The sequence below is a fragment of the Dinoponera quadriceps genome, unplaced genomic scaffold (assembly GCF_001313825.1).
Source record: "Dinoponera quadriceps isolate SergipeBrazil2010 unplaced genomic scaffold, ASM131382v1 scaffold343, whole genome shotgun sequence".
Taxonomy (NCBI): domain Eukaryota; kingdom Metazoa; phylum Arthropoda; class Insecta; order Hymenoptera; family Formicidae; genus Dinoponera; species Dinoponera quadriceps.
This window is the reverse complement of record NW_014554441.1, coordinates 1-72,089: the sequence shown is the minus strand read 5'-3', so window position 1 is coordinate 72,089 and position 72,089 is coordinate 1. Positions and strand designations below refer to the sequence as shown.

The 72,089-nt window shown below is 45.0% G+C and overlaps 2 protein-coding genes across 7 annotated transcripts; one reads left to right on the top strand and one right to left on the bottom strand.

Moving 5' to 3' along the window:
* Positions 1-31,508: 31,508 nt before the first annotated feature.
* On the top strand, positions 31,509-36,634 carry LOC106748663 (peroxisome biogenesis factor 2). Of its 3 annotated transcripts, none has more exons than XM_014627429.1 (2): positions 31,509-31,584; positions 32,218-36,634. In XM_014627429.1, the coding sequence occupies exon 2, from the start codon at positions 32,238-32,240 to the stop codon at positions 33,132-33,134; it is 897 nt and encodes a 298-aa protein (XP_014482915.1). In that variant the 5' UTR covers positions 31,509-31,584; positions 32,218-32,237; the 3' UTR covers positions 33,135-36,634. The 3 variants fall into 3 exon arrangements, with proteins under 3 accessions (XP_014482915.1, XP_014482906.1, XP_014482897.1); XM_014627420.1 differs by having other exon boundaries at positions 31,519-31,681; XM_014627411.1 differs by having other exon boundaries at positions 31,519-31,735.
* Positions 36,635-37,912: 1,278 nt separating this feature from the next.
* LOC106748648 (protein bicaudal C homolog 1-B) lies at positions 37,913-63,512 on the bottom strand. 4 transcript variants are annotated; one of them, XM_014627370.1, is made up of 16 exons: positions 63,262-63,512; positions 62,319-63,073; positions 60,360-60,635; positions 58,391-58,425; positions 49,473-49,542; positions 45,071-45,150; positions 42,192-42,407; positions 41,874-42,113; positions 41,548-41,766; positions 41,100-41,403; positions 40,574-40,954; positions 40,384-40,485; positions 40,045-40,295; positions 39,619-39,844; positions 39,377-39,496; positions 37,913-39,256 (listed from the first exon to the last, which is right to left on the bottom strand). In XM_014627370.1, the coding sequence occupies exons 3-16, from the start codon at positions 60,577-60,579 to the stop codon at positions 39,132-39,134; spliced, it is 2,589 nt and encodes an 862-aa protein (XP_014482856.1). In that variant the 5' UTR covers positions 60,580-60,635; positions 62,319-63,073; positions 63,262-63,512; the 3' UTR covers positions 37,913-39,131. The 4 variants fall into 4 exon arrangements, with proteins under 4 accessions (XP_014482856.1, XP_014482865.1, XP_014482874.1 ...); XM_014627379.1 differs by lacking the exon at positions 39,377-39,496 and having other exon boundaries at positions 63,262-63,509; XM_014627388.1 differs by lacking the exons at positions 58,391-58,425; positions 60,360-60,635; positions 62,319-63,073; positions 63,262-63,512 and adding an exon at positions 50,591-51,612.
* Positions 63,513-72,089: the final 8,577 nt, after the last annotated feature.

The following is a 72,089-nucleotide window of genomic DNA, read 5'->3' as shown; positions in this document are numbered from 1 at the left end:
AACCTCGATTATCCGAACGTGAGACAAGACGGGGAATATTTCGCTTCACGATTTCGCATACGTCGCAACCCGGTGACACATCCGCAACATACAACCGCGGAAGTTCCAAAGCGAAGAATGGAAGCGGGTCGTCCGGAGAGAGACGCGAACGTCCCATCGGACGGCCACCTTCCTGCTCCTAAAATAACCCCTTTGAGCCACGTTTCCACCCTTCTCAGCAGCCAGCTGAAGTAGCCGTGCCGCGTAGCCGAGAGTGATAGTGGCGGTGTGGCTCGACTCCGCGCACAGTTACATGTAATTGAGTTAAAGTATTATGAATGTTCTCGCAAATGAGGTCGCGTGAATGCGACGAGGAGCGATCGCCGGGTTGCGAAAGGGTACGAAAAAGTTTCCCCACTTCTGATTACGCTAAGCGTTTTACGCGAAGAGAAAGCGAGAAACACTCCGGACATGGAGAAAATCGCGGCAAAAGCAAAAAAAAAAACAACTTTCTTTCACTTACAATTTCGCGCGAGACTGAAGAGTTATTTTCGCGCGCCGACATTTTTATTTTCGGCATTTGTGTGTGACACAAAAGCCCCCCCCCCCCCCCTTCTTATTCCTCGAACATTTCCGCGTTTCGCGCGACGAACGCCGAATCTCTAATCATCCTACGCTCGCATCGTGATGTTCCCGCAGCGTGTTTCCTCGTGTATCCTCGCGGTCATCGTCCGTGCCTAACCATGAAACAAGCCACGCTCGCTGGGAATGTAATCCCAGCTGCGCGAGGAACCAATTACGCGTTGTACGAGCCGGAGCTCGTAGTCGCTGTCGTAGAATTTATGGGATTAACGCTGATCGGAAACCTCCGCCGCCGCGGTGCAACGCTAAACGTTACCGGCGCTTTGCACAGTTTGCAACAATAGCCCGCGGATTTTTAATACTTCGTACCCCGCAGGCGGTATACGACGTATCACAAATTGCTTAAATTAAAAAAGTGGTTCAATCAAGCGAATAATTCGTTCGTTATTTCACTTTTTGATTACTTTTTAATATCTTTTGATCTGTCTCTCATCTTGGCATTCTCCGTACACTGGCTACGTATTACTTTCGCTTTGATCGCCGTAATTAAATAACGAAGCGCATTTCGCCAATCGTGAAACATATTTATCTCCGTTTATCTCGCGTATTTCATCTCAGCGTGGGGATTTTTTTCAGAACGACGCCGACGTCGCACGCTATTAACGGATTACGTCTAATAATGGCACGGAGGTTCCGTGTCATTAGACGGGCGAATTAACGAGACACACGCGCACGGGTAGGCCCACGAGAAACGCCCACGAGTCGTTCTCACGACCGCTGGACCACACGAGATTTCCTACTTTAACGAAAGGAAACGCTTCTCCGCTCCACCCACCTTGTTATTCCGCACTCGACCCTGTCTCACGGCATCCCGGGCAGACCGGGACGCACATCGAGACGGGAAACGCACAGCGAGAGCAGATTAGAATCCACGCGGGATGATTCGTGAAATTGATATCCCATGTTTCCGAAAAGAGAATATCTCAATTTCCCGCAAATACCTGCTATTCTCTCTCTGATTACATAAAACGACTACACGAAACTCTGTTTCTTTCTCTTCTCTATCTACCTCTCTCGGCACAGATCCGAACGTCCCCCCGTCCTCCTCCTCCCCCGCCTCCCTCGTCCCTCGTAATTCTCTTCTGCGCGCGTACCGAATGTCACTTCCTAAAGTCACGATGGCCAAGAATATCTCCATCGATTGGCCTATCGCGTGCAACATCCGCTTTAATTCTTCAAACAGCAGCGCCGACGGCACTTCGCGCTTCGCTGAGCGTGCGTCAGGGATGTATGACGTCAAATCGTACATATATATATATATATATATATATATATATATATATATGTGTGTGTGTATGTATACATATATTCACAGCACAGTGTCCGGAGAGAGAATCGAAGCTAGCGGCAAGAAATGTGTGGGCGACAGAGCGACGTAGAAGTGACGAGCATGAGCATACCGGACGAGATTACGAGGACAATAGACTTCGGCCAACTAACCCAGGTCGGAATGGCTCGGGGAAAATCGCTTTCGCCTTAACGGCCAACGTCACATTTGTGTTCTCCGTGAAAATTTCGTACGCGATAAAAACGACCGTTTCGTCCCTCGGCTTCTCGCGGTGACCCTTCAATGCCCTTTGGCCTCTACTGACCGAAGCGGCAATACAGTGAGCGGTACGTGGAAAATATCTGTTCTTCCCGAAATCCATCCCGCGGATGTAAATTCCGATACGGCCGGCGCGGTCTCTAATGTAAGTGCGAGACCACCCTTTCGAGCCAGCGTCTTTAGCGAATTGTCCCTCATCTGACAAATTAGCGGATTAAACGCGCGTCAAGGTGGATATTACGCTTGACAGTTATGACGTTTCCGTTACACCTTCCCGATCTTGGGCAGGCTGGAGTGGGTGAAATATTCACGAGATGCCGTGGCAATCTGTGCCGCTACGCTAGAAATGGAAACACACGTTTCGGGATGATCTCTGTCGCAGACTAGAGCCGTCGATAATAATTTACAGACTTTAATCATGATTCGCTAATGCGTGTGAAGCGATAGACACGATAATATAGTGCTCGAAATTTGCTTCAAACGCGATAAAATCAAAATTATAACCGCTAAGGATCAATCATTTCGCGATTTAACATCGTTAATTATCGCACAATTATCGAGTTAACGGCGCGGATACATCACTATTAATTAATTAATCTTGATTATCCGCTATTCGAAAGCATCGAGGAGTCCGTTCATTCTCAACGCGCACTTTTTCCGAAGCAATCGCGCGATACTTATGAAATGGAAATGCAGCTCATCAGTAGCATCCTGTGCATTTGTCACGGCCGACAGGTAGCCCCGCAGGTAATCCGATCAGCGGCGAACCGACAAGCTGCGGCCGGACGCGAGGCGTCCCAAATTAGTGCGATCTCGGTTGCGAGTAGCGACGTCGATCGGTTCCACCCGTTTCCCAATTAGACTGCTCGACGCCGGCGAGACATTAAGAGATATAGATCAGGGGAATAAGCAAACTTTCCTTCATTCCACGCAAACGGTTCATGAAAATTCTACGCGTATGAGTGTGCGAAGATTAAATGAAAATTTTTCATGAAAATTAAATAAAACGGCTGAGTATACAAATAATATATAAACTATCTACGGATTAATTTATTGATCTTCAAGTCAAGTTTCATTAAATCTCTTGCAATTTTACCGTTATCTGCGCGAGATAAAAACCGTTACGTCCGCGAGAATAAAAATGCAACAACAATCAACTACTCGCGAAAATGATCTCCGGCTGCGAAAAAAGTCGAAACGCGCTGTTATCCCGATTTTCTCTATTATCTCGTATATGAAAGCGGGATTTCGTTATTACGCTCAACCAGAGACCGGCTGTTATCAGAATCTCACGAATCTCGCGCACGTTTTTCTTTATACGTTTGAGTCAGAAAAAGACGACTTTTTCTGATTCAAGCGTATAAAGCGCGTCGCGGCGATTACACGGACGACCTGCCGGTTATTGTGACAGTCGCGAGCGACAGTAATACTTTGGAATGGCACGACAAGGGTGGATCCGCTGTTTATTATCGTCTGGCATACCGTAGCTAACGATCCCTATCGTCGGCGCGCGTTAAACGTGAGACGTGGCGGATGCCGCGGCAGATTCCTTACGTGGGTCCTACTCTCCCGTCGTCGTCATCGTCGTCGTCTTAGTATTCTCCCTCTTCGTTTCTCGAGAGACTACCAATTTGACCGCTCTAAACTACGATAAGCGAGTTTCACCCGACAGACGCGCACAACCCCCAAATTCAACGGCTGGTGGATCTCGTCGTGCCGGCGGGAACGGCGATCCCGTCGGATATCGCGATTATGGATGATCCTAGAGGCGCTAACCCTTTCAGCCTCGACGGTATCAATCGAACGAACGGACGGATGGATGCTGAGGGATCTCTGGGGGAACGTTTCCTCGCGAGGAAATGGTGTGGAAAGGCTTTTCGCTTTCGCGCGAAATTAACTTATAAAGTTGTAATTTGCAAAGTACCTTGAGCAAACCGATCAATTTGATTTCGTAGTATTAGGGAAATATAGAAGATATAAGATGAAGTTTACAATTACTTAATAATACGACCGATACCTATCCTCTTCGAAGCGTCGCACCGGCTGCTTCGCAACTCGACCGTAGCCTAAAACCAGGTCGAAAACGAGCGACCGGTATGCCGAGAGTGTCGAATCGAATGTCGACAATAAGAAGCTTACCGAGTTGCCACGGCTACCCAGAGAATGCCCGGGCCTCCCGCTCGAGCTCTCGATTTATGTTCTCGCATTTGCCGTGCGTAAACCCTCGGGGCACGCGTCCTTTCCCGATTTTCCCGGGAATTTAAACGAACCTTTCGTCGCCCTCCAAGCAAGCTTCCCTCGGGAAGACTCGTTTTCCCAGCTGAAAGTATCTTGGCTCTTTCGCAAGAAAACCCGGAAGAACTCGTCTTCCTTTACGACAAAGACCGCATAGATCGTAGTACCATTTTACAAAATTAGAAATCACAAAGCGCAATTAATGTATAACGAAGAAACGTGCATAATGCCTCGAGTCGAAATCTTTTCCGATTTTTATTTATTTATGTCAATATTGATATTTAGTACAATTTGATGTGTTTTATATATTTGTGTGCGTGTGTTTTTATTAAGATTAAACTTGAAAAAATTTTTTTAATTTTCGCTCAAAGATCGCTCCAAACTTAAATCACAAAAGTAGTTACAGTTTTCTCCATGTCGAAGAAGTTCGAAGAAGTATTTATACGAGAATTATTTACTTGATTACTTCAATGAAATGCGTTAAATGCATCCTATTTATTAATATTCGAATATTAAATTACGTATTAATACTAGAGTTTACTAATAATCGAATGTTAAATATTTAATTAAGTATTAAAATTCGAGTATATTAAATATTTAATTAAGTATTAATAAACGATTATCATGAATGGAATCGGTTAAATGCATCTCATCGAGATAACTTAGTGTAAAGCAATTTTTGAAAATAAGAAATGTCAACTCGAGATTCCCAGCGGAAAACATCGCGCAGCGGACTTCGATCCTAACGTGCTTCATACATCGGCCTAATCCGCCAATTAGGAATGTCCATCGTTCACAATTAGAGAGACTACGCAGGTACGATTCGCTCCGGACAATTTGTATCGAGTTACGTGCTCGCGATGTTCGCGTAATTGTGCAAACGCTTTCATGATATCGGGGAATCGTTATCGCCTCACGTTGCGAATAACAGTCACCAGTTATCGTTATAACATACACGCAGTCACGTAAGCATCTTCGAGAACCCACGTGATCCCCTCTCGAAACCTTGCTGTCCCATTTCAAGCAAAAAGTAAATAAAAAAAACTACAACTTCTGAAATCATAACGACGTGAGGTTCCCTTTTTCTTCTCCCTTTTCCTTTTCATCGTGTTTACAGAGTCGGTGATTGAATTTTGCAAGCGTAGTTCGCGGCGCTACGAGAATCCCGAACGTCAGGACGCCACGCGATTGATTTTCGCAGAAGAGATTCGAGTCTAATTGGTCGCGCTTGTTCTCGCCGTATTTTCTCGACGAGTGTACGGACCCACTGCGATGAAGTTTATTGAATCTTGCTCGTCTTGCGGCGTACCGTCGCGGCGACAATTAACTGCGAACGAGTGCGCGCGCGCTGCTGCCGCCGCCGCCACGACGAGAGGGTGTCGGCCGACCGGCTCTTCCGGCGGGGTGAACTACGCCGAAGGGGTGTTTATTAATTAATGAAGCGCGCGATGTGCATGACTTGAATTGCGAGCGACGTCAGCGGCCCTTCCGCTGGAAAGACACGCCTGTGCGCGAAGGGACCCGAATATCGTCTCCGCCTATATAAAGGCCTCGGTGTACCGATAAAAAGAGAAAAATAAATAAAATAGCAATCCGATAATAATATCGAGTAATTCGATTATCCAAACGGAGGAACGAAAGGGTGAGATTCAAAATTAATTTCTGTAAGCGTCGAAATCTGGACATCTTTCTCATCTTATATAAAATAAATATATAATATTACATAATATTAAGTATAGATATATATAATATATAATATTAAATATCGATTGAATTTTAAGTAATAGTAAACTTTAGTTTCTCGTAGTGTAAAATATTTCGTTATAATCTCATGTATAATTAAAACTACCGAAATAGGATTCGATGAAAATTAAATGAGAAATCAGGTCCCGTCGCATTATCATTTGCAATCCGATTCGTTAGAGCCTTTAATCGCTACTGATATACTCGTAAAGTAAACTGTCGATACATTGAAACAAACGGTATTCTTAGTCCGGACTCTGTATATAGTATATCCCGGAACTACCTCGCTTCTACCGAACTACGGATCCAAACTGAGAAGAATGATCATTGTTTCGAACTCGCGACACCGATAGTTTTTAGTCGTGAGCAATTGTAAAATAAAGGCTTTTAGTGAATTGACTCTCGAGGATGTCGATGAAACCTGCATTTTCTGCTCTTCCGCGATTTCGACGTATCCGTAACCTTGGCATCGGTCTGCGTTTCTCGATATTGCAACGTTACATAATTTCCTGCAAGACCACTATCAAGCGACTCCGGACAGAGTCGTCCCAAAAACGTATATCTTCCACGTGAGAAATAACGGTTATTTTTCCCCGGAAGATATTCTCGCCGTGTCGGGAGCACAAAGTAGGCACGCGGGGCTTTTTAATTCACGGCTAGAGAATTTGACAAATACGACGAGGGCTGAAGATGTTAATGACGCTCGCTCTCGCGAGCATAAAAAATCCGAGCGGAACAAAAGCGGAAGAGAAAGAGAAGAGCGTTGCGCGCGGACGCGGGATCGCACGGGCGTGGAGAAGGAAGAGCAGCAGAGAAAAGAAAGAGGATTGCACGTACAGAGGGAAGGAAGGAAGGAAAGAGCGAGGGCGGCAGAGAGAGAGAGAGAGAGAGAAGGGGAGGGAGGGTGAACGAACAACGAGGGAGTGGGTGAACGAGCGGCTGAAGAGGACGAGGGCGAAGGGTAGGCAACAAGATCGATAAACCAAAATGGCGATGCGCAATGCCGCAGAGTACCGCAACCCGGCTCTACCACCGGATCATCCTCGGTCTCGGTCTTCCACCTACACACAAGCACGTTAACGGACACGTCTTGGCTGGGCAACATCCTACATCGTAATCGCAGCGCGCTGAAACTTCCTTCGGCTGCTGTGGCCACCTCGCTGAGCGCGCGCGATGCGATATCGCGTGAACGCGTACTCGAGTACTCGAGCGGAATAGCCGAGCTTCGATCATGCAACTTACGTCATCAGCGGACGTCCCCGTGCAGGCACGGGGGTGTATTAGCGGGGCTGCGCAGCGCGTGCGCGCTTATACTCGGCGGTCAAATTTCTTGCTGATATTTAAGACGCACGTCTTCTCACTTACACAGTTAACGGCGTAGTCCACCCGCTTTATTTCGAGCCGCTGGAAGAACGAAGGGACTCGAGTAATAGCGTGTCGGGGGTCTCGAACGCCGCTGTCGATCTAACGTCAATGTTGCTGAACTCGTTAGACAGTAGACGATGACAACTAAGCGTGTCACTCAACGTGTCAGTGATTTCGGCCGCTCCGCGGTCCGACGCGGAAAACCGTCCTTCCGTCCGTCCGTTTTCTGTTCCCACTTGATCTCAGTACGACGTCTGTAGACGCCTGCTTCGTTATGATCGCAAATCATGATGTCTACTACTTTGTGCTTTCCAGAAAGGAATATGGAAATGCAAAATGAATAAAAATGAAAAGTCTACATGCAGTTGTAACGTCAATTGGTATTTGCATTTCTCATCGCGTTGAGGATTCCCAATTGGAGAGCTGAGGGCTGAGGGAGAGTTATGCTCGGCTGAGATATGCGGTATGATTACAACGTCCTTCGGAATGTAAGCCCCGTGTTGCAACATAGCTTGCACGAACCGAGCTCGGCGAATCGAAATTATACGATCGAGACGAGAGTAGGTTCGCCGGGAAGCGAAGTGCAAGGTAAGAACCGCGCATGCCGGATGTACGTTGCACTCGCGGAAAATTGAAAGGCTGATGCGTCGCGAGGCGAACGAGCGCGCGTGAAATAATTCCGCGCCGCTCACGTCGCGCTCCCGCTCCTCCGTCTCGCGTACCCGCTGCATCCGTTGCTTCAGCCTCCCGTGAATGCACTTCACCTGCAGACACCTTCGATCCGCGAACTCGAATGGGTTCGCCGCTCCGTGAGAAAAATTCTCGCCGAGACAACCCGCGCCATACTTGTCCGTGGTGTCTCTCACCAGACGCGACTTCGTGTTCNCCCCGCCCCCCCCCCCCCGCCCTTTCCGACTCCCGAAGAGAGATTACGAGGGTGATAGATAGCGGGATAAACCCGAGGGTTGTCGGACACTTAACTCTCTCGCGGTTATGCACTCCGGCGTTGCGGATAGAGTACACGTATTGTTATGCGCCGCCGCGGATCGATCGCGCGGAGAACCGCGAGGTTTTACCTGGGTTTGAAGAAGACGCATTTTTATTGGCGAAAATCAAGCGTGCGAACATTCAATTATTAATCTTCTTTCTCTCTCTCTCTCTCTCTCTCTCTCTCTCTCTCTCTCTCTCCCTCTTTTCCTCCGAGAGCCCGTAATTTCAATTTGTTTAATTTGACAGAAAACGGGAGCGAAAGAGCGATGTACACGGTAGCGAGCATTATTTTAACCAGGATTTCATCCATCGAAGCGCAGAATGACGATGCGCGCGAGGAATGCGAATGTTCGCGAACGCCCCTATCCGCTTTACAACAACAAATCGCGCAACAAAGCCGTTTATAGTAACCGCATCGCGTCGATGGAAGCGGACGCGCAGCCGAGCGCAATAGGATCCTCAATGAGGGAATGCCATCCGGCAGATATTTTTCTCTCCACCCTCTGTGTCCCACCTCGCTTCGTCCTTCCCCCCACCCCCCCGTCCTCACTGGCGCATCCACCGCCCGCTCGTAATTCCACCTTCCACCCGGTTGCTACTTCGCTACTTCTACCTCCGCGTCCGTTCATCCATATTCACCCTCTGCCGTCGCTGTACTTTCAACGAGCTGCCGCGAGTCGTGGTTGCGTTCAACCTCGGAAGCGGTGACGACGACAACGGCGACCGGCGCGCTATCGATTCACATCACCTTCGATTTCGCCGAGGGAGAGAAAGAGAGAGAGACTCTCTGAAGAAGCCCTTCTCCTTGCCCAGTCCTGCCGAGGGTTGACGAGAGAGCCATGCGATTCGTCGTCGCGCGAGCGGAATCATTACGGAGTCTAGGCGACTCGGAGCGAGAGATGCGACCCCAGAGGGTATTTACGAGCGATAGCTGTTCCTCGCAAGTACCCGGGGCGTTTACAAAGTCCCATCAAACCCCCGACCCGGGGAAAACCGCAATGTCAATCATAGTCGGAGAGTTGTAAGAACGAAGGAACGCACACTCGGCACGTGTCCGTGCAACTTTCGCGACGAGATGATGGCGTTATACGGGATGAGCAGCCGTGACGTTTTCTTCCTCCTCCTCCTCTTTCTTTCGAAATTCTCCAGGGAATTCGGAGAGTCGACTCTTTTCCTCGGCGATCTCGCAATATTTCTTCCGCGATGTTTCGAATTTGCGCGTCGAACGTTTCAGTAATTTCATTTGTTGCGGCAATTACGTCGTAAATTAAATTTCAAATCGGCTAAATTGGATTTCGCGCTTCGATCAGCGGAGGTGCAATGCGTGTATTTTAGCAGACCGTCGTTTCGATTGTTTCCACGGTTCTTTGTGAAGGGGGTGCATCGTCCTAAGCAAGAAAGAGCGCTCCACTTTAACACCCATTTTCCGTCGCGTGACTAACCGTACACGCGATGCTGCGGTTGTTTGCCGAGGGAAGCTGTCGACTCGTCGAGCTTCGACTTCACTCGTGAAAGGAAAAAAGCATCGAGCACGACACCTGGACCTGACTCTCCCGTCGACCATCGATAGGCTGAATGCAGACTTCCGAGCGATATAAAGCGGAGCTTTTCTTGTACCTTTCCGATACAACTTGTAATATATTCGTTCAAAGGTGGAGCTCTGAATATTAATGCAGCTACTGTTAGCGTTACGTCATAAAAATTCCTCTAATAAAAATGTTAAAAAGTTGGCTCGGGCGAACTCAATCTTCCTTCTCTTGTCTTCATGACAAATAGAGAGAACGGCCGCCCAAGTTATGAAGCCACTAAAAGAATAATAAGCTAAAAACAAGTTCCCTTTCCCCTTGCCATCCTTCCCTAAAGTTTCCCGAGATAACCGGTGGGGTCAGATTGTCTCGTATCCTGGTGGACGACGCTTTATACCACCCAACTTGTTCCCCCGGCTACAATTTCGCCATTTGTCTACGTTATCGTACTAGACGCCTCCGTCTTCCCGTGGCTATGAGACATCAATAACGCGACGCACAGAGAGACAGGCGAAACGTTCGGCATAAAGGGGAATAACATGTTGATGAAAGCAGATCAAACATTCGGCAAAGGAGGGCAAAGGGTAGCCGTGCGAGCGAAGGAGACACGAGACGCGCGGGGGCGACGTAAACCGCAAGTAAACACGTTTCTTGACATCACCGGGCCCCGAGGTTTCGGGTCTTCGACGTGAATACATAAAGCAAGTGGAGCGAACGCGCGGAGAGGCGACTGGGTTTCAATAGACCTCGTGAGCAAGTAGGGTCGTTTCTGTAAAACAGAACCAACCGACCCGTATGAATGCCTCCTTTCACATTTCGCGTTTTTCCGCCTTTACTCTCGCCAGATCCCATTCATCCACACGCTCTTAGTTCGCGCGGCTCGACGCGCGAGCAACGCCGGGATTAGCGGGGGCCGGCCTGGACTTAGTTATTTAGAGTTCAGGTGTCGGCTACGGTTTCATTTATCTAGAAGAGGATTATAAAAGAATAGAGCCACACGCGATTTATCGCGTCGGCAGAGATCGTCATTCATTGTGACGTCCGCTGTTTTTTAATATTATCTAACTTTATTATTAATATTTTCTCAGCGTAGATCTCTGCAGCCTCGAAGAGTTTGCTACTTCTCGACAGTCCGTTAACTCGAAAATCACTCGAATGTTTCAAATGCGGAAGGTCTGTCGTGAAAATTACGCGCGCGAGTTGCACATCGTTCCGTAAACGAGCAGCGAGAGTACTACTACGAAAACAGTTATCATTTCCGCGGATAAAATTGGTACGTCTGATCAATGGCGAAACGTCAGAGAATAGATGGTGCGATTGGCGGAACCTGCGATAGAGAGAAAGAGAGAGAGGTAGAGGAGAGAAACATAGTCCGCTTATCCGAGTGGAAACGTCGGGATTTTTCGCGACGTGCTGCCCCGGCGATTCGAGCAACGCCGGTGACAATATGCAGAGCGCGAGGAGCGTGGGTCGACACGCGAAGGTCGCATGGAGCCCGAAAATCCATAACCATTCCCATTACGGTATGCGAGATTGCGCTTGCGCGAGAACCCGCTCTCGGCTGTGAAGAAGAAAGGCGGGCTAACGGCCCGTCCGCGCGTCTCGCGCATCTTCGAACAATTAAAAAACAGTGAGCGAAAAGCTAAACTCGTCGTGATTTTCAGGTGGAATCGTGCGTTTGACGCAGGATAGATCGAATCATGAACGATGACCTCGCGATTGTTATCAAGCAATTGAATTGATATAATTAATTATTCTCAGCGACGTTAATCTTATCATCGAAGAATCCTGTGGTGTTATAATTATCTTAATTGATTACGGGATAAACCTCCGCTATTATGAACATTTGAATTTGATCGTTAAGAAGATCCAAGAAGGTAACGATGGATTTTCTTATCGATATATGGAGAACGCGACATCGACGTGATAAAATAAACGTCGCCGTGGTCGCTGATTCGTTCATCGCGATTGTGTTAGCTAATTAAGAACAGCCGAGCGTGCGACAAGGACCGAGCTGCGCTCGGCGTAGTCTGAAAGAGCGAAAAGGGAAATATAAAAGAGGAATAATCCAATTAAAAGGTAGACGAATACGTTGTCCCGCGGAACGGCGGGTCGGTTTTCGCTTTTTATCGGAGTGCTTGATTAGTTCTATTAATTAAGGGACGAGCCAAGGCACTTCGATCTCGCGAGACGGTCTCGTTAATTAATTAATCCGGCAAAAAGGCGAGAATAATCGGTTACGACGAAATTTCGTGATCGTGTTGTAAACGCGTGATTATCGGACGTCGAAAAATAAGAGATGATGCGCGCTAAATAATGTGAAATCACTTTACGAGGTAACAAAGTTGAGACTAAGTTTGATCGATTCTCCTTTTTGTGTTCATATGAGCGAGGTATGAATATATCATACAATTTTAACAAGATACGAGTTCAAGCTCGAAATCGAACGATCGATTTTGGCTTCTCAACAACTCTCTACCTCCCCTTCCTTCTCTATCTCTTCTCCCTTCGCGATAACGATCGACGTCACGGTATATGTACCGTTGTTCATTACGGCGATGCAGCACGGCCTTTAATTACAAGCTCTAGGAGCACGTCCGAAGTGTCACCGCGGCATCTTTCGTACACCATCTCTAATAATCCCCGTCAGCCGGCAATTAATTATTCGCAAAATGATAACGTTATCCCGCATCGTGGAGCATCGTTCGTAGCTTCAATAATAGCAATCCTCTCGCTGACGTGCCCGAGATCGACTTTTGCGCTGTCGATCGATCAACCCTTCACGTCGCAGAGATATGTTAGTTTTCAAGCTTACCGAGTTCTAATTAATTTTTTATTTACCATGGACACCGAGAGAGAGAGATTTCTCTCTCTCTCTCCCTCTCTTATCCTTATCGTACCGGATAAATTCGCACACACGTTCGGGAAACTTGGACAGAATCTAAATTGAAATATCCACATTAATCATATTATCTTATTATCCGTTATCCGCAAGTACTAATCACAAACTCAAGCTTCATCGACCGCTCCCTTAATACAATCTTATGATATAATCGTGTGATTGCCTCGATGTAACTGCTAATAACGGATTCCGGAGTGCGGATTGGCTCGTCTCTGTCACGAACGAAAAAAAGGACTCACCGATTCAGGACGGCCGGAAGCATCCCATGTTCCTCGCCGTTGATCCCTGCAACAGAGAGTGATTCAGACGTCAGTGGAGTAGGAATTAACGAGACACTCGAAACGAACAAACACCGAAATCGAATAATTACAACAGGCCCGAGAAGAGAAGAGACGAGGGCTCGTTCCTTTGTTCTCCGGCGCGAGGATTGCGATCAAACGAGTACGAACGAGGAGAAGAGCTCTAACGAGGATCATTCGCGGATTCAACAGAAACGCCTAGTTTGAAGACAACTAGATCCTCTTTTTCGCAGGGCCGCGTCTACGCACTTTGAAGTCTGAGGAATGGAAAACATTTTCAAAATCTCTTCAAATTTCCGAAAATTTCCTAAATTGCCGAAAATTATTTCTAATTGTCTTAAAAGTGAAAGCTAATAAAAAAATGCGTAACTGCGTATCATATTTAAAACACGACCATCCGCACTGAAAAATTTATTTTTACAGTTGCTACCAAAATATTTTATAGGCACATTGATGATATAACATTTGATGATATAACATTTTTTACTTGCGTCAATCGAATGTATTATAGAGAGAACAGAATTTATAAATTCATTTAAGTTAGCGTAACCGAATTATTTATTCAGTTTTTTCTTTTTTTCTTAAAAAACTTATAATTCGTTATTTTTAATGGAAAAAATGACCTTATATCACAATGTTTAAAGTTTTAAGCGATTCGTATAGAAATATATCTATATTTTCAAAGGAGTCTATGTACAATACATTCGTAACTCGATAAGTAAGGTACTAAACTACAGTATTGAAAGTTTGAGGTTCGATCCTCGGCAGGAGTAGTTTCTTTTCTCATTTTTATTTTTATTAAGGAACTAAATTTTTTGGTTGTAACCAAACAGATCGTTGAATACATATTAATCAAATTATTTTAATTAAGTCTGCCTAAATTTGGTTACGACGATCGAATTAATTTTTCAATGCGATCGCGATGATATAAGTAATTATATCTTGCTCGATTAAAAATCCCATATGGCGACACAAGAATTGACCATCGGACAGTCGCATTTTACGCTAAAACACGGATTTGATACTTATACCCAATTTTGTCCCCGGTGTACGCGACTTTTGCAAATCCGCCGGGATGCGGTTTTCGCGAGCATGGTTTCCTCGGGCATTCGGTTCGATGGACGAACGAACGAACGAACGAACGAACGAACGAACGAACGAATGAACGAACGACTCCATCGGGAAGAGCAGAGTGGCCCCGAAGAGCCCTTCGCCCTCGTCCTTCGTGGCCCTCGACCGACACCGTCGCGATGCATCGTCTAATTGAAAGCGACGTCCCGGGGTGGCAGAAGTGCGAGGGTGGAGGCGGACGCGAGAGGAATGCCGAGGTCCTGCTGAAAGCGAGGGGCTCCGAATAAAAAGGACGCACCTCTCTCTCTCTCTCTTTCTTTCTCTCATTCTGCCCAGTCTCTCTTAGTGAAACGGCGTATCGAGCAAATTGAGTTCCACGCTACTCATTTTTCCTCGTCTCTCCCTGTGTGTCTCCCTTAATCGACGCATTTATGAAAATTGAACTTACGCACCTGGTATCCGGCTTTCTTCCGTTTCTTTCAGAAATCTGACGAAAGTTACTTCCGTTTCGCTAACGAAATAAAAGACTCGCCATGCGTTGCGACCCGTTGTCTCGAAGACACTTTATTAAGACGCGTATTTCGCGTCCGTATTCTTCCGTAAGACGCGAAGTTCGGTTATCGGCTGCGACTGGTAGCAGATACGCGTAAATTAACCGCGCAGACGATGGTGACGCTCTGATAAGATGGTACGTTAATTAACTGCAAGCTGCGGCAAAGGCGTGATTCGCACGCTCCCTAATTGCCATTAGAATCTTACAAGTGATAGAGATAACGGCTGCTGATCGATAGTTTCTCGGATTCCAACCTTCGTGTAAACGCGTGTGCCTACCGAATGCGATCAACCTCAAATTTTTCGGCAAATATACCATATAAACAAGAAAAACGTATAAAAAACAAGAAAAATATACTATATAAACAAGAAAACAGTACAAGCGCGCGGTCAAGCGTCGCAAATAACAAATTCCCTTTTTTTCATATTCAACGTTTTGCGCTCCCCCAATATTTGGACAGTCCAGAGTATATCTGTAGTTGTGAGATCCGCATTTTTGCACGAGATATTGTCGCATGTATAGTGAGAAAACACGAATTTAACAACCGCTAATGCTGCGACTCACGGATCTGCGATAAGACGCAACCGTTGATATCGCGTACGCACGGCATTATCCGGATTTCGCTCTCCTTTCGGTGGCCGTAATCCGGGGAACTTGTAATTACACGCGTGCGCATACATATATCTTCGTCGACGATCGTCGACGATCGTCAGTGGAGCGCGTCAACGGATCGGCGCAATCTGTCGCCGCGACAAAACACCGATGCGAAAGCCATTGTCCAATTTAACCAGGAGAGCAAATACGGAAGGGTTGCGGCGGAGAGTCAGACGTGTCTACCCTGTTTCGGTAAGGGAGAGTAAGCTCGCTTTTTCTCTCTCTCTCTCTCTCTCTCTCTACCCACATCACAGCAATTATTTGAATTGGCGTGCGTCAAGAGTACTCTCTCGCGTCCTTCAGCGCGACGACAATTGCGAGAAATGTAATTCGAGAAATATGAGTGCCGAATGCACACACAGAGTAACGGGAAAACGGGACAATGCAAACAACTTTAATAAGACGACGATGTGGATGAAAAAGAAATCGAATCGACATCTGTAGTTGGTAGTAATATTCAGTGTGATTACACATGAGAAAATATGTTGACAGAATAGTGGCCGTTCGAGATTGGATGTTACTATAAATACAAAAAGATGAGGAGCCGATCTCTCGATATTTTCGGACTAACTTCGATGGAGGATTCATCTCCTCTACGTACTGAACGGATAAAATGAAAATAAATAAAAACAAGAGAGAAAATATACAAAAACAGTGATCGAAAAAGGACTCGTGCATATATTCAAAATATTGGTGGTGCTTGTGTTGCTAAACGTTAAAGTATCTAATATCAATTATCGATCATCTAATAAGTAAAAGTGGTAGAATTTCAAGATATTCAAAATTTGATAAAAATAACAGAGAAAAGTTAATTGCGAGATGACAAAACGTTGCAAATTCAGAAGGTGAATATATTAGGTTGGTGCATATGAAATGTCGGATTCTTAAGTGATTGTATAAAACTGTATATCTTTCTTCAAAAGCTGTTTATTCAATCAAAGTATGCTCCATTCGCTTCAATACACTTCTCCCAACGAGATTTTAAAGCGTAGATGCCTGTCTTAAAAAAATTTTGGTCTTTAGAATTAATAAACTCTGATATCGAGTTTTTTAGACTGTCTTCATTTTCATGGTGTTTGCCTCTTAAAAACAGCTCTAAATGCTTGAAAAAATGAAAATCGGTCGGCGAGAGATCCGGTGAATATGGTGGATGCTGCAAAACTTCATATTCCAGTTCGTTCAGTTTCGCAATTGTTTTGTGCGATGTGTGCGGCCGAGCGTTGTCATGGAGCAGTAGCGGGCCATGCCGATTCACAAGCGATGGGAGTACAATTTGGTGTCTCAATATCGTTGTATGGTCAACTTTCATCCTGATAGCAAGTTCCCTCGTGGATACGGCTGGATCCGCTTCCACTAGAGCCTTCAGGTCATCATTATTCACAGACGTTTTGGGTCTTCCGCGCGGCTCATTTTGCAGTGAAAAATCGCCAGTCCGAAATTTTTCGAACCAACGCTGCACTTTCCGATTGTTAACCGTATTCTCCCCAAACGCTTGGTTTATGTTGCGTGCAGCTTTTGCAGCACTATTACCAAGTTTGTACTCATATAAGAAAATGACGCGAATGTCGGCAGAATTCATATCGGTAATAAACTCAAAAGAAATAAAAAAGGGAAGACCTTCGAGAAAACCTATTTTGTTGAAATGAGTCTCTGGCAATGGACAATACGAGTATGAATGAGGTTATGCCAAATACAAAAGTATAACGAAAACAGGGAGGAAAACGTCCGCATGTAAAGAGAATGCGACATTTCATACGCACCAACCTAATATTTAAGGCTGAATTGAAATATTTTGATCTCGTTTCCACTTAAATTCAGAGTTAAAAATGCACAAATGCTAATAAAACGGCCGACAATAGCATAAAATTTTAACGTATCTGCATTTTTCCTTCGCACATCATTCTGCCGGTTTCAAAAGTTCGAGACAATAAATAATATGTCTATTTTCGCGATTCTCTCCGAGTTATTTCATACGGTCGATACTCATGCGTTTATGCCTACGCGAAATTTTGAGTCGATAACGTCGCATCCAGAGTACAATAACCGTAGCACGAAGNGGGGGGGGGGGGGGGGGGGAGGGGACTAGACGTAGCCACGCGACAGAAATCCTATAAAATCCCAGAACCGCGATTACCTTTCGCTGGAAAAGCTCAGCGAAGTGATACGAGCGAGGGGCGAAAGGTATTTAAATATGGATAACCGTGCCTGCCAGGCTCAACCCCTTCGTGGCCGGAGAGGTGGATCCGTAAATAGACTGTGGACCCGTGAAAGACGAATATCACCCCACATGCGCATCCACTTTTAAAGTCGAGCTTTGAAATAGGAGACTTGCAGAAGAAAGATGAAATAGAAATTATGCGTTCGTGATAAGAACGCTGTATGCCATAATTATGAGAGTGAAACATCAATAATTTAATAGTTCTCGAGAGTCAAAAGCTGCAAGAGCGTAAACGACCGGAGCTTCAGAAGAGAATATGACTTTTCAGTTAATTTTCGGTAGACTTTACCTTTCTCCCGCGGGAAACTTAATTGGTATTAATATCTCGAAGAAAAAGGATAATTAAAGGACCAATACATCTTCTCAGATACGAACTGAGAAATATTCGAGATGTTCAACGTCAAAACTTAAAAGTTTGTGACAAAATGCGAGCTGCGCCAAATTATAATATTTCCGGAGCAGTTTCCATGTCGTCGCAATTCCCGGGAAGTACAATAGAATGTTACCTCGAGAGTTTCGCGCATTCTACATTACGGATTCTTCCGCGAACGACAGCATCTCGTTAAAACTATTACTATAGATGTTTCTCGCGTCGGGAAATATGGGATGATGATTTTCTCTTTTTTAATTTTTCATGTTTGTTAATTAAACGCGGGGCGATTCATTCATCTTTGGCTTGTTTTACAACTGTTTCGACTTCGAGGAGATGATTTACTCGACAGGAACTCCGGGATTTTAATAAAATGGCACGCGGGTATCTCGCCTCCCTTGTTCGCGCGGTGGATTTCCCAGACAGAGCCGTACCGCCATCGTTTTTAATCCACTTCGTAAAGAGTCGAGAATACGTCGAATGAAAATGCGACAGACGGCGAAGAAAGCGTAAAAGTGTGAGAAAGAAAGGAGAGGGGAGGGGAGTATTTCCTTCTGGAACAATACCTCTAAGAACAAATGGCAAAAATGCGAGGGGGCATAATGTAGATAATGTAAATAATAACATTGAGGATGCATGAAACAGGGGAAGAAAAAAGGCGGGGGATGGATAACTTTAAGAATAACGTTCTAAAAGCAAGGAGAAATTACACATTCGAGATAATGAAATTATGAATGCGGTAAATAATTCGTATATCCTAGTCAGGTTAAGAACACTCCTGCATGAGATACTTTACAATTTTAATGACTCATGTATAAGTTAAGGTGCAAAGCCTGTCTGATGGAAAGACACGAAGAGGTTCCCACGAAATGACGTAGAAGATCCTGCGGGAGAAGCGACAGAACTTTCGTCGAGCCACTTCGCCACGAAACTCAAAAGCACGCCGAAAGTTCAGCCGGGTCGCACGATGTAACGCGAGTTCTCGTCGCTTTTGCATAGTTCAAGCCACCTACCAGCGCGAGAGCGAATCGACCTAATATTCGCTAACAGAAAAGTTAATCAACAAAGTTGGCGGATTCCATTATTTTGGATAGACCTCAGTGCGCGCGCCCAATAATTCTCGTTCACACACGTCTAGTGACGTTCTCGGAAGAAGAATTAGTTGTCAATCCAATAAAATCTCTTGCGCCAAACGTGTGAAAAGCGCCGTCATATCAGGCTGACAAACGTGGTTAACAATTGTCCCCGAGTCTGTTCCAAATTCGTGAAAGTCGTACCCGCTATCGTTGACTAGCTCATTGCGACAACGTCTCTCTCTCTTCTATCCACGCCAATCTGAAATTGAACTGCCAACTGCCGGTGAGGCAACAACGCATCTATCGGAGCCATCTCCCGACTTTTTACCACGTCCGTCGACTTATCTCCAATCGTGTGCCTCACCTGTTTATCCGACTTTTGATACATCGCACCCCCGGGAACCATCACGTCCGGACTGTCCGTTGCTTTATGTCCCGCTTTGTTTCCTACTCGCCACGACACACCCGTTACGTGTCCTTATTCACGGGACCTCGATATTAACTGGCGCAGCCGCAGCGGAAGTTCACGAGCGAAAAAATGTGTAGATTTACCTCCTGGTGAAATTTACTCGAATATTTTTATCTTTATTACTCGAGTGTTTCAACTTAGTCGGAATCGCGACATTTCAAACGGGTTCGATTAGCGCTCGCAAACACCTCGAGGTACTCGCGAAGGCTAGGAGGCAATAAAACGAAGGATGTTGGCTTCCGGCTGTCTCTTTAGAACGCAATCACGGGGCTTCGGGCCGTCGTCCCGGCCCCAACACTGTGTTCGAGCACTCTCCGGGCAAATTCGCCTCCCAATAAAGGCGGCTCGAAGCTGCAGGAGTGGAGGTCAACGTGTGGCGCGACTACGCTCGCGGAATGTCGGCGAGTAGCCGCTCATTCGATGTGGTTAACCCGATTGCTTATCATTTTAAGGATCGCTCGGTATCCTTAGCATTCGCGTAGCATTCGAAAAGAAAAAAAAAAGAACGCTCAATACTCTAAAAATGTACCAAGATCGCTCGAAACCAGCCGACGGGAGACGTTGAATTCCGCACGTCGAAGTCGTCGGGGATTCGTATAAACCACGAAGATTTGTCGGAAACTACGAGAATGGAGATGAGTGGGGAAAGGCGGAAGATGGAGGTCGCGAGGACGGAAAAAAGCCGCGAAATCTCTCGGAGGCGGCGAGCGTGAAATTCTTATGGGAGTTTCCGCCACCGTGGCCGGAATCTCTAAGTAGAGAGGCGCGAAAGTCCACAGAGGGCAAATTTAATCGACGAAACTTGACGGAAAATGTCGCGAGGATAAAACCTGACGAAAGCAAGAGCGAAGCGGAAAGCTGCGTTACCCTCCGGGAGGAATTTATAAGCCGAGATATAAGCATGAGCAACGGCGTCACGTCCCACTCGCTCGCTCTCGTTCACTTATGGCGCCTTTCGTTATCCGCCGCGAAATTTACAGAAATAGATTTCCGCGCGCCAGTGGTCACGACCGCGACATTGGATTATGCGGTCCGCAGTATATATACGCGGTAGATACACGTCCAAAAAAGTTTCCGAGAGGCGGATGAATAAAAAAAAAAGCCACCCCTCGGCGGGGATAATATCAATGCAAAGTAGCTCGCGCTGAATTTGATATTATGATGATATCGCACGAAAGAATATAGCAACTTTCCTCTGAAAATTCCTCATACCGCTTCTTTTCTCTCTCCTGTTTTCTTTTATCGGGATACATAATGAACTGAGCTTCATGAATTAATGTGGATTGCGTCACGAATAATAATAAATACTGATACGTGTTACTTATTATTGCACATGCGCACAATTACATTACATAATAAAATGTTAATGCACGTCAGACAGATTAACTCGTCGGTCGCCGTTAATATTTCAGAGTCATTATCGATCGTTGTATTTAACCTCTTAGCTACGAAGGGTGTACATGTATCGTATGTCCTAAGAAAGTTGATGCTCATTTACTAAGGGCGTATATGTACCAGTAAATTTGGAACATGATTTATTTTATTGCCGAAATTGTCTTCATAAACATATTACGTACTGCCTAACATCAATAGAAACAAATGAATATCGCGTCATACATCGGACTACATGCTCAACGCATAAAAAATTAGTTTATTTGATTTTTCCGACACACAACAGCGACTGTCTTGCGACTGTCGTTCCGTAAATATCGAACACATGTTATCTAATGTGCGCCGTAGTTAAAAGGTTATGAAGAATTAATTCGATAAATTAAGACAATATACGATGAGACGGAATATACGGCTTAATTAATCTCTATATCTCCTATTATTAAATATTTTTCATTTTCAGAATTATCCTTTCACAAAAAGAGAGGGAGAAAGAGAAAGTCGGAATAAAAACTGATGGATCAATAATTGCACAACATAGAGTGCTATTAAGAGCTCATTCTTATATTTAGTGCCATCAATTTATAAGCGTCTTGCTTCTTTGCATCTTTTTTTATGGAAACGAAGTATACATCATCGCGCAAGTTTCCACAGATAAAAATTAGCTGTCCATATAAATACAACTGAAATTTAGTTAATTTAGCTAATTTTTTTGTCCCTGTACCTAATTTTTATCTACCACAGTTAAAAACTAAGTATGGTAATTAAATTTCAGTTGTATTTATGTGGACAGCTAATTCTTTTTTTTCCGTATGGATACGGCTCGACGTTCGATCCGAGAAAGATCCACGAGATCAAAACAGAAGCGGAAGCCTATAAAAGGCCAACTATCCGCAGACACCGGCGTCGTCGGATTACCTAATGCGGTTCTATGTATGCACGCATGCTGCCGGGTCGCATAAAAGTCTAGCTCAGGCAGATGGACACGCAAAAAAGGGCTCTCTCGTTCTTTCTTTCGCGAAGCAACTTGCAGAAGCCTAATTTAATTTCATGCGAAACACGGCGATGGAGCGTAACAAGGTGGTGGCCGGGTTGTCAATTAGTCGACAACGCCGTTGGTTTTACTTACGAGTCTTGGTCCGACGCCATTGTCTTGCCGTGGCATCTCTTGACCTTTTTCCCCGTTCCGTCATAACGAATACCGGCGAAATTAAAATTCTTACACGAAACACGCGGGATGCATGAGTCGCACGCGCGTGTGTGTAATCTTTGCGCACGGAGCTTTGGCCGAGCTTTTCATCGCGTGACCTTTCTATCCCGAGATGATTACGAGGCACGTAGCGAGGTGAGGATTAATACGATTGTGTGCTGGATAAGAATCTTCAAGAAGAGAGAACTCTTCGCGAGAACTCTTATTCAGCGTAATTGTTCGGAACGTCACGTCGGGATACGCGAATGATTGAATAATTTCATGTGTCAAAGAAGAGAGAGGGAGAGAGAGAGAGAGAAAAAGAGAGAGAGAGATGTACTTATCTCCGAGCTCGAACGGGGAAGTAATTCTCGGGAAATTAAGAATTTAAACCCGACACGAAGGCTCGCATCAATTCCGATGAAATAACGATTCGCGTACGACGATGCGCACATGTGGGTAACAGGAACGAGGAGATGCTCTTAATAGCACTCCATCGCGCAGCTATTGATCCATTATAATTCTAATTAAGTATGGGCGCTTTTGGGAGCGATATATAGCTTTGGGCGTCGAGCGAGTTAGGCTAATCTTAAGACGACGCGGATAACAGTTCCTCGCACTTACTCCGAAAGTAACGAGATTTCGGTTGTCGGACGATCTCGATAATGTTATTACGAGTCGTCGACTTGCTAACTAATTTACGACGGATCCTCGGCAAATATTTAAACATTTTGACGCATACGCTTATATGCGTGCTTACACGTGTAATTACGTCACGAAACTACATCAAGCACTTTATCAAGTACCAAAATTAAATATCCAAAGTTTAGACCGAAAGAGAGAGAGGGAGAGAAAGAGAGAAAGAGAGAGAGAAAGTCTCGAGAAATATCGTATAATTTACGTTTCTTAAATTTCAAAATTCCTCCATTCAAACATTTCTAATGTCCCTACGTTCCGGTTATAAGACGCGAGCAATTCGGAAAATCCGGTTTTTATTCCCGATAAATATTGAAGAGATTACGAAAAAATCCAGCAGTAAGAAGGGATAATAGTTCCGAGAGAGAGAGAGAGAGAGAGAGAGAGGAGGGGGGGAAGGACGAAGAGAAAAGAGAACAGTGTTTTGACGTCAAGTAAATTATCCTCAATAGAGATGTCGTCGCTCGATGTTACACCTGCCCTACGTCCTCAAAATTATCCGAGTCTCGATGACCGAGAATGCAACTGCGTAAAAAAGGAAAGAAAAAACCAGATTGCTCTCAATAAATAAAGATACCCGAAGGGGTTAAAGTACCGACGTGATCAGCCAGCCGGTAACGTTCGTTTCGTCGTCCCGACGTCGAATGCCGTCGACGATGCTGAAGATGAAGACGGTGGAACGAGAGGGGGTGAAAAAAGACCAAGAGGGATGGAGAGAGAGAGAGAGAGAGAGAAAGAGGGCTTGCTGGCAGGGGGTTGGCAGTGCCGTAGAGGGCAGGTGGGGTGGCGAGGGGTTTAAACGGCGGATGACGTCGGTCGGTCGGCCGGTCGGTCGGAGGCCGCGCGGGCGTGCGCGCGGGGCCAGACGAGGAAATCGCGCCACGCTCGCACAGCGATCAATACTTCGCCACCACGCCTCGCCTTCGCCACCACCTATCTCCCGCGTCGCTCGCGAGAGAGCAAAACTTGACTCTCCGTGCGCGCGTCCGTCACGGAGAGGGTGGAATCGCCGGGGCCCTTTCGTCGACCTCCGAAGGCCGGAGAACGCCGGCTGCGATCTCACCGCCGGAGATCACCTTGGACTTGGACGGATCCGAACTCGACTCTCTCCCGCGGAAATCGTCCTCTACGACACAAGGGGGGAAAAAATATGCTCCTCGCCGCGGAAAATACGCGATCCACGTGTGCTGCGCCACTTTATTATTTTATGCAAAACCTCAATCGGCGTATCACGCGAAAGTGAGTCATGGAGTATATAATAAGTAAAGATTAAAATACGGAATTTGATGTACAATATCGTCACGTAACATGTTTTCGTTTCTCTGTTTCTTTTTCAATTCCGTAAGTTAACTTACCTTCACACGATATATTGTCCGACTGGTTTAAAAACGAATAAACGAGTCTCGACTTGCACCTTACTACCAGCATATCAGCAAGTCGTCGATAACTAATAATAACTTAAATATAGCGAACAAAAGGAAACACAAGAAAAGATAATAACTATCCTATCGAGAAAGCCGAGGTTTTTTAAATCTACTCTACTTACGTTCGGAGATTAAATGTATAAAGAAGACCCGTACGACTATTTAAGATAGTGGAATCTCCTTGAGGAATAACGTGAACGAGATGGGATCTCGGCATCCTAATGCAAAAGGGACTCGGCTCGTTTGCGAAGCGTTTGTTCGACAAGGAATGCCTGAACACGCGTGACCTCGTTCGATGGGGTCACGATACGGGAGAAACGCAGAAAGCACGAGATGGCAGCACGTTGCAAACCGAGTGGAATTTTTGGCACACTACTTCGAGTCCTTCAGACTCGAAAAATAAAATATCTCATATCGCGAAATCCTCCATGTGCATCGCGAAATAATAAAAAGGGATATACCAAGTGCGCAAACGTCAAATAACTACCATCAATTTGGAATGTTCATTCGGCAGAATGGGATGTTCTTCGATTATATGTACGAAGCAAAACGTGCAATTAATCGCGATCTACGAAGAGAATGGCCCGGTCGTAAGCAATAAATAGTACGTGCACGAGCGAGCTAAAATATATGTTACTATAATGGCTAACACCGGAGTAAACTACTGATCCGTGCAATCGTCCGATTACCGAGCATCAGTTATTTCGACACAACGCACGTGCGTCCATTATACACGGTCGAATATGATTTTAATAAAATTGCCAGATCTCCTCGTCTGGCATGCTGATATCGTGATAATGGGAATTCTTCTCTTTCTCATATTTCGCTCTCCCCCCTCTCGCTCCCAATATCGAACGCCAACTGATAACAATCTCTACGAATCCGCAGTCTTTATCGCCACCCATTAACCCGCGTACGAATCTTTACCTCTATTAACGCGAATCTTATTAGGAACCTCGAAGTTAAAGAGATCCTATTAAGAGCTTAGAAATCTATAAGTATCTTTAGAAAACGCGAAATTAACTAAACGTTTTTGACATTTTGTATACATCTTGCCGCTTCGATCTATCTTTAAACTTATCAATCAAACGCTCTATCAAAACTCTCTCGGTTTAACTTCTATATTAAAAGTTTCTTATTAAATAAAACATCGCTCTCTGTCTTTGTCTTTATTCGGATGACAGACACGATCGCTCAGATATCAGGAACTGAAAAGTTGGGAAAGCTTGTGTTTTCTCGGATTAATTCCATTACGCTGTGCAAGTTGAAGCAATTTCCGTGTCATATTTCAGCCGCGTCGAGGCAGCTAAAACGGAAGCTAAAACGGAAGCGCGGTTGCGTACTTTATTAATTTTTTCTGAATTACCGCGTTCGCACCGCGGCGATAGTCGCGAGCGAGAAGATCGATATCGCGCGCTTAGTCGGCCGAATATAAATTATTCCTTCGTCAAATAAACCCAAGCTGTACCGGCTATAAAATTATTGCAATTCCTCTGCGCCGTGTCTACGTGATGTTTTCACGGGCTTTTTCTCATGTAGCCTATGAACTACCATCGACCATCACTGGTGAAAGACAGATGAGTACTTTTCCCAGGTATCTCGACGTTCCATATACAAGAGAATGCATAACCGACTTTTGCGTAACTGAGTTTCTTTCGTCATCGACAAAGTTATGCTACGGGGCGAATAAAAAGTTAAAATTACGTTCATTTATATACATGTGTCGTAATCGGCCGAGCAGCAGGACATTATCTATTTGCTCTCGAAATTTAATTCGCAATCCGCGCTCTAGTTTCTAGCGTTGTAAATATTAAATACATGCTTCATAGTTCTGGCTACAAGGAAATTTATTTTACATAATTTCGTAATGCGTTATACTTGCGAAAACCGATACAACAACGATAATTAATCTAGTGAATTTTAAACGGAATAAATTTCGCGCAAGACGCGGTCAGGAAAGTGCGACGTCAGATGAAAAAACGTACCGATAATTATCGTCGGGCCGTATATTTTCACAGAGGATGTACACCGTTGACGTAATAAAGCCCCAAATAAAACATCGGCGTGCGCGCGCGCGCACGACTAATGCAAGGAGTGTGTAGCCGGCCTGATTTATCGCAGTATCGAGCTGTAGCGCGATAATATCGAGTACGACGAATTCGACATGCGGCGACGCGCGTCGCTTCGGCGGCGCGACGGATTTAGGCGCGTCGATAAATAACGCCAGGTGCGAGGAGCGAGGACGCCGAAATGTTCGCTCGCTCGTGCGAACGAGTCTTCCACGTCGGCGGTACGGGCCGTAAATTAAGGTCAGAGCCAAGAGCGATGTAAGCGACAAGTCGAGAGAGAGACAGAGCGAGGAGGAAGAGAGAGATAGATGCGAATGGATATGCAAATCACGTACACGCTCGGCTGTTTACGTCTGTCGATCTGTTCGCCACGACGCGCCGCGTCGCTGTCAAAACAGCCCGCCGACGAAATAACGAGAGTGCTGTCGAGCAGCGCGAATGCTTCGCGTGAGCGTCGCGCTCAGAAAGAGAACAGGCCCCGTTGTCGAGTGTGCGGACTTCATTATAAATTGGAATTTTTATTTTAAACCATCGAACGAAATATGCGTGTCGAATTCCTTTCTTTGAAAAAAAAAAAAAATGTGTTATTAAATATCTCGAAATATCGAATCGTTAAAGCTTCTTTTCCGCGATGCTGATTCCCTGTCTCGAAATCACGATCTGGATGCAAATAGTTGCTTGATTCGGTTCGCGCTATCATCGCGTAGGTGTTTTGACAATAAGAGAGATATCATTTTTTTTTCAACGAATTTTAGTTTTATATTTATTTGATTACATGAATTGGGATTTTTTCATCATATAATAAGAATCAACTGAATAGCGCACGCCCAGCACGCATCTGTGTTGGTTGTACCAAAAATAACATTTGAATATACAGTAAATATTCTTGATCGAGAAATTCGAGACAGCCAATCAGCATCACGGGAAAGAGGCTTTAAAATATATTGATAACACGTTTCCTTTTTTTTTTTAAAGAAGAGAATTCGGCAAAAAGTATATCTCGCATCTATGTTGTTTAAAAGTTAACAAAACGAGACGCGAGAAGAAATTGAAAGAAGCCTTATTATTATATTATTATTATATCAGTCCAATGATGATTTTACTGATTACATAACATGCAACTAAGTTATTCGGATTTTCAAGAATATATTTCATCAAGCATGATATACCGGCAAAAAAATGTAATTCATTATCCATTTAATTAAAGTACATCACCAGTTTTATATAACGCGATAAATTCATAAAAATCACAGAATAATACGTGCTCCATCATACGTTCTAAAGCAACGTGCTCGCACTTTAAATACGATTGCAACACAGTTTCTCTTTAATACCTCGAATCTGGCTTACATGAGAAACTTCAATCCGTGTCTGACCATTTAATCCGTGTGCTGCACGATTAAAAAAAAACTATTTACCGAGATTATGCCAGTTGCTACCGCTTAAACACAATGGTAAAACGAACAATGAAGATTCTCAACTCGCGGAAATGAAATAATACTAATAATGTCAACGGACCAAAAATAATCATATAATGGCAACAATAAAATTAACGCGACCACTGATAACAATGCCGACGATAACATCGTGACAAACTAAAGATTATCGTGTCTGTACATGTAGAAGGCAGAATAACAGAAAAAAAAACATCATTCCATAACAAGCGTAAAACACCGTTCACGGAACACGCAACAACAAGGTCAAATCACTCAAACGTTTTCCCAGCTTATTCCGTACTTGGACGTAGTAATCACGACCGAAGAAATATTCGAAAAGCCGTCAGCGAACAAGTGGCTACGAAGCCGGAGGGTAACGTGCGCGATACACTGCGGCATACGTTTCAAGGCGATATGCTCGCATTAACCTTCGGGCGGTGCAGGTTATCAGGCTTCCCGATTTAACCTGTACGATCCCGGTATCAGGATCACCTCCTTTCCGTATTTCCTTCAGTAAATGGCCGAATAAGACGCTGCCCCGAAAGCTGCTCGAACCACTTGTTCTATTCGGCTTTTTCGGAGTAGGCTGTTTCCAAGGAGCTTATCCCCGTTAAGAGAGACAGAGAAAGAGAAACGGCTGCGAGACAGAGAGAATATTCGCGTGTACACAACAAGATGCGCGATATCGCGTAATCGGAAGGTCATTTATAATCACGCAGGCAAGCAGGTGCAACGAAGAGAACTCTCTCGCCGAATTGGAGGTTAACCTGTCACTCGACGGCAGATCGATGTTACGGCACGGTCAGACCGTACGCGATCGACGCCGCAGAAACGATATTACATAATTTCTGCCACTCACCTCTTGAAGCTTGTGGTCGTGCGCGTAACTGCTGCAACGGGTGTCTCGTCTCCGGTGAAGAGATAGCGCAAAGGAGAGACAGTGATTATACAGCAAGTGGGACTGAGAGAAAGAGAGAGGAACGAGGCAGACGTGCGGAGAAGCGGCGCGGAGGTCACACACCGTGGCAGCCGATGCGGCCCGACGGCTGCACCACTTCGTTTCGGCCGGTGTACCGAGGTGTAAGAGAGTGAGGAAGAAAGAGAAAGAGAGAAAGAGAGAGAAGGAGAAAAACGTCAAACTTTATCACGAGTGCATGATGCACGGGGCTGCGGGTTACATACGACGGGAGAGACAAACGGATACACTCGCGCGGCACCACCGACGACACTCGACGATGACGTCATACCACCGGCGGCAACATGGAACCCATCCGATACGACATCGACGGGGCACGACACGGACACGACGTATGACGGCTCCGCCACGCTCCAACTGCTCCACCAGCCCGTGCCGCCTAACCTCAAAACAACGATAATCCGGAACCAAGAGTAGAGCGAGCCGCGGCGAACGCGCCCCGAGCGCAGCGGCGGCAACGCGCTAACATACGAAACCGAACTGACACGACGTCCCGGCCGACTCGAGCCGAGCAGTCCGAACGCGCCTTTCTCATCACGCGTCCCTATTGGCCGCGCGCTCGTCGCGCGTCTCTATTGGCTTCGCTCAGTTACCAACGGCTTGTAGCTCTATAAGTGACCTGTTCTTTCGGGGCTGCACTTTTTGCACTTCCTCACAATTTTCCCCACCATCCTAGTCTCTAGTATCGAATATCAAATATTTCGCTCTGAGTAAAGAAAGTGCAAGAGAATGCATATGAGAAAACATGCTCGGGATATGCTATTGAAAACTATTGACTCTGAATCTCAAGTTTTATCGCTATCAACGGGTTTCGAGGATATCAAAGAGCGTTACCTATTCTCCCCCCCCCCCCCTCCCCTTCCCTGTAAGGTCGTCTTTAAGAATATCTTGTCGATGCATGAAACCTGATGTCATTTAGAGAAAATTAAATCGACTTGAATCCATGAATAAAGCACGCAAAAAATTCACAAGTCAGATGCCTATCCATTATAATTTTTTTTCTTTTTAGAACTCACGACTTCGCCTTTAGCAAGAGTTAAAAGTTTAGAATGTAGACATTTTACCTGCAAATTTCTCTAACATGATGAACAGGGAATACTTGATTCGACAATTCCGACGATACTTCACAGGAACGGTTCTTTCGGCAGGTCGAGAGCGGAGATCCAGAGTTGAATTTCGTGCGGTTGCAACATCACAAACTCACTTTGCCCGACATTCGCGACTGACCGTTTCGCGAGACACTCGCTTTCGGCGGTATTCGACGATATTTCGTCACGACGAACGCGCGAAACTTATTTTCGGCACTCCCGGTGACGATCATTCACGCGTGAGACTCACCTTCGGCGAGGCGAAATCGCGAGATGTAACGTAACGACTTTCCGAATCTTAACCTCTGCATCTCCGCGCGATTGAGATGCTCAAAGTTTCAAATGTGCGAACGACACTTTCGACGAACCGCGAAATATCCATTTTCGGCGGCTATTTTCGATATTTCGCTGCGATAAAAGTACGAAACTTCCTTTCGGTACTTCCTCCGGTTTTGCACTAAGATCCTCTCCCGGCGAAGCACAGCGATTTGAACCCGATTTGAATCTGAGCCGCAATCCTAACCCAACGGATGTGCGGAATCTCGTCCGGAAATTCCGACGATTAGTCTACGAGATATTCACTTTAAAAGAATATCGCACACGAGATTTATTTCCAGCGAGTCAAAACCGCGAAAAATATGGAACAGCTTCTCAAGCACGAACTACCGACGCCATGATCCGTTTCAATTGAACGAAAGTAACGCGATTGAGATACGTTAGATATTAATACGCGCAACGCAGTGCGCAGTACGCACGCGAACCCCGTCATATTGCAATAATTTATTTAATAAAAATTGCCAAGTACGAATTATTCAAAGTATTCGCGATAATCTTGATGTTCAATAAACAATGTCGTTGGAAAATCTCAATCGCTGATTGTCGCATATTTTTATCATTGCGTTGGGACTATTTGAATGATCGTTCGAAAGATCTTCGTATAAAACATGACGTGACACGGTCGAGCCAATCACAACAGTTCTTCTCGTAACGAAACGGTCGTTCGAACGCGGGTCGCGATCACTCGGTGTTCATCGTGTATTTTACGCGTCGAGAATGAATTCCGTGTGCGAGTGTGTATCGGGAGTGCCGAATTCAGTGACGGGCGATCGTTCTGGCCTATTGTTTGGTTCGCGCGAGCTCGATTAAACGATGTTCCTTGATAGCCGATGTCTACATGCATTGTCGACAACATGTAATTGTAATGAGAAAAACGTGGAGCTGATTCAATCGCCTCTGCTTGACGAGACGAAGGTTCGGCGCACATACTACGTTTTTGTGCTTCGGTAAGTGTTTCGCTACTAAATTTGTCCAAAGATAAAATATTTTATGACTGCTGATTAACGAGAAGAGCAGACATTATTGATCTCCGATCATCCGATACAAATACTTCGAAGACGATGATCAATTATAATAGTAATACTGCATTATAGATTATCTACCCGAAATTAGTTTGTGAGACTCATAGGTTTTTTTGTAGAGCAGATTCAATTTAACGCTCGTAACGACGCGAACGTTCACTCTATCTTTGTTTAACATTGTTAAATGGAACCTGTCTATGATATCTCTTTAATACGTTCCATGGAACACTCGCGCCATTCACCGTTATGGCGGCAACGTGAGTGGCATTTATGTACATTTCTGCTCTATCAGCTAAGCCACACAATCCTAACCTCACTCGAGTGCGTACCTGTGATTGACAGTGAATTTCTCTGACAAGTTACCGCACGATTCGCATTGATCGCTCGTATTTTCGTCGAAGGAAACTTGCATATCTAAGTACGCGGAATAACAAGTGGGGTTACGTGACGCGAACGTACTGCATGTTGCTGAGTATGTCACCATGCACTTTGAGTTCGCAGCAAAGTCTATACGTGTTCCAAGATTATCTTTTGTAATCTTTCAGCTGTTCTATTCTAAATAGTATCCAAGTAGTTGACATTTATCTAACGAATGGTAGAAAATCATGGAAAATTTTTAATCTTTGTGTTAAACATCATTTTGATAAAATACTGAATTCAGATTCTTTTAGAATAAAATAATTAGATTTATTTGTAAAGCTTTATTAATACTTAGATATTTCTATCAAAATAAAATTGATCTACATCAATGGAAGGGTAGGTGTTTCTGGAACGTGTTGGAGAAAAGAAGATTATTATCGTGACTTGTTCGTTACAGAAACAGTCATTCATTTTTTAAATATACAATGTAAAAATTATTACTTTTTGCTTGAAATATACGATGCAAATTTATTACTTTTGTGTAACATTAATTTCTTTATGCACAGACTACTATAAAATAAATGTTACTTTCAGAGTTACTTGAGTGAATCGACATGACGCCATCACCTTATGTCTCAAGAATAAATCAGATCGATGCTGCTGCACTGGATGTTGAAATTTACAAATTACTGAAGGATGAAACCAAGGAAATTGCCAGATACAGTGCACCAGGCAAGTTCGACAAATGGCAGACAGAAATCGACGTAATACTGAAGATTCTCATCTGGAAGTTTTCTCTGCAACATGGTAACTCCACATTTGGCCAACGTCTGCTCAATCTGCATTATGCTAATCTCAATCAGAAGAAGGCCATACTTTACTTGCTTATGACTGTTTTACCTCAATATGTGAAAGACAAGTTGGCCAATGAGAATCTCTCAGCTTATGGTGGTACTGCCTACAGATTGAAGTCATTCATTGATAGAATTTCGAACGTGATTAGTCTTCTGCAGCTCATCAACCTGCTCTTCTTCCTCCATCGAGGCATACAGCCGCGTGTGATAGAACTTTTTTTAGGCCTGTCTACTCAGTCGATAACGACAAACAAACCTCGAAATATCGGTTACTCGTACATGACGAGGGAGCTGCTCTGGCACGGCCTGATGGAACTGTTCACCGTCGGTATACCCATGATAAACTTCCACTACCTGAAACACATGCTGCGAAAGCTATGGTGGTGTAGAACGGTGCAACAGCGAGACGTAAAGTTGTTACCGGTGATGGATTTGTCGACTAAATGCGTTTATTGCGAGGAAAATCCGATTCTACCATCGCACGCCGACTGCGAGCACATCTTTTGCTATTACTGCTTGAAAGCGCACTTTTCCGCGATGAATACGTTTCACTGTCCCAAGTGCGACATGAAGCTCTACAGCGACAACATGAAGAGATATACAGTTGCGACGAATACGAGCAACGTCACGGTGTTAAGTCTCAAGGGACCGACGTAGTGCAGTTCTACTGACAATCGTACGTAACATTTTTTATTTTCAATAATACCGAAAGTGAATGCGCGTTTGGTGGTGAAAGTATAACGTGATCTACGAATGAATGGTGTCTTAACTTATAGACTGATTTGGCCAAAAAGTTTCTATGCAATAAGTGAAAGATTTATTATTATTATATAAGGATTAAAACTATATCTTCGGAAAGAAGAGATTTTCTGTCCGACAATTGTATCAATTTATCGCGACGTATAAAGCGAAGGTGTCGGCAAAGGTATGACGTCGTACGATATGTCGCGTGTACGTTTATATTTTTTATTAAAAATAGCAATACAAAATCTCTTCTTTATTCATTTCAATACATCTTCCCGACTTCGGGCGCTCGACATTCTAGCGTTTTCTTCCTCGCAACAAACAAACAATAATAATATTAATAATAATAATAATAATAGATCGATACGATATACCTCGTGGTTTATCAAAAAATTATTTAGATTATCATATAAAAATATTATGCTGTGCTGTATATTATAAAACGCTCACCTGCCGTCGCAACGTCGACGGATCGTATTTATGCGAGTAATAATTCACATTCATCACCATTAATTTATCGTTTAGTTAGCTGGTTGCACCTGCTTGATGGGCGGGTACGTCCCCGGATTTATTACGAAATGACATCATAAGCACTAGCACAGAAAAAACACGTAACACACACATAAATTAACATTTTCATCCGCCTCCTACGAAATTACAAATTTCACTCGAGTTCAAACTTTTATCGATTTTTTTTTCTTTTTTTATGTTTGGAATGTGATTTATAATACAATTTATATAGCGCGACTGAGCAGAGTGATTTTTCCAACGAAACCTTATTCGAAAATACCTCTTTGGAGTCTTCTCCATTTCGCAAAAACCTTTTTTTTTTTGCAAAGATCACGTTTCTATTTCTATTCGAGCTATCTGTCTAACATTTTTTTTTTTTAATAGTATAAACTCTGCTCTACTTTAATATTAATCTTACATCGCGACGTATATGGAGGAGTTCACCCCAAAAATAAGGCGCACGGAAAATACGACACACAAATTATGTGGTTTTATTTTTATTTATTTTCATATATTTTTCTTTAATTTACTTTAGTTTACCTTTTCACCTTTTTTTATCAATTTTTACCTTTACAAATTTTTTTATATTTTTTTCTTTACATTATGTATCCAGATGTATACCACGCTGCCTTAAGAAAAATGCAAAAGTTTTATCTATCGCTATTATTCGCGCGTTCTTTTCAGGGTAAACTCTTTAATCATCGGTTGTTAATCAGCACTTTAATGTCGGTACTGAATTACCCTAAATGTCCTTTCTGTATCAAGGAGTTCGGCGATTTCGTTTTCGCTCTCGCTTAGGCGAAAAGTACAACGAAATTCTCAATGATTCTCTCTGAAGGAAGAGAGAAAGAAAGAAAAAGAGAGAGAGAGAGCGAGAGAGAGAGAGAGAGAGAGAGAGAGAGAACGTAACGCTGCGTAATTATCATATGCGAGGTATTAGTTTTGCATTCGAGGCTATCGATATGTAGGGCGTAATTTAGTGTATGTACGGTACGTTACAGTTGTTTAATTTAACGTGACACTCAACGTTCATTCGGCATGCTTCGAAAAGGGTCTGTACGTTCGTCGTAGCGGTATCTGAAGGCAACACCGCGTCTAAAAAGGTCGATGTATATACGCTATAATTTTCGATTCGCTCGCGTTTTACTATTCCTCGATCTCGTTTTGCTATTCTCTGAACTCATCGTTCAGACGTATATAAATAAAATGAAGTAAGGCATTGCGTGCACAACCACAGGTCGATGGTCTACACCTTGCTCTTTTTAAGAATTCAAGGATATTAATCTTAAAGTTGAGACTTGTCTTAAATGATATAACAATTAAATTGAGATATAGATTAGGATAAATTCTCTTTGATCATTAGGCAAGCAAGACTATACACCGATTAGATTTAATTCAAATGCAATCTTCGCAATTTCGAGATTAATTTTCTCTAGTCCTTGCAACTATCGTATTAGACGATTTGATTTTTTAGATTTGAAAAGAATGCTTCTTCAATTTTATATTATCGAGGAAGTATGTAAAACGCAATAGCGAATCTGTCGTTAAAATGAGGAGGGTGACATCGTAATTTGCGTAATGATACGATTGTGTGCGCACTTGAAACACTATTAATAATGCGTGATAATTTACAATGCGTTCTCATAAATGTCGGTTCTGTGTCGCGTAACTACGGGCGAGGTCGTCAATCGTAACCGTACATACGCGTTGGCATTCTTACGGTCCGTTTTCGCGACAATGAAAAAGATAGAAGTCTGTCATGTAATTTGCACGGGGCGCAAAAAGTGTCAAGTGAGCAGGGACTAGAAGAGAGAATTCGTGAAAATTCACGGTAATTCAATGTATTGAAACTGTTTCAGATATGTCTCCTTCTCTCTTCCCAATCATCCTCTCTTCTTCTTTCTACCGTCCGACGATCATCGACGCATCGATTCGCGCATCCATCGATAATCAAGACGCTCGAGCGCTAGTTAGAAGCTTGTTGGTCGTTGTCTCTTTTTTCCTACGCGCGCGCGCGTTCCCCTCTTTAACACTAATTTCCGCGATTATACCTATATACCCGTATTCGCTAAATCTCGCACGGGATCAGTACATATTTACGTAGGAACATTGACGGTCTTCTCAAGACTAAGATACATTCTATGCAAAGAAATCGTCGAGTCTCCTGACCGGCGAAGTGGACGATCTCGTGATACGACATTACGTACGTTCTGTATACATACGGTATGATACATACCGTATATATAGAACGAGGTCACGTATTTGCGAAAATCTCAAGAAGCAGAGAAAAAGCCGCGAGATTCAGGCGAATCTAATATTCTCGAGCTAATATTCGAGAGAATAATACCTTTTACCCATTCTGCTTCTCTCTGATATATTTTGAAATATGCAACCGTAAAAATCGGTTATCGTCTCGACGAGACGCGATCTTTCACCGGACAGAACTTCTTTTGCAACAACGAGTGATATCACAACTTATCGCGATATAACGTTCCATCGCTGCCACGAAATTATTATTATTTTCCACCCTCTGTGAAGACGCAGGATCTGAGGTGCATGTGTAATTGCAGGTGTAACTGTGTAATGTGGATTTCTCACGTGAGAATACGATGTACCTCCTCCATCCACGCGTACACACGTACACGCACATATACGCACGCTCACGCGTGTTTTTGTAATTAACTGCTCGGTCCTCGAGTAAACGATCGCACTCGAGGAACCGTAGGAGCTTTCCATTTCAAATCATCATTGAACGAAAACGAAAAACGGATAACAGAATCGGACAATCCAATATTATATCACACGTAGTTTTTTGCGAACACATATCTTCGTAATGTTCCGATCACTCGCGAGCGCGCACAAACGACAATAATTTACGCTTAAAAAGACTTCGCAAGAACTTAGTCAAGAACTCTTCGCAGTAAAATCTTTCGTTAGGCATGTTCGATCGCGCGATCTCCCATCTTCATCTCAAGCCCATCTCTCAATTTTCACGTGGGATTCATTTGGCAATTAAAGTCGTTTACGAGATCGATTTACGATCATTGATCGTATGATCGCGCGAGGATCTTAAGAGCGAACCGATTTTTCTCCTGTTCTGCAAGTAAGTCGAACTTTTCTCGTGCGAGTTCGAGTATCGGTTCGATGCGACTAATATTTTTCACATGGATATTGAAATAATTTTCACACCATCAGTTTTTCGACACGTGCATCAAGAGTTTGTCTACCTAACGCTTTCATTCCTTTGTACCAAAAAAAAATTAACAAAAATTACGCTTAAAAATTCTAATAAATTATGGTGAGAACGAAATATCTTATGTCTATAAAAATCGTTTGCGTTGCTATACAGTAATCGTTTGCGAAATCAACTGTGATCAATGAAGGTCACGCTCCGCGTCCACGAGGATAATTGAAGGGATCTAAACTTGGCAATATACAGTTTTCAGATTTGTAAAAACTGCATAAATCATACTTACATACTTCGTCCGGATTATTTCATCATATACGTTTCTTTTTTGCGTCATAATTATTGTAGAAAAATTAAAGTAAGAAAGACAACAGTTTCGAATTTCTGATGATCATTCTATTGATAAATTTCACAACTTTTTATATTTCTCACTATGATACAGTTTCAAGCTCGTTTTCTCAATTTTGCCAAGTTTAGAGTTAAAGTCCATCTTAGACGACCCATTACAATCCGCAATGGAATTCAGGACAGAATTCTATGTAATTTTACGTGGTGAAAACATTCGAAAATTTATAGATATGTAGATACGCATGCTTATAGATACATGTCTAAAAATGTAATTCTGACTCGTCAAATGTTCTCTCACAAATATATAACTCCGTCTCTCGAATTCGACTGCGAGTCGTAAATCGTTCAAAGTGCATTTCAATTATCTTTCTTTCGATCGGACAATGAAAGAGAAACATTGACGCGCCTCCTAATCGGAGCGACGATTATCGTCACGAATTACACTTAACCGGTTATCGATGCTCCAATCGAACCTTCGAAATATCGCTTGTAGTACGCGAAGTGTGACTCACAAATATTGCGTTAGAATTCGTTTTACACTGTTCTGTCTTCACACATGCTTTACACGAAAAGTTCTTGCGGTCTATTGTTTAACGTGCGTCCAGCGTCTTTCGCGCGAATAATTAATAAATACTTTGTTACTTTGTAAAACTCGAAATCGCAGCCGTGCAGAGGCTCGTGTATTCGTTCGAGCCGTAACAGCGCGTTGACGATGCGCGATGAAATCGAATCGTTGATTCATTATTGTTACAAAGCATTTTCAAAATTTATCGTATCAATTTGACTTTCGGCGAGTAGTAATTTATCGAGGGTGCCTTCGTGCACGCGGCGCCAGTGCTAAATTTACCGGGCAGAATATCCCGAGATATTCATGTCCATTTGCTCGCTTTCGGCGTTTTTAATCAACGATACGAATTCGTCGTGTGCGGCTAAATCGATATGCGGCCGCTTGGTCGGTTGCTTTCGAGCTTAGTCTGAATTAAATATGTGAATTTTGCTAGGACGAAAGGCCGCTGAACACACGGGACATCCCTCGCCCATCGCATTTCATTAAATTTCGCCATCGCGCGCTGATACTAATTCACTCAAAAACACTCTTGCCCGACTATTCTTTCATACACGCACCCACGTGCACACACTTGATCACACACATATAAATCAATCGGTCATCGAGCAAACCACATACACACACACGCATACACACGTAGACACGATACAACGAACGCGATAGACATACAGACATACGCGCCGGCGTTTCGCAAGCATGATAATCGCCGGGCCCGAGGTGGATCAATAGGAATTTTATCAACGACAAGCGATTATCGTGACGAAACACGCGTCGCGCATACCACGTGTTCATCGGCTGGACAAGGATCACCAGCAAACAGAAATAGCGTATAAGTAACGAAAGTAGTAACCACTTATCTATCCTAAATCTAAGGCACCTTCCGGGCACGTGCCGAGAACAGCGAGAAAAAAAATTGAGAAAAAAAAAAGGATACAACCAGTTCCCGGCCACAAAAACGAAATCCGGCTATCTTCTCCCGTTACCTAAGAAACTTCAAATCAACATGCAAATCTATCCGCTAATCATCCGATCGGTCAGGTTAGCGCATGACGCTCTACCCTGACGCTTCTCTCCTTCGCTCCGTGCATCGTCCCGTTGATTCGGCGCGATCGGCGATTCTATTAAGTACATACTTAATTGATCATTTTGATCGAGCTTGTCGTTATCGCGCGACATCATCCTCCGACCGTCCGCGAGAGCGCCGAGATATACCATCGCGTTCAGAGCGATGCGCCGAACGAGTGTGCTGCGCGATCCTCTCTCTTTTCGACTCTCTCTCTTTCTCTCTCTCGCTCTCCTACCATTTCGTATCCAGATTACATTTGCCGATCGACGATGTCGACACCGACGACGTGGACGCCTTCCGTTCGGCGCCGGGCGCAGCGCTCCCGGAGAACGGACTGACGGTACGCTTGTTCATCTCTGAAAGAGACGGGCGAAGTGAAATGATGATCAATCGATAAGTTATCCCGAAAACTGCGAGGCACGCAAAGCGACACACACACTCACTCACCCATTCATGCACGCTTAAAGCCTACGTACCGGATATCAAGAGCATTATCTTGCGCCTCGCGCCCCAAGCGGTAATTCCGATTTCGCAAAGGTCCTTCTCCGTGAGAGAAGGGAACGTAGCCATGTCCACTTCGTGAGACGTGAACAGGCCTGGTGAACAAAAGAAAAAAGAACAAAAGCTATTTCGATCAGCTCATGCGAAGAAGCGAGCGAGCAAGAAAGCAGAAAGGAAGCGTCGACGTGCGATCGCATCAAGCAACTCGTATACTTACGGATATATTTCTCCAAGCCGATGCTGGTCAACATGCTGGCTAGATCGTTGTAGCGATGGGACGTGATCTTGTTCAAGTGGGAGGTCGGCGTGTGGTCCATGTAGTTGGAGGCCATGCCGATCTGTCCAACGCGGTCCTTGCTCGAGATAATACCGAAATCCATCTCGGTACTGAACACCGGCGTGGTCGGCTCTTTCCACAAGTCCGAAGGATGTGACGTCAGCTCCTGGATTCAAATAAATAGCGATCAGTTGGCGGCGATGCTTCCCTCGGCCTCGACTCGCGCCTTACCAATAAATATTTCAGGCGCCAATTCGTCGGGCCAAGAAATTGCATCAACGGTCTTTATTAGCTACCTTCGGCCCGCTGGGCCGCTACTTCGCGACCTAATTATTTCAGACGAATCGTGGGAGCCCGGTAAATTACCTTGCTCAAATCACTCGTAGTTATAGGCGGAATACTTTGGCTGAGGCCGTAACCGGACCAGGCGGAAGTCGGCACGCGGTAATCGCTGCTGCTCGGCTTGTTCTGCATCGCCTTCGCAGCCAGCAGCTTCTTTTGCTCGTAGTCGAAGGGCGTGAGATTCTGCTGCGCGGCCATCTCCAAAGTCTTCTTTTCGCAACCTGGTGCGCGTCGGTCGGTGACCGATAAATCGGACAGCATGCTGGATAAATCCGCTGAAAGGAAGGACGACCGTTTCTATCAAAATCGCGATTCCCGTCAAAAAGCTACGAAAAACTATGGATTCTAAAACGTTTCACTCACCTAAGTTAGGACTAGCATCTGTAGGATTAACTGGCGAAATATTGCGAGGACTGATAGCGGGACTAGATAGAGAGCTAGAAACGCTACTTAGTGACGAGTAAGCTGCAAATAAATTCGTAAATAACTTTAGAATGTGAAGAATCGGATAGAAAAAGAGATCCGCCAAAATAGAAGAGGAAGAGTATCTCACCACTGCTACCCTCTTTGCTGTCCGTTAGCGAATTAGTATTCAGACCGTGGATACCAGGGAAGTTGGTCGACGCGTTGTGGTGAAACGGCCCGAGGCCGGGCATCACGTGATTCGACATACCGTGAGGATGAGGCATCATATTGTTGTGCAGCATATGTTGTGTCGTCAATAGATGGTTCAAGTGAGTGTACGGGTACGGGTGGTGTGTTCCCAGCGGCGAGAACACGGACGGAAGATGAGGGAGACCCCAATGCGGCGAGAGCCCCATAGGATTCGGCGAATGAGGAATGGGCGACACGCAGTACTGCGAATTCTGCGTGTTTATGGTCAACATGCTCGAGAAGTTATCCGGCACTCCGCCGCTCATCAGATTACCGGAGCCTAAACGAACGGGACGAATGTGATTTCCGCTTGGATTCCCCGTAAATTCGATTCAAGATATGAGAAATAATACGTGACGCGCGAAATAATCTCCCCCTCGGTTGGGCGGATCGACGACGTCGGGTCTCTCTATTTCGACACTTACTGATGTCGTTGTTGGAATTGCCTTGGAAGATACTGCCGGCGTTTGGAATGTGGTAAGTGGCCGGTATCTCGGCGTGGACCCTGGGCTCGTCCAGCCCGAGCAGCTGCTTCCGCGCCTCGTAAATGTTGCCGGCATTTCTCTCGATACCCTTAATGATCACCGAGAGTGTACTCTGCTTCGGCTTGTGACGGATGTTGATGAACACGTCCAGGGACTGCATGAGTTGGGAGATCTTTTCGGTGTCGACGGAGGCGGATACAGAGTCCTCCGGAAGATCGAACATCAGTACCAACGGTAATGAACCCTGTGAAGGAATAATAATCGCCGTAATATGTATAGACTATTAACATTCGACGAGAAATTTTCCAAGCTTAATATTCATCGAAGAGAATTTCAACCGAGTATTAATTAATAAAGATGTATAAGACGCAAAAACGAGCCATCTTACCACTAACTGTTGTCGAGCCAAGTAAACATTGTGTATGGCGCCAGTGATGGTGACGTTGCTCTTTTTGAGGCTGGGTATATTCGGATCGCCGGCATCCGGAAACATGATCTGCGTGGCGGTACGCTGCATGATCATCTTTAGGTTGCTGCTCTGCTTCCCTAATACGATGCTGTGATGTTGGGGTGAGATCTCCATCGACATTTGTACTTGAATTTGACTCTAGACGATAGTAGAGAAAGGGAAAGAAACGTTTACGATCAGTGTATTAGGCGCGACAGACGGCTGAACGGCCGATCGAACTCCGATTACGGCCGTCGCACACTCACAGCTAAGTTTTTGCACATGTAACGAATCAGCAGAACCGTCGCCTCCTTGACCTGGGAAACCTCCCATTCGCAGCCTTTGACGACTACCAGAGTGGCGTGCAGCTTCGGTCTCGTGCGAAACATTACTTGCACGTTGTACTTTTCCTGTATCTTCACCACGTACGGCGAGGTGCAATCCGGAGTGCTCTGCGACGCGCCCATAATGGGCAGCTCGAACGAGAAGATCAGAGGCGTCAGGTTCTGAAAGGCGAAGACCGGACACATGAGCTACTCTATTCGGGGCGAGAACCGATTTCGCACGCGGAAGGAGCCCCTCACCCTGACACGAGCGCGGGCGCGTTCGACGCCCTCCATCTCGCCAGCGATGGAAACCTGATTGCTCTTGTCCTGATGATTGCTGCGGTTACTGTCAGGGAAGTGGATGTGGCAGCCGGTTTCCTCCATCACCCGCTTGATCGTCAGACCGCCCTTACCGATGATGTGCGAATGGTCGGTGTAACTGACGTCCAGCTTCATGGTCACCCTGTTACTTTGCTGCAAGCCAAGTATTTGTCACATCGTTACGCACCGGCGAAAGAGAGCTTGAATGATAAAATAGCGGTACAATTTGAGAAAATAACGAAACACTATATATCGAGCGCAGCCGATTCGCTGCAACGATCGAAGTGGGCTCGGCGCCGGAAGAGATTTAATGAGCGACATTCAAGTCGAAAGTTTCAACCCGCCGTGAACATTTTTACCGCGACGAGTCCGAACGACCGAGTCGGAAATACAAATCGCCAGATTATCGCGATATTACCGATTAATTTGACGACGAACGGAGAAGTTTCCGTCTTCTTTGCGAGATCCTCGTGGGAAAGATATTACAACTCGGCGACGGCCACGGAGAGAAAGTGCGCTCTCGTCTTCCGATAACATCTCTCCTACGTCTTTATCTATCCGAGCATTGATTATACATTCGCGTTACGTTTCGCACGAGCGTGTGGTGGTATCTTCTTCTCGCGTATTTCCGCCGCGAGCGTTCGTCGACTCCGCGGTGGCGTGAGCCGCGCTTCTCAGAGCATATCGCGAAACGAGTCGCGCTCGACGTGCGCGATTTTAAATATCGCGTGGCCGAGCGTTACATAAAGTCACGCGATAGCGTCGCGAGTCGGCGAGGCGATCCGGTCGTGCGATTTCAGAAAGCCCTTCCGGAGAACCAGCCGTCGGTATCGCTCTAGAAAGACTCGCGCGACTACGTGAAATTCAGGACATCCTGGCTGCATCGACACCTCGCCGAGATATTGAATATCCCGCGCACGTCTTCCCCTCTCTGTCTCTATTAATACCGTCGCGCTATTTACGCGCCATTCGCGTCCCTTAATTAGCGCTATACAGTATCGCTGTCCCACCCTGGTGCGCGCTTTTCACGCAGAGGAGCTTGGCGTGTCTATTTTAAAGCGTGGCGGATCGCGACGAGCACAAAGACAGGACGGGCGGGGAGGGGCAGGTGGAAACTTCGCGATTCTCCTTCCCGAAAACCGAGCGCACGAGATTATCCTCCTTTCTCGGCAAGGGTACACGCGTCCTTCCACGCCCCGCGCTCTTCCGCGCCCGTCTGCGTGCCTCTGGCACGCACCGCGGAATGCGTTCGACAAAGTAACAGGAATCGATCGGTACGCCCGGTATGGCCGGCAAAAAGCGACAAGTCCGCGTACCTCCGTGCGATTTAACGGTAACGGGACCGGCGGCCCCGACCACGTCGTCTCGTCGCACCGTCGTGGCTTCTTCTGTAACCGGGAGTATCCGCGAGGGAAGTACCGTAGTGTGAGCGAGAAGGGTCGTCCCTGAAATCGCCGGTTATGGAAAACGCGGAAAAATTCACCCGGGGAAAAGTTCAGTTCGGAATCTCATCGGGTTTAAGTTTCATTTGATTTTGCCGGTCTGCGCGCGCGCGCACGCCCGGCGAAGAAGAAATTAATTTATTATACGTAACCACCGCGTGTATAACTTGAAGATTAGTTTTCTCCGGTTCTCCTTGGACGTGCTGAGAGCGCTCGATTGATGAAGATGTTTATGTTCTTATGCTATGTCGTTTAGCGTGCGTTGGCCTTTAACTTCTCTCTCTCTCTCTCTCTCTGTCGCAGTATATGTGCGTGCACGTATGTGTGTGTACAACGCAATTCGACGATTCGACTGCTCGTCTAAACGTGACGATTCGCTTTCTCGCCTGAGAATTCGCGACCGCGGGTGACGTATAAATAGAATGCGTGTTCTTCCTGCGTGATCTCTCACGCGAGTCGCTCTCCTCTTTCGGCTCGTCGCGTCTCTCTCCCTCGACCTTCCTTACTTTTGCACGACGTAATTAAGCAGGTACAGCGAAAGAAATCAAAAAGAAACGGTAAAGCCGGAGGAATCGATGCAGAAGTCTGACGACCTGAGGACGGAGATATCGTTGATTTCACTCGAAACGAGATGGATAAATATAGGTGCAGACTTGTTAATGATTATTATTATTATATTCACGCTACACCTGGGCAGATCGGCTATAAAACACACGTTCATGTTGTCTTGGCTTTTTACTTTTCAGCAGTTATTATGTATCCTCGCGTATCAAAGCCGTGCTGAACTTTCTCGAAATTGCACCGTAAAGATAATCGCGAGGCATCGTCGACGGTTTTCACGATTTCTGTTGCCGCGCGCGCACGCAGGTATGATGACGTAACGGCTGTGCAAAGAGGAACAGATGGCCGTTCTCGAATGTCACGCAATTGAATTCGGTAATCGCCCATCTGCCGTGCACTCTTTGGTCACTGATAATGGTACTAACAGGCACGTCCTTGCACTCGATCTCGCGAGTTTCGCGTGCAACGCCGCTCGTTTCCTGTATCGCGCGGAAGCCTGGGAATTGTTGCCGGGCTAAGGTAACGTTGCACCGCGATGAAGAAAGGAATCATCATCTTACGTCTCCGCAACCGTCAGTATTACAATATTCGCGAGACTCCCGTTTACAGTTCGACATATTTTCTCGAGGTTACCATTCGGTCGTGTGACCTTTTCAAATTTTTGTTCGGAATCCAAATGAGATCGAATGAATTAATTCGGCGTATCTTTAATTTCGCCACCCGATCCTTTTCGCTCGTTATCGTATCGCATATCAAACAGACGCGGAATTTCTGCCCTTCAAAAACCTGCGATTTTCTAGGATTGCAACTTACCCGTGTGTCTAAAATTTCCATTATCTTCTCTTTCGCCGATCGTACGTCATCTAGTCGTCCTGCGACCTTTATGTGCGGATCTGCAAAAAGAGATACGGAAAATCGAATTAGAGGGCTAGAGGGCTAGAGAACTAGAGGGATTCTACTCGAGGAGCGCAACGAGATATATTTGTATGCATTTGCATCAGTTAATATAACAGCTTGAAATAATTCGGCTAGTCAGAACGACGCGCGGAGCCTCGAAGTTACGGAACACAATGTTGGCGAGAACTACTACTGACCGCAGAACCGATGTCAATCGATAGCCATTTAGAAGTTACTCTTAGTATTCGCGAAGCAAGCGCACGTACGCACGCTTCTTCCTGAACGCGAGGCCTTCGACTGTATAATGTGTTCCAAAGTCGAGCGCGGCTACGCGCTCATTGGCGGAATATAACGATCGTGCGTCTCTCGTGTTTCGAAAATACACGTCGCATTCGAGGTCATACATCAAAAACACGAATCAATAAAACATATTAATTAATAGCTTTCGCATTCCACTTTCTGAGCCCGGTAGCGCGAGGAGTCTCCCGTGTAAAAAAGAAAAAAGTACGATTCGAGAGTGGAAAGGAAAGGACGGGTCTCGCTGGCAATCAACACATGATACCATATCAGTTTCATTAGTATCGTTAGTATGTCGTAAAATATGTTTTTATCTCGCTGGGAAAAATGAAGCATTGCGTAAAGGCTCTCGTAAAAACAACGATTCTCAGCGTCGTTCAGAAGCTGCGACCTAATCGCGTCCGTTATCCCCTTCGATCGCAAATGTTCTCGGTCGCGATCTCGCCGTGGCTGTTAGCCGTTAGCACAAACACCTATCACCTCTCACGGCGGCGAGTTGGGTTATTTTTAGAAGCGACGTCCACTCTCGACACAGCGGTGTATAGCGGATTCCTCGTGCGTCGGTGCAAGACTTTAAGACCCGCGATGACCTGACCTCTTTAGTCACGCCGAGCATAGAAAGTAGAGACGGGAGTCCTGTTTGCGCAGACGAGGCGATAAGAGGCGTCGTTGCAGTAACAAGAGCAGGGCAGGTGTCGGAGGCTCGCCTGATAATCCGAGTGATACCGGGATGTTCTGTAATAGAGCGCGCGCGTACGCGAGACATATTGTCGTGCTCAGTGATAATTTTCACGACTCGGGAAAACACGTTCGAGGAAAAACGAGCGATAACGCGATATGTTATGGGGAAAACTACAATGAGAACGAAGCATACGAGGTAAAATTGGAGATAATTCGATGTTAACAGATGTGAGGCATGTAATGCCTTGTAAATAGGATTCGATCGCTGATTAATCAGTAATTAATCAGTCAATAATTTCCGACAAAAACGGCAAAGTTCTCGCACATTCTCTTATTGAAGAAAATTTCCGCATTTCATGCTCCGTCAAAAGCCTCGTCATCTATTTGGACATTTCTTCGGTTATCTTGTACATCGTGCATCCAGAAAAAACACGGTCCGTAAGTTAATTCGCTTAAAGGCGAATTTAATTAAGCGAGAACACAGAGTACTTTGCCGATACGACCTCTCACGGGGGTATAATCCCATGTATTAACTCGGTCTCGGTCAAATGTACAAACCAGGCGGATAATTTGGTGAAACAGCAATATTACGAGTCACGCGATATCTGGTTTTCGAGTTTTCTTGTTTACTCAGCAAACAAGCACCAATCAATATCCACCCGCTAGAGTACAACTACGATGTGATGTAAAGATAGGCAAAGGTCAACTGACCGTTTATCGCGTAGGACGCTTTATAATTCCAATTTCGAAATGAACGAATGCGTTTCGAAATTGAGATACCAGCATCAGACGCAGATCCCTGTCTGATTGATCCTCTCGTGATTCGCAATTTTCACGTTTCGATCCTTTTTTTTTCGACGTTACTTTCCGCGCGACCTTCCACTCGTCTTCGTTTCGCGTATTGCAATATACATCACAGCCGTTACGCATCGGGAGATACATAAAAAACAGCTACGAGTTATACGAGTCGAATAACAGCGTTCGGCTTACGTGACTCCGAACACATCGACGAACGCGTCTCCGCGCGGAATTAGAGTGGCGGCTGCGCTTACCGATTGACACTTAATTCACTCGCGGACAATTAGCCGATCGTTTCGATCGGACGAAACTGGCTAATTCGCTGCGCAAAATTCGCGACGGCGTTTTTCAGAGCGGGTCAAATCGCGAGGAGAGATATTCTATCGCGACACGAAAGAGATAACTCGATAATATCTATTAACTCTGAAGCGCATGATGCGTGAGTCAATTTGACCCGAGATGCTGCCTCAAACGTAAATACTATTTCGAGTACTGCATCCGTGTGTATCGCCATTCGCGATGAAACATATCACGATATAAACGCGGGATCGCACATTGAGTTTTTTACATTGCGGAATCGCCGATGTTTCCATCTGCTATTTTGTGGCTAATCATGTGTGTGGAATTGAATTTTAATAACGATTCGGGGACGTCGCATTTTTTCTCTCAGAGCTTCGTTAGTTTCAGTAATAAGCATTAATGAGTTCTATATAAGTCGTTATATATGTGTGTGTGTGTAATGCCAAAATTCAAAATAAATTATTGAAATGTTATTGAGATTAAATAATGAAATATATTTGAAACGATTATTTAATCGACTGAATCGATTCATGTGCGATAGTAATGAGAATGCTTCGTCGAGAAGAAATCGGTTCCAAGTTGTTTGAAGATGTTACGTGTCAACACGTTAACGTGAACAAAATCGCACGGCGTCGCGCATTTGTACGAGACGTTTTTACCGCAATCATAGGATTGCACAAGGTGTGCTGAATCGATCAGAGCATTATATACCACGGGCAAATTCTCGTCGCGGAGATTAACGACAGATTCCCGCCGGTCATCGACGTTTCCGCAATTATATCTAGAGAATTATTAGAACGATAGTAATAAAGCTTGTGAATGAATTGCAATAATCCCTATCGCTACGCGCGCGTGCACGTATATGTGTGAATAAATCATGCATTCTGGCGATAAAGTCATGGCGAGCACCGAAAAGATATTCGACAGACTTATTTATACCAGATTACATAGGCTGCCACGCACTCGTGAAAAAAGAAAGAGAACGCGAGATAGGAAGAGAGAGAGAGAGAGAGAGAGAGAGGGAGCAGGAGGAAGGGAGAGAAATAGACAGTGAGGGAGTGAGACAAAAAGAGATAGAGAAGAAAGATGCAACAGCTGTTTAGTCACGAGGAAGGGATGAATCACCGAAAAATTTCCATGGCGACTAACAACCGGACGGCCGACGATTTGAGCGAACGGATCGATTCTCGCGTAATTTATTTGTCAAGAGATAAGTGACGAAATAATAATCTCACAATTGACGTGAAGAACACTCGGGATGGGCGACTAATCAATTCGCAGCACGAGGTCGCGCACGGTCATCGCGTCCTTTCGGTCTCGATATTAAATACGGAAACCTTCGTATTTATCTGGAAGTTTTCGCTCCGATAATTCCGATCGGTGATTTTTAATGCGTCGTTCGAAACGTCGTGCATTTCGCCGAGCGACAATTTTTCCCAACCGAAACGATATTTTCACACCGATGTAATGCGAAATATAGAACGCTGCTTTTTGGCCAAAACTACACTCCTCCGTCCTGTCGATCGATAAAAATTCCAAAAAGACCGTTGATACTGAAATTGACACGAAAAAGAAATTTCTTTTTTCTCCTTTTGAGGAAATAAGTGTGAAATTCCCGACGTAAAAATTTTTACCCAACTTTCGACCTCGGTCAAATTTTGTATACGTTTATACAGCGCCAGCGACGAGACTTTAAATAGAGATCGCAAAGCAACGTGTGCGAGGCGTCAGCTGACGAAGAGACACGACCCACGGCGATTGACGTAATCTGCGGACGCACAACTACGCACGTCCGAACACTGGCGAATTTGCGAAGGATCGTGAAAGGTGATTTTCACGTCTCCCACGAGTGCGCTTTCAAGGACACGCGTCTCGTCGAATATTAATTCAACGTCGCCCTCGAGACTCTCGCGATACTTCCGCTTGCACGCCGTTTATCACCGTCTTAAAATTACCATAAGGAGAATGTCGAATGCAGTTATCCTCGAATTCGTGTAATATACTTTTGACCGGATCTCGATATGCACGACGTCTTGCAATGTTATTTCGCAAGAAATCGCTCCTTTCCCCGAAAAAATGCGATGATTATCGTGCGCTGCGACCTTATAATTTTCATCGTCAAAAATATTTCGGCCAATTAGCTCCGATACTTTTTTTTTCTTTATCTTGGGATAGCCCTTTTATAAACACGCGATATCGAATCGGTTCGCTGATTACATCAAAGATGATTGGTGGCTTATACCTTTCTTCGACTTCGCCCCGATCTTCAGTCGCGACGGCCACGTAACGAAGGTATTCGTTTCCTCCATAACCTGTAACAATACGGAATCGACATTAATGCCACGTGTCGCTGAACGATTTCGTTTAATGTGGTAATTGTGATGCTAAGCAGTATGCGCGGCACATATATGCGCGTATCGTTAAAAGACTTTGGTCACCTTCTTGCGTTATTTTTCACCTCCCGTCATTATTTTTTTTTTCTTTCTTTTCTAGGATACGAATCCTTGAATTACTTTCAGTTTATAAAATAACACTTATTATACCCACGTTTTGTAACCATCCTTTTTGCATAATCGATATTTATCCGTGTCGATGAAGAAATATCAATTGCGATTGATTTTTTGTGAAGATTCTTATCGGTCTATCGGATTATCGGCTTTTTCGCGTAACTTTGGCAATTTAATCTCTCAGACACGTAGCTTATCAAAGTGACACGTTGATTGCTATTTACTTACGAACGATCGTCCTTATCGTATCGAGCTTTCCATCGAATTTTTTAACACACTATGCCTTTCATATAATATCGTCGAGTATTTAATTTCCTGCGCGCGAAGCTTATGGTTTCGGACAGACGTCTACTTATTATTTTACGAACGCAAGCTCTCTGTTTTTAATTAACAAGCGACCATGAATACCATTCGACAGCTTACGCAGGGTAGTCTCTATCTTTAGACGCTCTTTTAACTTATTAACTCTCCGCGTATAATTTCTAACTTTAGACAAAGTCGGCTATTTTTACTCGCAAACTTGCACGCGCAGCTTCTAGCTTAGTAACGTACTCAACTGTCTCGGGCTACGAATCTCTAGATGAAAGCGCGGAATTTAAAATTGCACGCTATTTGCATCCGTGGCTTCTGACTTCGGGTGAAATGATACGATCTACGACTATATTAACCCTTCGCATCTCTGATCTCCGACTTTATACGACAGTGTTGAATGCACAATCGCCGTGACTACGTTCCCACTCATACTTTATACGGCACATTCGGCGCTAAACACGACGCGTGCAATATATGAATGTCAGCCGTCGAATCGAATGCACCTCGACTGCATCATCGGACAAACGATCATCGTCATTACCACAGTCATTGTCGTTGGATGTAAATCCGATGTCCCACCGTCGTCCACGTGCGGTCTCGATTCGTCGCGGCGGAAGCGAAGAGAGCAAAGGCAGGGAACGAGAGAGAGAGAGAGAGAACGAAAGAAACAGGTCCGGGAGAGAAGGAAAAGCACACGCCACGTTGGCCACGAGTCACTGTTAAAAAGCCGAAGACTTAAGGAGGGGACAACGACATGGCGACCTCGGTGCAACTTTCACGATAACGATAACAGGTCACTCGGCACTGCGCTCGCCAGCTAGTCAGCGGCAATCGCGCGGCGGTCGGTGCGGGTGTATCGAGAGACACCGGGTTTACTTTCACTAGCAGCCCCGCACACACCGTCAATCACGACGAAGTATCCCGGAAGACCGTCGCGGTCGCTAATTAACCGACGAGGTTCCACCTCTGTCGCAAGCGGTGGAAGAAGATAATCGTCTACGCGACGAGTTTCTCGACCCCGCGAGACGGAATACACGAGTTTCTCCGTGGGACACGTATCCCCAACTGCACTATCTATCAAAGACCACTGCGACGATCGATCAATCGCGGATCAATTAGCGCTGATTACGGATAATCCCTTGATATCACTCTACTCCACAGTGCGGATGTGCGGGCGCGTCTCCGGCCGACACTTTGACCTCACTCGAAACGTGTCGCGCGATTCGACCGGTCGATCAGTCGATCGTTTCGAACACGCGCTGTGCACGCAGCCCACGATAACAACGACTCCGTTTCAACCGCCACGGGATCGCTGGCACGACTGACTGACTAACGCGAGATAATATAACGGGTCGGTTGGGCGAACCACCACCTCCCACTCGCCGCGCTGCCGCGTCACGCCGCTCCGCTTCGCTCCGCACTCCACGTCGCCCGTCATCGCGACCCTGCCCTCCACCCGCGAGCCCCTCCTCTTCACCTTCGGTTCCTCCACCTGCGACCCCCGCGCACTTCTCGCGAAGGCGAGTCGGAGGCCTCCGACGTTGGCCACGGGAGAACGCCGGTTGACGAACCTGAGGAACGTGCAGTTCCGCGTCCACGTTGCGCTAAACGTGGCGTCCCGACGTTGATTCAACATACGCTTCTCCACTGATGCGCCTCTAATTCTTCACGGCGTAATAAACCCCCTCCGATTCGCCCTTTTCGCCTTCGTACGATTCAACGAGCCTTTCAATTGTTTCGTTGACCGATCGTGAAAGGTCTTTGCTATTCCGAGCACGAATCCGCGTAAGCGTGCTACGTAGGATACGAATATATATATATATATATATGTACATATATTCAGTAATTGCTGGTACAATTCCGCGGAACAATACGGGTGACTCATCAGCGATCGCCTCATTGGCGAGGAGGCTCGTGCGTTCGCGCATACGCTCGAGTCGATTTATGTCCGATAGCCTTTAGACTTCGTCATGAGGAGAATACAGACCGGTAGATTGATACCGCGTTCTCCGTTTCCTTACTTAGCTTCACAGCGTGCGAATTTTCTTCCCTCACACGCGTGATCTTTCAGTCCCACAAAGTGGGGGCTCTCTCGCGATTAGATCAGACGAAATGAGCCACGGTGTAGGCGATCGCGGGCTGCTGTGAAGAACCAGAACTTATCCGACGACCGACCTTGGATCACGCTCACTTGGTATTCCGAGCGCAACGTTACGCCCTGCACCATGGAGGAAGCGGGACTGCACACGGCTGTTTCCAGCCATGGCTTGTTTTTCACGCACTGTGCACCGTTCCACGATAACGGACTTCTTTTTCCTCTCTATGTAAAGAAGGGCACCTAGAGGCTCCTCTTCCACCTGCTGAGGAAGCCGTAAACCTGTCCGACCGAATGAAAAAGCAGACTTTCTGTCTGTTATCAAGCGGCGGTGGCGGTGTTATAAAATTCGCGGCAACAACAACGGCGGAATAAACGTCCGCTGGTGCTAAAATTATGTCAGATGTAAGCGACTGGCTTCCCTCCGCGCCTCGCGACTCCGCGCGGTATTTTTAGGCGGCGTGGCAATTCGGTGACGGAAGACGCATAAGAGGATTGAACCGGAGACGCGATCGATACGCATGGTGTAATAGCACACATCGCGTACTTCCACCCACTGGCTCTGACCAATTTAGACGGCGGATCGACCCAATCGGTCGAAACCGCCGAGAGAGCGGCCGAAATCACTCGCGCGACTCTTTGTGCGAATCGCTCGCCATCGTGGAAAACTAGTCGTGCGAGCGCTAAAATCCATTAAAATAATAATGAAATTCCGAGGTCCCATCCGCCCCGTGATTTGATTTATGTACCTGAGGATACCATTCGTGGAATACCATCTTCCAAATGACGGAACAAATTGTTACTAATGAAATAAATTTGTCAGCAGTACGCAAACATCGTGACACATCTACACATGTATACATCCTTGATGTTATCTGCATTCTTGGCAGGTGATAATTCGAGGCTGGTTATGAGACGAGCGTTTTATTATCGAAATAAAATAACGAAGAATAAACGTTACGTACATGTGTGCTTGTGCGCGTGTTGTTCGCAATAAAATTACCGAAGACAGAGAGCGTGCAGCGAGAAATAAACTGACTTATCGCAGAGACATTCGGGATTTTATCTTGAACTTGGCACGTGGTATTGATTAAAGGAACCAGATACATGTGAGAGAGGCGATTCAGCGTGAAAACACTTTCTAATCGCACCGTGTATATCAATTACGTAATGAATGGAGAAGACATCGAGCGCTTTCAAAACAACGATTCATTCGTTTATTTAATTCGAAGTTAATAACTCTTCGATGAACATTTTATGGAATCGAGAAAGCTATTTCCAATTACGATTAATTGATAAATTTCGGGGAACGAAGTTTCGAACGCAGCATCTCATCCTCTTGTAATATTCGGACCGATCCCTCGACATTTTTTTCGTTACTACCTCGTTTCGCTCGATGAAGGACCGAGCTCGATGACTATGGACGAACTGTTCGATCACACATTCAGGATGAACAATTTGCGAAGGCGCCGATATTACTTAATTGATAAGAATTTAATTTATCGGCGATACGCTCGTATGCACACTGCGCAAAACGCTGACTTATCGCGTATCGCTGTTGAAAAACTTATATACGTAACAGGCTCAAACTTCACGAACTTTTCGAACCTATTCAGCCGCTCTCCGAGAAATATCCCAGATTAGATTAAAATATGCAAATACTCGTATTTTCTCGCGCGATAAAGTATCTTGTTGCAGATTATGATAATATTGTGATTATTTTGAACAATGTATCTTCGAACGGAGGAAATAAACAGGAAGTGATTACTTAAATTATTTTTAGAAATCCATTACACTCTGTCGAATTTAGGACAAGCATTTATTAGACTAGAATTGTTAAATTGGGGGGACCACGTTTGGACGGGCGATCCTTAACTGTAATTAATTAGTCAGAACGTCTGATGCAACCTGAAGCAGCCCAAAACGCCCGATGTGTTTTCCGATCACATGTCGTCCGCAACGGTTATCACGTACACGTGTTATCTTCGCCTCGAATCGTACTTCAGCGGCGTATGTCGCGGTGGATTATTCGCATACGTGCAAATACGACCTCAGCAAATCGTGCGATTCAACGTGTCGGATGTGTATCGACGGCCGAATGTTCGAGCGAAGAATGTGTAAATGATGCAACGCGCTCGATGCGCGGGTGTGTTGGTGCGTGCGCATCGAGCGGGTCCTTGTACGTGTGCTAGATTAAACTTCGCGAAAACACAGATAGAGCGTGCGAAGCGCATGCTTGGATTATTATTGGTTGGAACGAGAAGAGAACGAGCTATACGGGACTGACAAACAAATCGCGAGTTATATCATTCTCGCGAACGTATCGCGTCTGTTTCCCGCGACGGACAAACGTGCGCACGACACATCAAAGTATGGAGATGCCAATTTTTCCGCTGGTAATTACCACTGACTGTAAAAATTTCGAAAAAGAAAAAGAATAGTAAACGAGGGACGTCAACTTTAAGACCAAGATAAGAAATAAGAATCGACTTTAAAGTCTTCGCCAACTCCGAGACACCGTGTAGATTACTGCGTGAGTCTAGCTTTCAAGTATTAATATCTAGTTGATATCGATCCAAAAGAATACTCAGTATCGGAAAAAATCATCGATACGTCGTCAAATAGTCGACTCGATGAAGTTGTCTCGATAGCATCAAAGTATCGCGGGAATCCTTAAGCGGGCAAAGTTGAATAAACAGGCTGAAAGTTGCGCAGACTCGAGTACCTTGAAAAAAGTTAAAACGTAGCATTGCCAGAACGTAACAGCTGTCTTCGTGTAAGAAGTGGAATAATATTTACGTAACGCGAGATATTGCACTTCTTCGACCGTGCGATTAAGAAGCGAATGCGTCGAGCGAAGAAGAAACGTGGTCGTAAAAATTAAGACGTTCATGTGTAAAGGAAATTCCACTTCGTAATTCATCGGAATCGAGATCGCGGTCGCGAGAAGAAATCTCGCATTTGCAATGCCGATGAGAGAAAAAAACATCACGACGGATTACAACGTGAAGCATTCGATCATTTTGACTTCTCGATCATTATCCGGGATTCTGTAGTCGTGAATCGGTGGAGAACAGCTATTTAATCGTACAAGAAGACATGAGTACGCTTCTAAATTGTCCTGAACTTGAAATAAGGCGTCGATCGGATCGACACAATGCTGCATCAATGCCTCAACGGATTCCTAACAATTATACTGTTCGTCTTGATGAATTAAAGATGCTTTCAGGCATCCGCACTGTGTTGCAAAAGCAATTACATTCCACTGGAGAGGGGGGGGAGATGAATGCGTTAATTGGCAAAACATCGGCTATAACGCGATATCTCGCACGTTGTTATCGACATCAAAGTGCCAGCAACGGTCAAGGATTATGCTGTTGCGCTATTATTAACAACGGTATCATCGTATCGAGTGAGAAAGAGAGGTGGATAGATGGAAAGAGAGAGGGAGAGGGAGGAAGAGCGAAAAAAGGGAAACAGAGACGACGGGGAGAAACAGAGTGAGCGAAAACGTCGTAATCGTCGCATTCGAAATGTGTCACGCTAAACGGCGAGCCTGGAAGAATTTTTCTATATGTCAGCGATAATATCGGGCGTGTGCACATAATCACGTGCGCGGCATGGAATTATTTGAAAGCGGGGGAGTGAAACGACGGGGCGGACTCGGCACCGTTTAAGCCGCTCTATAAATAATCGACCGGTGTATTTCCAGGGTCCCCCCATTTACGCAATGACTTTAATGATAAGCGAGAACATTGCCTTCGATCTTGCCTGGTGAACGGCTCTCTTTCTCTATCGTTGCGCCGCGAACACGCGACGGTCCGCACGCGCCTTATCAGCGCGATATCACGTGGCGAAATTTTAATTCATCCGTCGCTCGATTCTGTGAGCTTACGGCGCGTGGAGCGCTTTAACCGTCGATCAGCTCTTCTTCATTGAGCAAATATATATATATTAATATTTGTCAAACTAGGTGTGTGTATGCGCGAAACCAACTATCGTCACGTTGCTGTGCCGCGCGATAAGTTTCGTTAAAATACTCATTGTAGGGATTCTACACTTTTCTCCCTCTCTTCATACCAAATTTAGTTCGTAAATTCAACGTGAAAAATACACTCGCTCCCGAGCATTTCTGGTCTTACGACGTTATTGCAATTATCCGATTCCTCAATTATCCTTTCCGTTTCAGTGAGAACCGCGATCCTTCCCCGCTCCTTCGGTCAATTTTCTCCGTCAGCCGATCGGGAGCGAGAGAGACGAGGCGACAGATGGAGAAAGTATATAGTGTTACGTCCGATCGTGTTTCCTGTTGCGGGCTCATTTCTCTATGATTGTAATTTCGAGTTACGTTATCACGACGGCGAGGAAGACGAGGGAGAGAACGAGTTTCTTTACATGTGCTCGTTCGTTCCTTCGTCCGTTCGCTCGGATTTCTCCGCGTATAATCCAGATTTTTCGTGCGTCGTCGCATGCTCGAGAAATCGACCTACCGATTCTTCCGCAAAAACCACGCATGCTCGGTTGCCGTTTCGACGTTTGAATGTTTCCATCAGGATACTGAGTGTTTATCTCCGATGATTTTAATCTAATCGAAATTTGATTCCACTTTCAAGAAACAAGCTCAATCATCGATGAAGCAGCAATTTCCGATTGCGTGTGATGTGGCTCGCGCAGCTCTCGCTAAATCCCAAGGAGCGTATTACATATTCTCGCAGTGATCCGTTACCGTCTCTATTTTCTACATTATATCATCGTATCATGTGTAGCGCACCGTAAAGTTATGCTTCGACCACCGAGTCTACGAGGTTCCGGGACACCTTGTAGAGAAATTGCATCGAGGTTACGAGATCAATGCTGATGATTATTAGGATCGTCGAAAGTCGAAAGTAACGAAAAGGCTCGTCTTATCGCGACGAGAATACGCCATTATCATCGAACAAATTGTACAACAGCGAATCGTCGTAGCTCGACGTAGTACCTTATCGGTTACAATGAGAGAAGAGGCAAAACACATAAAAATAGTCTCTTGCTTTCGCGTAATCGCAAGGTCAATGCGACGTTGCTTTGACGCAGAAGTTTCTTTGGCGATTCTCTGCGCACGATCGGAGCAAAGACAAACGTTTCGCTCGCGAAATTTTCGTCGATTCGAAAATTTGCACGACGCGATTCTGTTTTAAAAGTCTCCCCTCTCGTCGGAAAAATCGTACGTTCACTTCTTACGCGAGTACAGCGCGAAACTGAGAAATTCCATTCCGTCGTCGGTAGTTGCAGTACTAAATCCAACTTCACGTCGGTTATTATAGCAATTAAATGAAGAGTGGACTTATCATAATTGTTTGCACGTTTGCTTCCTTCCCGAGTGAAAGCTGCAGAAATTACATATATTACTTATAATTTCTTTGTGCTGTGTAATTTGAATACGAAGATGGANTTTTTTTTTTTTTTTTTTTTTTTTTCTAAAAGTGATATTCATCATACTTATTACAGTAATTCATCGCGAGTTGAGTGGATAGAATTACCGCGTGGAACATCGCAGAGGATAATTCGTGACATGAATCATATATTGCGGAGAAAATAATAAAATATACAAAATGAATCGACACAAAAACTGATTAGGAAAAATATTCTATATTTATTTTACGACTCGCGTATAAGAATTAAATTTACTCTACAGTCTCCCCGGTAAAAAAAAAAAACTTTAGCGAGATAAAAGATTAACCGTCGCGGATGACAAGGAACTTTTACCAACACGGCACCAGGAAAGATCTTTTGTGGCCGGGAGAGAAAGGAGTTGCGTCATACACTATCACGATCTTACGTGTCGCTTGTCAGCATCGTCAGATAGAAAGTTCGCGCTAATCATCGATGAACGAAATCTTCGCGCGATGCTGCTCGAGCCTTTGCGCCTAAAGAGCGCGAGCAAAGGTAAAATCGTGAGAAGTCGATATTCATCGTTGATATTTCGTGATGGTATCGTCGAATGCGGAATAAACACGTTCAATGGATGCTATGAATTTTCTTTGATCCTTTCACTTTTCTTAATTATACAGAGCAGCAGCGACATGTCGTGAAAATTACAGAGAGAAAAATCAAAGATCTCTGCAAGATGAAATCTGAGAAATAGTCGGTTTTTCATGAAATAATAAAATGGGCACTAATTTACCGTTTCTTTCGTATTCAGAAGCCATCGTAACTTAATTAATAAAAATAATCGCGAATGCGAAAAAAGAATAAAAGGGAACTTACGCTATGGAAGAACGTATCCGCCGGTTTGACTTCACCTGCGAACGCAAAAGGATATTATTAAAGCACAGCATAGACCAGCGAACACACACATACATTTAAACTATAAAATTACTTTTCATTTTCGTTTATCTATTTTCATCTCTCAACCGTCTTGTTTGCCTTAATTTAATTATATCCCTGCGTACATGTTCCGTGATGTAACCCCTCGGTTTCGCAGCAATAAGTGAAATAATCGCACCTTTCCGTCGCATGTACATATATGTACATATAAAATTACGGAAATATCGATATAAATGTACGTATCGATAAAAGAAACAAGTTTATGAGCCATTATATCGCGACCGCGAGCGGGATTATAAGATATGAAAACATAGCGAGGTTTGACAGCTGCCATATAATCCCCCGTTTACAAACAAGCTGTCTATTTAAATCGCGTTTCCAAGTATACCGTTCGCGAATGCAAATAATGGTAACATTACGAACGATCGGAGGAAACCGTCTTCGAATATTTCCCCGATCAATCTGTCCGGACGTCTCGGTGTCGGAGCAAAAATCGGCAGTGTTCGTCGTGAAAATAGCGACATAATTGAATATGAAGAGCGTATTTTTATCGATGATCGCGATTGCAGTTAAGGACTCCCGAACAGCGCGAATGTCTCATACGCGCCGTAAAGATGTCCAAGAGACAGCTTTATTGTTCAGACTTCTCCCGACGATTCCAAAATCTCGTGCTCTGTTTTACAATGAATTCATCGCGTGACGGTATCTCAGAGTCGAAAAATCGGCCGCGACCCGTAACTTTCCGCGACTCTTCGGTTTTCGATATTGCGAGAATTTCCACGTCCGCGGCCGATCGGGAGGTTTTTCGCGGCTCGCGCGAAAGCTTTCGCGGCTCGCGCGAAAGCTTTCGCCGGGTGCAAGGTGGCGTTTTAGGAATCGAGTCTACATTCGAACGGGAAAGCGAAAGTAGACACCGCGCGCGGGGACTCGTTTCGCCGAGTGTTATGGACACTCCAGAAGCAATGAAAGCGATAAAGGACACTGGAGTGCCTGCGAGAACGGGGAAAGGTTAAGCGTGAGGTATATAACGGCGAAGTTATTGTACAGTGGCCTCCGTATTCGCGGGCGCGCGTAATTTAACGTTAAATACAGTAGGGCAACGTCGGAAGCCATCTTCGCGAATCTTCGCGTAGAACAAATGTAAATCGAAGTCGTAATTGTAAATCGAAGTCGTTTTTCATGCTAAAGTGGGAAACGATTATTCGCGCCGAATTTAGTGACTTAAAATCCACTCGACAAGTAACATTTTATATCTCACGTTTTTCGCGATTCGCTAAAATTCTCCACGATAGGTCGTAATCCTTTATCGTAATTCATTTCATTCATTTGAAAGCCTCAACGGTAAATTAAATTACCGCGTTTAAACGGTCAGTCACTCTTGCCGTCACGATCCAATTGGATTAAATCATTAAATGTTAATTTCTCAGCTTTCCTGATAACCTGCTTCCATCGTAATCTAATATCCGCGGTCGAGAGAAAGTGCGATAGTGTCTTAAATATCCCCTCGTCACGATAAACGATCGATTCTTAGAATGCTTGGCATTTAAGTCTCTCGTAATCCTTACGATTATTTATTTAATTTAATTCGCTTTCTATCTGCGTCCGATCTACAATCGCCAGTTAAAAGCATATTTTGATTTCCTAAGACCAAAACGATCAGAGTCACTTTATGTTTTATAAAGGTTGGAAGGTAGAAAATTTCGCTGCGGATATTTTCACGTGTTGATTTGAGCGTGTTGGATTAATACGGGAAATGTCTGCGGTTCGATCGATCAAAATTTTACATAAAACCGAGCCTTCATTGCTTTTTCACGCGCCACCGTATAAAATATTGACACGTTCACCGGTATCGCAATCGCAAATTAAACGGTTTCGAATCGCAGCACCGCTCGCTCGTTCGCTCACTCACCGAGCAGCATTTGCTCCAGTTTGCGACGGTCTACGCGGAATCGCTCTTGATGCAGGTCCTCGGGATCATTGATGCCCAGCAAGGCCGCGAGGTCACCCATCTCCTCACGGCTTTCGAAGCCGGATTTGCCAGAAACACTGGTGGTCGCGGTGCCTTCCGATGTCTCCGACATCGTCTCCGCCGCCCGCCGTTCGCTCTGGACCACCTCGTCGGGTCTCATCTTATGCAACAAGTGCGTCCACCACCGCCTCCGCCTACCTCACCCACGTCGCGACACTGCGAACAGGCGAGAATGCCCGAAACAGAATTAGAGAGCTTAGAAAAATGACATATGTCGTTATGTCCGAGAAATGTCTTAATTTCGCTCGTCTTGTCGATGAAAGCAATTTCGTTACATCAATATGATTCTTAAAAACGTCTCCTTCGTGGAGCACGCAATCAAGCTGCTATGATATTTATGAATTATTAACTTTCAAATATATACATATATATATATATATAATAACATCACTGAATATTATTGCGAGAAATACAATTTTTGATGAATAGACAGAAGAGAATCTAGCCTTTTTTGCACGATCTGGTTCGTTTAACTGCACGTTAATATATTCTGGCGCGTGCTCGGAATTATTGCCTCTGAATCTGTGATCGTATGTATTATTCTCGTATATACTCATGTGCGTACGCGATAAATAGCAATGAGATACAATCGCGTGTCGATACGCAAAAGTGTCATCGTCATCGTCATGTGCGCACACGTGCACATCGCGAGTCTACATTGACCACATGAACCGTCTGTTCGACGTGCATAATTTATGTACAAATGTCTCAACATGTTGTCGTTATTTCCTCGTGCCTTCTGAGAGTGCCGTCTTGACCCGAAAAAGAAAAAAAAGAGTCAACTTAGTTTGCGTGCTTGTTTATATTATTTATAAATTTATATTTGCCTATAAAATTTCGTATTCTCTTCCTTATGCAGCAAATTCGCCGAAACTGTTCGTCATATCGGGCAAGAAACTGTTTGCCTCTGCACGGTTCACAGTCTATGTGAAAAAAAGGGGTCTATGTAAACATCACGTATACAATACGGATAGAGAGGAGTCACTTAGACGCAATTTTGAATTCTACACAGAAGCACAATCGGACCGGACGACTCATCGAACTGTTATCTTACAATTTGTTATTAATTTCAATCATCTCGTCGATGGCAGAATTTTCATGCAAGTACGGTCATTGAAATTGACGCGAAATTAATTGAAACGTGATGATTCGTTAGCGAATTTACATCGCTTTCGCGAGCTCGTGCGATCGAGACACCGGAGATGTACGGGACGGAAATTTTCTCGAGAAACCTCGGCGAATGCCCCTTTAAAATCCCTTTCTGCTCTGGGAAAATCGAGCTCCGAGAAACGGAAGAAACTCGGAATCCCGTCCGCCGAATGCGAGAGCTGAAGGTGCGCACGCGACCGAGGCAGCGATGTAACGGACACCTCGGTCTGAGTATCCGAACGCGGACATACAGGTGCTCGGTGCAAAAGGTGGTAGAAATATTCCTGGTTATCTTGTTTTCGTACTACTTCGTGAGATACACATGTGGTCCATAAATACCATACAATGAAGGCGCGAGGTTGTATTGGTCGAGCATCGGCGAACCGTGAGGAGTAACCTTTGGGAGAACGTCGCGCGGGACGCGAGCAGCGGCATCGCTTTGAAAATTCCGTGGGCAGGGGAGTATCTTTGAGGGATTTCCTCAAGTACTCACCGATACTCGAGAGAGAAAAAAGGAATGTATCATGTAGCGGGGTAAACAGAGACGCAGGGAGAGGTGGGGAGAAAGAGCAGTGCGTTTGGGTGTGCTCGGAGCACAGGTCCGAGTAGAAGAGGACGACGCGACGTGATATTTGTGCGTCCTACGTCATCGGACGTCACATCGTCCGGTCGGAAGAGCCGCAAACTGACCTGCACGACGACGACGACACTGTCGATAGTATATCGAGACGTGGCGGTGCGTCGCGGGGCCGTGTCCTGCTCCCGATGTCCTTTCTCGCTCTCGTCCCGGGTCTGGTCCTCGTCCTCGCCGCTGCTGCCGTCCAACTCGATTGGCGGCAGCGCTGTAAACCGCCGTTGTAATCGGCGGGCGAGAGCGAGCGAGTGAGCGAACGATAGCGGCGCGCGTTGTAAACAAAGTATGGCGGCGACAGCATAAGTAAAAGGGGAGAACCCGAGGGTCGCGGGTGGGCGCGGGAGCGCGGTCCCCTTCGGTTTCCTGGAATATGGGCAGGTTTTCGGGGTAAGTGCCGGCGACAGCCAATCAGAGCCCAGTGCCGATTCATTCGGTTTTTATAACGGTTGCCTTCTCGCCCGCGCAACGCGTTCGTCGCAGTCAACGCACGAAGACGCGCCGTTGTGAAGGCACGTTATCGTACTTCGCTTTGTCGTACAGCAGAAAGTCCTTCGTCGATGGACGCCGACAAAAAGTTGTTTTCCTCAGACACGTGTCGCTCGTATATCGCGCGCTTGGCACCTCGAATTCATTTCCGAACGATTTCGCGCTTCTGGCGGGGAACGCGCCAGGAGCGGATTCGCGAGGAACTCGGCTTCGCGTCTTGCTATCTTCCACAGGGAGTGGAAAAGCGTCCTTCCGTGTCTCTTGTATTCGCCTCTCGTTGATCCTCGCTCGGCACAAGAAATGTTCAAGAACAGATGAAGATGCACTGAAGAAAGTGTTCGATAATAAGTATTAAAATTTCGTGAATATTTGCTGACCAAATATTTAATTAATGCAACCAAATAATTAAGTTCCGCACATTGTATTACATTTAGTATACGGAACTAAATGATTCCGTTGGAATAATTCAATATTCGGTCGACTAAACGTTCGCGAAATTTTAGCATTTATTACCAAGTCCTCTTTTCAGCGCAACCGATGCGATCGCAGCAATTTTTCCAGGCATCCCACTGAAGTTATCGCGCACATGCCTTTAGAATTTCGTCACGGTGGAACTTTCGATTCACGTTTATAAACTTCTCGACGCGATCAACGGCGCCGACTCTGGATTGATCGAGCTTTTATCAACCACCGAAGGTGTAATATCCAACATTCGTAGTACGTACCTCGCTACCGTGGTCCATGCGCGGCGATCAGCGCCGGCGGAAGAACCGCGTGTACCGACCGCGCGTCAATTTGAAAGCCGACTGATGCGAAAAGCCGCATGCGGTATTGCGGTGGCGACTGGCGATGGTGGCGGCGGTCCTTCGCACGTTCTCCGGTCTCTTGGCGTAACGTGCAAGTCCACCGTCGCCGTTTCTTCGTCCGGTCGCGCCCGTTCCTTTCCCGCCGCGCACACCATGCGCTTTCTTTTCCACTGCGCGTGTCGCCGATTTCTGCGGTCAAGCGCGTGCCGCTGCTTCCCTCGCGCGATCCACATGTGTCCTTTTTCCACTTAGCGCCGCGATTTCCATCGGTCTTTTTCCACTTCGCGCTTCGCGGGCTGTATCTTCCACTCGATCGTGCCTTTGCGTTTCCTCCACCGTTTCATTCGTACCTTTCTCTCATTACGCACAGCGCACGATAGGTTTTTACTCAATTGCGTACGTTCCGCCTGGTGAATAGGGTAATAGCCACTTATCAGTTGTCACATCTTCGTATGCACATTCGCAAAAAAGGAGACAGCAGCAAGAGTTGTAGAAATGAAAGTTCTCCTATTGATACCTTGTCAAGAACAAGGAGCGGGATCTGCTTTGAATCGTCGGAAAAAATTGTAGTTAGATCTCTTCGCAATTACTTGAGAAGATAAGAAATCGTCCGACTAGCGTTGAATTATACTATTTGAAAACAGATGTATAAACTTTGAAAATAAAAGAGTCGCCTGATGCGACTGTTCGGTCGTACTACTTCGTCGTTTTCCCGATAGGTATGGCGGCGGTTCATAGCGAAGATTGTGCGACTAACAATAAATCTCGTTACGCCCGATGAGTTAGAATATATATCTTTTCTTATAAACACGTGCGGAAAAGCCACCGGGAAAACCATACGGAAAACTACATCGGTTTCACTCTCAATCCATCGCTCATTAGCGCGTTCGTTCTCTATTTTATTATCTACTTTACCTACTATGGATTCGTGATTATCCACTTTAACGTAAGCCAAACCTGTATGCAACAGTTCGGTGGCAAAAATACGACCGAACACTATCTGTCACTATCTACTGGTATCGTGCAAATTCGCCGATGTAGTGAACGGGACACCTGGCATCACCTGGCGGTGCCTCGGGAGACTCGTTCGCCTAACGAGCTTGAATCTCCGCTAAGTAATCCGCAGCCACTTCAAAATCGATAACATTAGCGCTTCCAGGCGGTTGCGAGCGTTTCACGCTAGATAGCGTCAGGCGACCGCGCGGCCGGTTCGCTCGACCGCGTGTCTCCGGGTCGAACGGCCATGGCCAATCAGCGCGCCGGGTTTCCATCGGCGCTGCTGCAACGCCGGCGTTCCCTTGGACTGGCCGCAGTTTCGCGACGAGATGTCAACGGTGGTGGTTTTCACGAGTCGAGCTCCGCGCGCCCCTCGCCCGACGACGACGACGCAAGCGGCTGACCCTACGGCCACAGACGTCATCAGAGCTGTGCATCGTCGGCGCACCGGCGATACGAACCGTCAAAACACGATAGCTCGATAAGAGAGGAGAGAGAGAGAGATAGTAACGAACGGGAGCAACGGCGCACCCGCGACCTCGTCGGCTCGCAACCAAGGCCGGTTGCGGAGGCTGCGACGCGATCCGATCACGTGGCCGTCGCCGCCGGACGTGTTTACTTTAGCTGCGAGGATCTCGCGAGCGTCGGAATTGTCGACGCCACGGACCTGTCACGCGATGTCAACGCGTTCGTTTCGTGTGCTTCAGATGTGACGGGACTTCTCTCTCTCCCATGGAGCCCGGATGCTGCGTGCCCGCCACATCGAGACAGGGTGACGGTACTGTCGTCGAATCGACGCTCGATACGATAAGGGTGAGTAGTTGTTCGATATAACGTTTCACGTGTATATACCTACGTACCATGTACCGTGTGCGCTGCGCTGTTGCTGTCTTGTTTGTATCTCTCTTCGTCTGCTGGAGAGGTTACGTCATCGCTGCCGCGCGCGCTTGCTCGTGTGACAGCTGACTGCGAGAGATGCCGTAACCTAGAAAGAAAGAAACGGAGGGAGAGAGAGGAGGAGAGAGTTTCAAGGTGGATCACGCTAATCCGGAATTACAGCTCGGATAATTTCGCAATTTTAACGAATACTCGATGAAATATACCCGCCGGCGGATGATGTCGATAAGATAAGGGAGACATATGGTTCGGAGTGATATTATCTTGGGTCGTTTCGTCATTATCTTGAATGATACTGCGTCATGAATTCACTTCAAGATATTTCCTTGGAACGACGATGTCTATTATGATGAATCTCTCTCTCTCTCTCTTTTCCTTTGTTTTTTCGCTACTTTATTTCAGGATTATTATGTAATGGTATTAAATTATCGCGTGCATACTCGTATTGTTTCTCTTCCTTCGATTTGTTTCGCAACATTGCAGCGTGGCTGGTAGACCTCGAGATGAAACACGATTCGTTCGTTCGGCGGCACAAACACGGCAACGTGAGCCGCACTCACATTGTGCGTTAACGCATTGTGCACAGCTAATGAAATTGCAATAATAAGTTGGTGAGCACAATGCGTCGCTACTAAGCCTCGGAGCGCCGCTCCGAAATGCCAAAGTTGCAGTTCCGCACGTTCTCTCGTGGAAACGCGCCCGGACGCGCATTCGCGATTACTTTCGCGCCGATACTTGAACTTTCCGCACATTCGCGAGCGCGGTGGAAATTACTGTTTCGCAACTCACAGCTCGGGATAAACCGCGCGAACGGGTACGCTTAGGGAGATTATCTGGAAATCATCTAGACGATTCAATAGGTACTATTGCATTAATTCAACGGCGTTAATATCAGATACTTGTGCGTCACGCTATTGAGAGAATCGCGGATATAACGGACGAGTGATTTCACGGAGCCGAGTAAATCTCAATAGGATGGGAGGCGTAAATCGTGACGTTTTAATAGTCACGTCCATCGACCAACCATTACACGTACGGTACGTATGTACGGATCGACGTGTAAGGTCTGAAAATTCGCGAACGAATTCGCGCTCGTCGCGATGCATTGTACAGAAACAATGGACGGCCGTACGTACGTGCACGGTGACCTAAATGCGCGGTAGTGTGCTTTTAATCCGCGGTGACGAAGCGTACGCATCGATAAAAGCCACCACCCACCGGATGGACGGACGGGGTGCTCAGGAAAACCGACGAAAAGTCGTTCCGCTCTTTTTCGCGCGGAAAACGCTTCTCACCTCGCTCTCGCCGTGAGAGAACTGTATCTTGGTCCCCTTTATTCTTCTCGCGAGTGGTTCGCCGCGGTTTATTCGAGAGATACGTCTGTGCAACGCGAAAGTTCGCCCTTCTGGAAACACTTTCCAAGGAAAATTCGCACGAGCACGTAAATGAAGAAGTAGCTGCGCGATAAATATGTATTTTTTCGTATGGAGTTTCCTTTCTTTCTTCGATTCTTTTCCCTTTTGGGCCTTGGAAACCGACAACGTGATTAAAATTGATCGCCATATTAATTTCCACTATGTTTGTATTTAACCGATCAAATTATTAAAAATACGATTTAAAAAAAAGTTCGAGACGCATATATCTTTTTCCTCATTTCGTTGGCTCTTTATTGACCATTCAACCAATTTTTAGACGCAATTAATTGTACTTTATATATATTTTAATTCCCCTTCGTTAGTCGCAATACACATATTCAAGTTATAACGTATCGCCGTTACTATATGGCCTCAAAGTCGAAATCGTTTTTGTCGATGATTTTGTTCTCTATTGTCTTTTATATACCTTACTTCCTGACCTATTAGACCTCCATTAAGCTGGACCCCCCACCATCGCAAGTCGAGTTCGCACTAACAAAAAAAACATAGTGCTATTTGCGCTTGATTCAACTCGATTTGCGATGGTGGGAAGTCCAGCTTAATAGGGGGTCCTATTAGTCAAATTCCAATGAAAGAAAAATTGTTTCAAGAGGCAGTTATAAATAATAAGAAAATGAATGTATCTGTGAGATACATTGCGACCATTCATATGTGAAAAATATTGCGACTAACGAAGAGTTAATGAGACACACTAATAACGATCATTGGTGACCAACACGGTACTCAATGCGTTGAATACATCTCATTCTGCTTTAATTTCACTTTTTAAAATTGATTGCTTCTAAACGAGAAATTAATTAACCATTGTTCGCGTTCACAGCAAATTCTGAATTTTCCTCATTCTTACCTGTCTCAATAATTCAAGTAATTCACAGTGGTCAACCGGTCGATATCGGAGGTAATCACGCGCGAGTACCGCCGATATTCGACGAGTACGATGGCGGACGAACCGTGAAAATGCGCGGCACGTGTGTGTATATATTAAACGAGCGCAGGACTACGTCCTCTTTGTATTAGCATAAAACGAAAATGAGTTCTCTGTACGCTAATGGACCGTTGTAAATCTCGGCAACTATTGCAACGTCGGGGTTTCGCGTCGCGTGAGCACGCAGTTACCCTTGTTCGATGCATTGCAACAAATTTGATTCCTCCCGAGCTGGACGGCGATACGAATTTCACGGCAAATTGTACTTTATTATGCCACAAGTCATTAGTTATGCCGCGGTAATTAATGCTGGCGCGTTCGGTTGTGAATGCTGTGCGACGGTTAGCTAAACAGCGAATTCCGATACATTCGACCAGAGTATTATCGCATAAGTGGAATGTTTCATGTGCGTGTGTGTGTGTACATATTTTTTTTTAATATATTTTTCCCTCTCATCAATTTTGGATCGAAAGTGCTCCGGCGATAATAATCGGAAAATCATACTTGCTTAATTAAAACAACGTTTCACGCATTTTCCGCATTTTCTTCCCGCGATTAAACGAAATTAATTTTGCAGTCATCGGCGATACACTCGGCGTTTCAGATTTCAAGGGGTGAGAACGAATGAACAATAGAAAAATCGTTCACCCGAGAGAATGGAATTTCCTAGGAATTTCAAATCTCCCGTCGACACCGTGCGGTGTTGTTCACGCGTCGATACGACTCTCTTCGGAGGATTGAATTTCTGTCGCCGCTTATTTCTACGACCTCCGGTTTCGCACTCTGAAATAATAAAATAACGCTAATGGAGTTTCACGCAATTATTCGCGCTCCATTAAACCGGCCGTAACGCACGCGCGCGATACGTTTTTTTTTCCGCCTCCAATAAGCGCCGGGAATCGTTTCGCAAACAAATCGTACTCGTGCCGTTCGCGCGACACGCGCGTGTAATTAAGTAATCGCTTGATTATTCATGCGATCCATCGCGCGTTGCAGTGACAACGAAGCGCGATCGCTTTCGCGACAAACTACCGTGACAAGTCACGGTTACGGCTGCTCGATAACGGCCGCTCGCGCGGTGTATCGAAATCGCCCATGAGATCGTCGAAATGGCGCCGTTATCGGCCACGTGGCCGTGATTAATCGTTTGTCTCGCGGCTCGATTATGGAGGCTATCCACCTCGGGATCGTGCCGAACTACCCGTCGCGTTTCAGCGCAGCGTGCTGCACGTCCAGCGCTTCCCGTCTCTCTATCGATCCTGCTTCGATTATTCCGAAATATAATACAATTACGGCCGGCGTTCGACGCGGACCGGGTCGCGATACGACCGCGAAACGCGCGATACTCGACCGTTACGGCATAATACGTTGCGCGGGATCGCCATAACTACATCGGCGATCGTATCTGTTCAGAGTGAGAGAAAGAGAGAGAGAGAGGGGAAGAGACCGGTTCGGATAACCGCGTTTCTCGGTTTGCAACTTTTTCCAAATTATTTTCATACTTCGGGTATGATCACGATATCAAATTTTACCGCATGGTTTATGTTACGCGGGAATGCTCGAATTTCCCGTGTTTCCGGGGCGGTGTAATTCGTGGAGTGTTTTGCAGCGATACGAAAATATCGGAATTGTTCCCTATGATGAAATACAGCGACGACGATGATTCCTAATTGTTCATCAGCCCGCCCGTCTACTTCCGCTAATGATGCGTTTGCCTCGGAGATTAATCGTTTTTATAAGCGGCTTTTTGCGCTTAAGTTTCAACGAGTTATCGCGACGATGAATCGGCTGTTTTTTCTCCTTCTAGATGCCACGATGACCTCTCTCTATTTTTATCAAATGAATACCCTCGCATACGGGAAAATTGCTCGGCGCGACTGAAAATGTTAACACGCGCCGTGAAATGAAACGACACGCCGTTCGGAATATTTCATGATCCAACACGCAGGCCGCTCCCATGAGAATTCATGTTTTCAACTAATTAATTGCTCGACCTTTACGAGAGCGTCGCAAGTTATCAGCGACATGCCACTTTATTCACGCCGGCTTCCCCTTGTATCGGCTGCCCGATAAACTTTACAATATGAGACGATAGCACTTAAGTACTTTCATATCTCTCTATTATCGTACCTTATATTTTACATATGTTCCATGAGAACAATAAATGCATTTCGTATGTCATCCACGAATACCTTCACGAAAGACACGAAAGACGGTGTTATTATACATTGACTTTTAAAAAATATTAGAAAAAGGTATTAACAAAAAATCATATACATATACGTTAGTTATATTATAGAAGGAATAACTTCGAGATGATATATGGCGCTTAAAATTTTCATCGGGTCGTATGCTGAGTCGAAATTTTCATTTTACAGTAACCTTGCAAATTACGTCGAAATTATTTAATATGTTATAATATTTAACCTTTTTATTTGCATTTCTACACATTCTCGGCAAATTCACTAAATGTTTATTCGGAAATATCTTAACAATTTAACAAATGATTGGCATACCTGTGAAAATATATGACGTATTACCGGAATTCATGTTCCGGGGTCCTGCGTCTTCATTCTGGACCCTCCGCTTCCTAATCCAGCATTCTATCCTCGGTTGCTCCGTCTTAGCATTCTGCACACCAACTCGCAGCACTGACTCTCACGAGAACGCAACGAATCGATTGGAGAAGCGCAGGGTTAATTAATTAACGCGACGTCGGTCGAGAGCCTACTAAGAATAGAAAAATCTCACTAAAATTATAAACATTTTTGGCCTGAACTATATCTTCTTCGGTAACTAAAAAATTATAATAGCAACACACATATAAGATTATTATCATTAACACTACAGTAACATTTATTAGAAAAATTGTCCTCCTGATTATAATTATTACACTTACGTAATTATAACTACAAAAACCAAAAGTTTTCTTCTCAGTGCCCGATCGATTACTTCGAATTAATCGAAAAACCAAGAAAACATTTTGATCACTCGATGTAATTTTTATAACTAACATGTCGATACACCCCCATTCCTCGGAGATATGTACAGCTCGCCAACTCGAAACATAATATAACACGGAAAAACATGCAACGCACACGTGAGTATCAAAACAATCGACAAGAAGCGTCATCTCACTCAATAGTTATCGCTCGCTACTGAGCGACTGAGAAATTACAACAATCAATACTCTTAAAACATTGCGGACACACCAACTTGATCAACCAAGGCGGTCACATCTATTTTCGTACGTCATGCAATTTTCCGAGCGTTTCCATTATATTCCGAGCGATCTATTAACATACCGCGAAATAGTATCGATGCGTTATTTATCAGATATTACCGTCAGGTGATTTAAATATTTCGTGGGTTTTCGAAATATTTAAGATGCGTTCGAGGAGACATTAGCGCTATCGCGTTATTCTATCCCTGTTGCGCATATAAAGAGCAATAAAAATAGAATAAGCGCTAAATAGCATCTCCCCGAACGCATCCTTAGTTTGATTCTCGTCGCGTTATTTAACACGCATATCTTCGATCGAATTGTCTTCGATCGACCCGTAGAAGCATTTTATAGTTTTTTAACTAATTTTTTCGATTAGGCGTTTTTTACAATAAGTTAGAAAATATTTAAAAGTACATAAAATATATCGCAAAATATATAAAATATCTTAAATACAACGCTTTACAAGCGTATGCGCAGGAGCATAGAATATGGATCCGGTCGAATCTAACCAATCTTGTTATTCGAAGGTTAATTACACTCTCAATTGATGATTATAATTTGCAATATTGGGATTACGAAATATTGGTATTAGAATTTAATATATAATAAATTTTACAAGTGTTATTTTATAGTCTAATAATGTTCTTTAGATTGCAATGTAATCTGTCTTAAATCTGCCAATGCTTTCTTTTTATTTTTGTTTAGTCTTGCAATCTTGAATCTTATAGTATTAAATATTGAAGCTTAAATCTCTATTGGTAAACAGCTTTATTGGACACACAACTGTTTACCTTTGCTTTTACAGCTTCTATTTCAGCTTTTTTAAAAGCTTTGAATCCCATCGAGATTTCTAGTGCTAAAAGAAGTAAAAAGAGGGAAATATTATGAGAATAAAAATGTATTACTTCTCTCTTTCTCTCTCTCTTTTATTAATTTACCCGTTAATTTCGTACTTATTAATTAATATTTGCTTATTTCGCACACTCTATTTGCAGTTGAGTTGTATTATTAATATTAGGTTGGTGCGTATGAAATGTCGCATTCTCTTTACATGC

Coding starts and splice junctions, on each gene's coding strand:
- LOC106748663 (XM_014627429.1), top strand. CDS start 32,238: ATGACGCCATCACCTTATGTCTCAAGAATAAATCAGATCGATGCTGCT.
- LOC106748648 (XM_014627370.1), bottom strand. CDS start 60,579: ATGAGACCCGACGAGGTGGTCCAGAGCGAACGGCGGGCGGCGGAGACG. Junction 42,408..45,070: donor TGGAAATTTTAGACACACGG/GTAAGTTGCAAT, acceptor CTTGGCTTGCAG/CAAAGTAACAGGGTGACCAT. Junction 40,955..41,099: donor CAATTCCAACAACGACATCA/GTAAGTGTCGAA, acceptor CCGTTCGTTTAG/GCTCCGGTAATCTGATGAGC.